At 40.2% G+C, this 72,089-nt stretch overlaps 3 protein-coding genes across 7 annotated transcripts in view; all 3 read right to left on the bottom strand.

Annotated features, from left to right (window-relative positions):
• Positions 1 to 4,702, bottom strand: part of birc6 (baculoviral IAP repeat containing 6) — a 145,201-nt gene extending 140,499 nt beyond the window's left edge. For all 5 annotated transcript variants that reach the window (XM_063491198.2, XM_063491197.1, XM_063491196.1 and 2 more), the window contains exon 1: positions 4,280 to 4,702. In XM_063491198.2, the coding sequence (XP_063347268.1) occupies positions 4,280 to 4,490 (211 nt within the window). In that variant the 5' untranslated portion in view covers positions 4,491 to 4,702. The remainder of the gene's footprint in view (positions 1 to 4,279) is intronic.
• A 14,145-nt stretch (positions 4,703 to 18,847) lies between these two features.
• LOC134640181 (B-cadherin-like) lies at positions 18,848 to 58,080 on the bottom strand. Its single transcript, XM_063491811.1, has 18 exons — positions 58,030 to 58,080; positions 57,167 to 57,281; positions 52,401 to 52,489; positions 52,030 to 52,251; positions 50,617 to 50,757; positions 49,418 to 49,573; positions 48,136 to 48,277; positions 47,634 to 47,806; positions 46,950 to 47,078; positions 41,100 to 41,285; positions 40,684 to 40,934; positions 25,862 to 26,004; positions 24,886 to 24,977; positions 21,523 to 21,655; positions 20,907 to 21,128; positions 20,672 to 20,802; positions 20,155 to 20,298; positions 18,848 to 19,063 (listed from the first exon to the last, which is right to left on the bottom strand). The coding sequence occupies exons 1-18, from the start codon at positions 58,078 to 58,080 to the stop codon at positions 18,848 to 18,850; spliced, it is 2,736 nt and encodes a 911-aa protein (XP_063347881.1).
• Positions 58,081 to 71,261: 13,181 nt separating this feature from the next.
• Positions 71,262 to 72,089, bottom strand: part of LOC134640451 (B-cadherin-like) — a 17,354-nt gene continuing 16,526 nt past the window's right edge. Inside the window, exon 14 of the mRNA XM_063492247.1 lies at positions 71,262 to 71,969. Within this exon, the coding sequence (XP_063348317.1) occupies positions 71,907 to 71,969 (63 nt within the window). The 3' untranslated portion in view covers positions 71,262 to 71,906. The remainder of the gene's footprint in view (positions 71,970 to 72,089) is intronic.

The following is a 72,089-nucleotide window of genomic DNA, read 5'->3' as shown; positions in this document are numbered from 1 at the left end:
GTCAGTCCACCAATCGTCCATGGGCGATATATTTGTACATGCGCAGACTTTTTGATAGGCAGGGCAATGTAATCATGCACGGACTGATTTGCGCGTTTACAACACAGAAGTCCAAACATGGACAAACGAGGTTCAAAAAAAAAAAAAAATATATATATATATATATATATATATATATATATTAGTGTCAGCATTAACGCGGCTTAAAAATTTTAATCATGATGACCGCATTTAACTCTTTCAACCCACCTGATTTTGACTCAGTCTGCGCTCCAGATGTGATGACGGCGTGTTAACGCTGAAAGCGCTAAAAAAATATAAAGTTGCCAATTTGGGATTTCTTGGCTTTAAACTAGATGAAAGAGGTAAACCTAAGGATGTAACCAAAGCGGTGTGTCACTTGTGCAGACATATAGTGCGAGCAAAATACTCAAACACGGCTAAATTCCACGAGCAAGTACGGCTATCACCAGCTTTTGCAGCATCCATAAACAAGCATTTGGGCGCACTCTGAGGAGGGTGCATTTCATTCACAGATGACAGGTGCTGCTAAAACAGTGCTATTATTTTTTTTCTGTTGCCTGTTTCTATTAGCTCCATCATTATTAGCAAACTTACTCATTGGCAAATAAATAAATAAACCACCCTTGTAGAAGGTGATTGGTCGATATAATCGTCCAATAGCCCAACCCTAATTCTTAGCAAACATGAACTTTCCAGGGGGGGAAAAAATTCCATCATGTGTGCAAGTGCCTTAAAAACATTAATTTCAAAAAAGCATTTAAGTTTAGGAGTTAAGATTTTCCATATCCTTAAGTCTGTAGAAATAAATTTCATTTTCAGACAGTGAGCACAAAGGTCTGTGAAGATGTCCACGTGCCTGCCAATTTTTTGTAACTATGAGACTTTATATATTATATATTACATTGTAGAGTATAATGAAGGCTTGAGAGACTGGGTATACTAAAGGAGTCACCTTTACGGTGATATAGGGCTGTTCTATATAGGGTTCTATATAGAACCACCCTATGGTTCTATATAGGGCTGACCTTTCATAATAAAGCTGAAGATCCTGTTGAGATTTTTCAAAATAAACCAAATCACGCGAAATAGTATGCAGAGTGTTTTTGGATGAGAAGCTAAAAAGAGCCATCAGGTGCTAAGAAAAAAAACAACAACCTTAGGACAGGCTTTCCCCTGCAGCATGGGGGTAATAAATACAAAGAAAATTGCAGCCGATTCAACTTCTGTAACACTCGATTCTAGGTACACGACGCCCAGCTGAAAAAAAAACTTTGCACAAGTCGAGTTGCCCGAGATTCACAGAATTTACAGAAAATGTAAAATTTTTGTGATAAATATCGTTGTCGGGACAACAAATGTCTTATATCGGGATATGAGATTTTGGTGATATCGCATAGCCCTGCGGTGATATGATGTTTACGAGAGGCAAAACAATCAGTATGTGAACATTAACACAGTGTAATAAATACATGGCAGCACAGACTGCACGAAAACAAAAGGAAAAGCAGTGCTTTGGTTGTTCTAACCTAAAAAAACAAAAACAAAAAAACAGAACAAATAAAGTTCAGACAGTGAAAAATGCATACAAATAAGCTCTGATATCAAACCACTTGATTTCTCTCATGTTTTACATTACTCAATTTCAATTACTCTTTATACACAGATCAACTTTTTTTTTTGAGTGTAATACTCACTGACTGTTGTGTTTGCTCTTCTTTAAGGTAAGATAAGGTAGAAAGGTAGGAAGTAAAAAAAAACTAGAAAAAACAGATAGGCTTCTTCTTAAAGTTCTGACTTTAATCTTTAAAAATCTGTGGTATGAACTGAAGACCAAGGTCCATGTCAGATGACATTAAATCTGGAGGGGTTTACGAGACTTGTCTGGGAAGACTGAGTTTGGGTTGTTAAAAAATGTGTGAGACATATTGAAAATCACAACAAACAACTGCAGGATGATAAGCAGCAAAAGGGTTATGCAACTGACTATTACCAACGGGGGCTAAAAATTTTAACTGTGGTAATTTTTTCGTTTAAGTCTGACATTTACACGAGAAACTATGTGTAGTAATAATGTTTATATGTTTACATCAAATCTGATCTATAATTTTATCTACTGTAATAATTTTGACCTTCAGTAATCATTAAAAACAACACAATCAAGATAAGACATCAACATAAAACTATTAATGTGTTATAAACTGACAATGATGTTGAGATTTATCCCCTTTGTTATAAATCCAAAATGCTTTAGATCCTTTATTTCTGATGTTCTTCGGGGTTCTATAATATGCCTCAGTTATTTGCAAATTGCTGCTAATTGCTGTTATTTAATTCTGGCTCCGTGTTTAACCCTGATTAAGACTTAGACTTGATAGGCATTGGTCTCTTTGTAATCACTCAACATGAAGTCAAAGTGCCTCCAGTGATTTTTACCTACTTGCATCCAATAAGAACCATTGGATAATCATCAACAAAAAATAAAAAACATTACTGATGCTTTTCCAGTTCCCTCATTAGCTGAGCAATACAGCTTTCAGTGACCCAGCATACTTGAACAGCTCCACATGGTCTTTATGGTGAAGTAAGATGGAACAACAGTAAAACAATATGGATTTTTGTATCATGAGTTCAGTCTACTTCCCATTTCTTAGCCACAAAACAACACACTTTATAATGCAAGCACCAAGTCATTTAGCTCTATAGAGGTTTTGCAGACACATGATATTAACTTGTTGACCATTTTGGAAGTGTAAAACTCCTGAAACAATGAAAAACCTGTTAAAAATTATGTAAATGGGATAAACTATAGCAACTATGAGTAAACAAGTCAGCATAGCTGTTAGCTCCTTTTTGCTGCTATTCATGGCTGTTAACCTGGGGGGGGGGGGGGGGGAGTAACGATAATTTCTATGTTAAGTACGCATATTGGCCATACATATGACATGATTGTTACCGCACATCACGTCCAGTATGGTGGACCTCTATAAGATGAGGAAATCAGAGGTGAACATTATGAGCAAATACCATTTCCAAAGCCAATACTCCTCTCTGATATGAGATTCCCCAGCCAAATCAACTGACCTCTATTCAGATTGCCACCAGAATTCAGTGGGTTCTTCCTTTGCCCATATCAATCCACCTTGGACTGCAAATCATAAAAAGCAGGGGGTTTTTTTGTTTGTTTGTTTACACAATATTGCAGAGTCAAAGAGACCAAGAGCACCAAAAACGTAGCTGTTCTAAGGTTCTACCTATTACCTCTTTAGACAAAGTAATAACAGATGCCATTATAAGAAACTAATCCTAATAAACAGACATTTCGAAATATGCTAATTTTATTCAATAATAAAAGTCAGGATGAAAGACAAGCAGCCATTAGCAAACGGGTGCCATTAATATGTAAACAATAACACGGCTTCCTATGGGGCACCCAAACCAACAATGGTAATGAATTTCTCTTTCACCAGTTCTGTAAAAACTTCATCTATGCACTAATGTTTAAACTCCACGGTACAATAGGTATATGAGGAGCACGACTCAACGTGCTCCTCATATACAATGCTTTAACATGTTCCGTCAAAAGTAACTTTCTGACAAACTCTCTAAAGCTTTATTAAGTTAACTGATGTGAACAAACACGTCCACACTGTTACACTGGCACAGTGAGTTTACTTTGAACATCACACCAGTACTTCCAAATGACTGACAGTGCACCCGGTGGGTTGTGAAGTAAAGCACCCGGGGAGCCGCTAGCTAGCCTACTGACTATCACAACAATTCAGCGAAGAACATAGTACCACATCCAAGCGGGTGATAGTAATTCTGATACTTCAGATAGCCACCGTGTAAACTGTAGTTTTAACGACACATCATCCATGACGACCAATATGACAGAAACTGACCGGGAAGGTTAACCGGCTAACTGGCACTTTCCAGCTATTAGCAGACATGGGAGATATGTCAAGTTGCAGCTATAGTAAACATTAGCAAACGCAGGTGTTCAAGAAGAACTTTAACTTGTTTGATCATAAACACACCAATGTCCAAAGACGATGACCCTGGTTTAGGCAGAACAGGCTACATAAATCCTAGTTGCCAAATACCCTGACTAGGCCATGCTAGTGAGAGCTAACGTTAGCGGGCTGAGGTTACAACTCAGCCAGTGTCGTGTTTAGTGTCTGTTGACAGTCAGTGTTTGGCTTGTCAAAACTGAAACTGCTGGTGACATGGCTTGACAGAGGACTCCGATATTTACCGTGCAATGCTGAAGCCTGAAGAATGGCCCCCGAAGTGCCGTCAATTACTTTGATACTGCCGCTGCTGGTGACGGCCAAGATAGCGTTGAGGGCCGGGTGGTAGGACAGGCTTAGCAGGCCCTCCTCGTCGCAACGCAGGCAACCGTCTCTCAGCACAATCCAGTCTGAGGAGGTGGACGAGCCCGAGCCCGGCGAGGCCGCGGCCGCCATCTTTCCTTATTTCTCCCTTCCCTTCCCTTTTAGGTTTGTAAAGATCCGATGGTAGACGTAATACTGCTAAATCTATAAGTCTAAGTCCAAACTGTCACTCCTCTGCCACTGCTGACTCCTTCTGCGGCTTCTTCTCCTCCGGCCGTCACCGCAGCAGTGGCTATTCACCATCAGCGCCGACAAACTCCAGGCTGGGCTTTCTGTCAGTTACACTCTAGGTAAACGGAGCTAGCGTATCTCGGCACCACATCCCGCGATAACGCCGACACCAAACGAGAACACCGGCTGGACAAATTATTAAGAACAACAAAACAGTGGCCCCGCAACAAAAAGTACATTACATTGGTTATATTTTGGTTCTATGCGTTAACTGAATTTGTACAGTGACCATCGGCTTCAAACACTAAACACAGACGAATTTGATATTTCAAGTGAAAACTGTAAATTAGGGCATCACAGAAAAGCACTGCCCAGAAAAGAGTTTCCTGCAATATATTTTTTTTTTTTTCAGTTAGAATTGGAATGCAACCTAAGCAGACCTTTTTTTAACTGCACAGTAATGTGAGAAAACAATTAATATGGACAGTGCTGGGGTCAACCTGAGAGGAAACTGATTTTATTTTTAAATTCTATGCAACTCTAATAAGTCGTTTGCCAGTATTAAAATTAATTTATAAGGAAATTCCATCACTTGTGCAAGTGCTAGGGCAGATTTTATATTCATTTTCAATTAAAAAATGCACAGGACTTTGTAGAGCATAGTCTTTTAATCAATATAAAGATAACAACTTATAATAACTATATAAATAACTTTATTATCATGGGAAACTGGCAGCGCTGTTATAAGGAGTGGGATCCTCTCATACTAACAGAATTAAAACAGGTAAAATGAATAAAAGCAAGATAATTTTTTTAAAAAGACATAGAACTTAATTCACCTTTTCTTCTAAAACATCTGCTACAACCGCTACAACACAATGACCAAACTGATAGTACTCTCACCATCTGTTTTTTGGGCCTCAGAGAGAATTCACAGTGGGTTCCTGCTTAAAAAATACATCACGGAATTTGCAGTTTAGTCTTCATATTAAGGTGTTAAGTAAAATAAACATATTAAGTAAATCCCTGGACTGTTTTTCTCCAATACTTCGCCAACTGACTGATTACATCAGCTTTCTCTCACCAGTCAGAACCGAGCCTAAAGGCCCTGGGCACTAAGTACTTATATAGAGAACATGGATCATTTTCTTTGTGATTTTTCCTTACATAGTGTAAGTGCATGTGAGTTGATATATAAATAATTCATGTACACAACATTTAAAGTAGTTTTGTCAGACCCACCTCTTCTTTAACTTGGATTGACACGCCCATCTCACCAATCCACTATCCTCTGACTTTCCTTTTTGCAAAGGAACTTAATCTCCTAAAGATTTAAAGATAATTTTTTAATATAAGGGGCATATAGATAGAAAATGGGTTTCTATTCTCACTAACATTGGCAAAATAGCACAAGTTATCTCTATATGTTCAAAGTATTCAGGCCACCAAATTATAAAATATAAAATCAATCCCTGGACTCAACAGGATTTAAGAGGTTACATATACAATACTTTGCCAACTGATTGATTAAATCAGCTTTCTATAACCAGTCAACACTGAGTCCTGAGTACCAAGTACTTATACAGAGAAAATGGATTGGTTTCTACGTGATTGTTACTTTACATGCCGGGTTGTATGTAACCCGGCATGTTTCTAAGTGTGACACAGGACCCACACACACACACACGGGTTATGCTTAGTGTCTTTTATTTTGGAAATAATCTGCGGTTTTTTGGCACCCGCCTCGGACCCAGCCACTCCGTCTCTCTGCCAGCATCATCTGCTCCATCTCATTGTGGACACACAAAAAGACATCTCCCTCATTAACACAGTCCCGTACACCTGTTGCCTCCCCGCCTCCGTGCCGCCCAGAGAGCTCACTGTGGGCGTTTATCAATATGCGTACTTGTGCGTACTTGCGTTCTCGTGTACTCGTGATACGTCATCAGTCGGAGACCAAGTACTGTTCCAATTCGAAGTACGCATCAAGCCGAGAACGCGAAAAAGTCCCGGATGTGTTCTCGATCCGCCCGTTTTATCGAGCATGCATCGGTGTGGACCTGGGACAGCTATATATCCCAGAATGCATTTCGTCCAAAACTCAACAGCGGACTCCCGGCACATCGTTTTCAACACCCCCCCCCCCCCCCCCCCCCCCGCTCTTCTCACTACTCAGGTTAAAGAAACTCCAGCAGCTGTCTATAGTATTGAGTGTCCACTAGAATAGAAATAAAAGCGTTCTAACATCTCACCTGCTTGTTTTTATTAAGGTATGTACACGTATGTACATGTACACTATTTTTATTAATAGAGGTTTCACTACTGAGGTTAAAAATGATATATAAGTCACTTAGATCACTTCTAAATGTTAATGTTTGGTTTATTTCAGTGTTTTGTTTGTTCCTGAGTAAACCGGTTTGGCTGTGATTAAAGTTAAGCTTCATAACATATTATTCACAGTTAAATTAAGAGGGGACGGCAGTAAAAACTCCGGACCTGTGACATCATCACGTACGCAGGTGTACATATCGCGAGTCCGTGCTCGCGTTCTCGGCGGGTACGTGCTCACCGAGAACGCGAGTACGTACTCGTCTATAGTCTAAAGGTTGCAGTCCTGGACAAAACATCTATTAGACCTTGTCCCCCCTCCTTCAGAGGAAGATACAGAGCCGCCGCACGAAGCCAATGCTGACCCGACCAGACAAACTTCACCAGAAGCCGCTGCACCTCTTCCAGAAGACCGGGTGGTGGCACTAAAACAAGTAATCTGTGCCATAAAGACAAGGCAACTAGATTATTAGCTATTAGAACTCTTCCCCTGTAGGACAGGTGGGGGAGCAACTAGTTCCCTTTAGACAACTTAGCCTCCACCTTTTCCTGCATTCCCTCCTAGTTCTGCTTTACAAAGTCATCACTCCCCAAGTAAACACCAAGAGTTTTAATACCCCTTTGACCCCATCAAAGTTTCCCAGGAAGTTTGGGAACACTCGCCAAATTCCACTGCCCCACCAAACAGTCCTTTTTTGAACTGCAGGTCCTTGAAGGGTAATACAGTTTGAAGCTGGAGGATCTCTATATAAATATCCGATAGCAGCTAGGTCCGCTAACTTTCAGCAGCTGTTGAAAGGATAAAGTTGTGGTATGTCAGTGGTTAGAAATACCATTATTACTTTAGGATTAGTTTAATACAAAGTCAGGGCTGACCCGGGACCATTGCTGTGAGTCACAGTGCGCAGCATAAAAGTCCTTTCACATCGGAAGCAGGATGTGCTACTAATGCTAACTAAAAGCTAAGGATCCAGAATTTGTTGCGCTGGCTGCTGGGCTCTGTGGGTTTTTGCAGCAGCTCTACCTGTACTAGATGCACCTGCTCCTTGTCGTTTCTATATCTGACTTTATGTCCTCTACAAGAGTTTCTGGGGTTTTTTTTGCTAGTTCTTCAAATGTTCAATAAAAACCTGTATGCTAATTCATAACGAAGAAAGCTTTGTAATGAAGACTGTCATTTCCAAAACACTGCCCCCCCCCCGCGGTCCGAAGCGCTGTTGAAAAGGCTGTGGAAGTCCCTGTATTAAACACGTAGACCTGTGACACAAAAATCACCAAACTCAGACGACCACAGACTGTTTTCCTTCGTGGTGATGAAGGGAAACGCTGGGTTGGCATGTAAAAGGGCATTTATTCCCTTCAAAGACCTGCAGTTAAAAAAAAAAGCACCCCTCCGACAGGCAAACCCATCTGTTCTCTGATTGGATTGTTACATTTGTGATTGACATGACATTGACCAATCAGATGAAAAGAAGAAAAATAGGGTCAAAATGCGTACTTGTAACTTGCAGGGGTTTTTTGGCTAAGTCCACACACAAGTCTTTTTTACGCACACACAAATCTGTTTTACACATACAAATCTTTTTTACGCACACACAAATCTTTTTTACACATACAAATCTTTTTTACGCACACACAAATCTTTTTTACACATACAAATCTTTTTTACGCACACACAAATTCTTTTTACACATACAAATCTTTTTTACGCACACACAAATTCTTTTTACACATACAAATCTTTTTTACACACACACAAATCTTTTTTACACATACAAATCTTTTTTACACACACACAAATTCTTTTTACACATACAAATCTTTTTTACACACACACAAATCTTTTTTACACATACAAATCTTTTTTACACACACACAAATTCTTTTTACACATACAAATCCTGATTTACAAGCAAAAAACTGATTTACAAGTACAAAATATTTATGACCACATTTTGAGCCCATAAATGTTCCCTCTAATTTTTCATGTGTCTGAGCGAACACACAAACTCCCTGAGCGGTCTCTTGGACCACTGTGAGCAACAGCAGACGTGTGCACTGTGGTCACGCCAGCATCGAATCCACCCAAGTTACATGGTTTATTAAAATAATCAAATTACAGCATTTATATTTATGTTAGACTACTTTTAATTAAGTGCTTTAGCCCACTTACAATGAAAATGTAAAAAATCTTGTTCATGACCTGTGTAGTATGTTAACACTATTGGAAGTAAAAATAACTTGAACTATAATTTTGAAAACACAACTTTCTTTCTTTCTTTTTCTTTTTTAAAAAAAAAAAAAAAAAATAAGGCTCTGACTTGTATTATGAGTATGAGTCTGTGGTCTGGGAGAGAGTCCTGTAACTCTCTGTCTGCAAAATACAGTAAATAATGACCAATGTTGGGCAATTAATTATATAATTACTTCTTCAAAAAAGTAACTGAGTTATGCAAACAACAAAGTAACCTAAAAATGCAACCAAGGCGGTTTTTAAAATGAACATTTCAAACTATTTACAGAACAATCAGGTGTTCTACATCAAATTTGATGCCACACAAATTATTTGTGCCACTCCAACAAATAATTTCTGTCCACTATGAGATAAAGGAGAACAACAGCCTGATACCTGCAGGCCTGACAACAGGAGATCTATCACACCTGTAACATTCAGTAGTCCCCTCATTGTTCTGACACACACAACCAGTAGCGGTTTTTGATACGGTCGACACGGGCGGCATCGTGGTGGGGGGCGGCATCACGGGCATCGGCAAAGAAAAAAAAAAAGCTCGTTGCTCGTACCCATGGTGCCCCGACGTCATTCCAGCGCATAGTGGGAATGTCATAGACACCGTTTTCTATCGCCCATTTGCGGGGAGTAAGGGCGCCCTCCGTTTGCGAGGTGCGCCTGCTGCTTGCGGCACAGAGAGGAGAGGGCGGGGCGGCGGGGGATTCTCTGGCTGGCTGGAGCAGCATCTAATAACCAACTCGCAAAATAAAACAAAATAAAAACAAAACAACAAACACGAAAACACCAGACATTATGATGCAACATTGCATCATAATGTTTTTTTGAAATTCTGTAAGCGAAAAGTGAGCGCGAGAGCCCTCGGTACGCCTGGTGCTGCTTAAGTCAAAGTAAGAGGGACAGGGGGAGGAGGTGTTCGCCCAGGGCGCCAAACTGGTTAGGACCACCATTTTGTAGAATTCAGTATCACCCTGTTGTGCAAACAGGTTTTGCAGCTGTTTGAGCTAAGATTTTCAAGTTATTTACAAAATGAAAACCTATACTTTGTGTCGGGCGAGAACTGCATTCAAATGCACGGGATAGTAAGAAACACACTGTCTTGGCGAAATAAAGCGTTTTTGTACTACTTCATAAGGATAGCTGTAACTTTTGATAGAAGACTTAGACACACATGTTTATGGATTTGCCTTATACAATTCAGCATCTCCGTGCTGGGGATATAGGTTTTGCGGCTGTTTGAGCTAAGATTTTCAAGTTATTCACAAAATGAAAACCTATGCTTTGTGTCGGGGAGAGCTCCATTCAAATGCATGGGATAACAAGAAACGCAGTAACTTGGTGAAATAAAGCGTTTTTTTTATCAACTTCATAGAGATAACATAAACTTTTGATAGAAGACTCAGACACACATATTTATGGCTAGCGAGCTAACTTCCTGCTAACTTCTAACTCTGTTAAATTGAAAGAAATTATGCTTTCATGAATGCCTGGATGTTAAACTTAATTAGTGTGAATGCTTGTAAAAGCATTCACAGTATTGTTCTTCTAATCTTTATTAGTGTGAATGCTTGTAAAAGCATTCACAGTATTGTTGTTGTAATCTTTATTATTATTAGTGTGAATGCTTGTAAAAGCATTCACAGTATTGTTGTTGTAATCTTTATTATTATTATTATTATTATTATATCATATTCCGTACGTTTTTGTGCATCTATCTCCTTCAAAACCGTTCAACTTAGAAAAACCATTCAAACACCATTAGATTCCTCTTCTTTTGGACATGACTGCTTGTATTTTTCTCATTTATAACATTTATATTTTTAAAATTATTCAACTTTTTTCAACAAAAATTTCCCATGTATTTCAATGGGGAGACCCTTCAAATCCTCATTCAACTTATTCATTTTCAAACTGTATCTACTTCCACATACGTTGACATAGAGCCACCATTCAAACTTTAAAACGAAGACAAGACATTCAACTATTCAACTTGTATTTATCTTTTCAATATCTATTATACTTTTTCTTCAGTTCCAGTTTAAGTTTCATGATGTTTTTTCACCCGTTTCAGAGTTTATAATGGGTGTGTATGGGACGGAATGTTGCCGCTAGAGTGAGACAGCTCAACTGGCAGAGTGAGAGAAGCAAAATAATTAATCTTAAAATCTTTTTTAAAACTGCTGCTGTGTCCGCGGCGTTTGCTCTACAGGTATGATTTTACCCTCAAAACGTAGCCATCGCTGTCCTCTTTCATCCAATGTGTTTACTATTGTACTAGGTGTTATGGTTCTTTCATAAATGTCACCAATGCGCAGCCTCCTCCTTCCAACTCCTCCATAGACTCCAATGTTAAAATGGCTCAGAAAGTTCGTTTGAAAATCAGAAGAGCATGGTGTCTTTACACTGTCACCACATCCATATAATAAACTCCACAGGCATGAAAACCGAGAATTCAGTAGACTAGACATTGCTGGTGCTCACGGTGAAAGAATTTTGTCAATACGACGTGTACTTTTCATTTGGGAACGATTTGTTTCGGCCTGACTTTTCTGTTCATTTTAAGCAGCAAAAGTGAGGTGCATGTCTGTGAGCGTGTGTATGGAGCCATTGGGTGCAGTCACTATAGCAACCAGGCTCACACCTGCCTGCTTAACCAGCTCTCTCTCTCTCACTGTGCCAAGATTCATCTTAAACACTTTCAACTGCTGCTGTGTCCACAGTGTTTGCTCTACAGGCATCATTTTACCCTCAAAACGAAGACCTCGATGTTCTCTTTCCAGCACCGTGTCTTTCAAAGCTGATAATCACAAACTTTTAAAACTGTATGGATTCAAGTGGAGGGATCACATTTTAGTCATTCAGTTATTGAAAGAATATGAAGTTTTGATATTCATTCAGATGTTTTTTGACTCTAAATTTTCTTTTCTTATTTCTTAGGTTTTTCTAATTTTTATTTAAAAACTTTTCAGCTATTTTCCAAATTCTTCTCTGTAGTTGTCAGCTTTTAGCAGTTCTGCACTTTTGTTTTCAGGTTATAATTTCTCTATTTTTCATCTCATTCAACATTTTTAACTTAAATTCAGCAATTAATTCATTTCAGTGCATACATTCAGATTCAAGCATTCACACTGCAGTTTCTTCAGAAAATGCACTTTCTAGTTATTAGTGTGAATGCTTGTAAAAGCATTCACAGTATTGTTGTTGTAATCTTTCTTATTATCTATTATTCCATATTCCGTACGTTTTTTGGCATCTAACTCCTTCAAAACCATTCAACTTAGAAAAACCATTCAAACACCGTAAGATTCCTCTTCTTTTGGACATGACTGCTTCTACTTTTCTCATTTATAACATTTATATTTTTAATTTTATTCAACTTTTTTCAACAAAAATTTCCCATGTATTTCAATGGGGAGACCCTTCAAATCCTCATTCAACTTACTCATTTTCAAACTGTATCTACTTCCACATACATTGACATAGAGCCACCATTCAAACTTTAAAACGAAGACAAGACATTCAACTATTCAACTTGTATTTATCTTTTCAATATCTGTTATACTTTTTCTTCAGTTCCAGTTTAAGTTTCATGATGTTTTTTCACCCGTTTCAGAGTTTATAATGGGTGTGTATGGGACGGAATGTTGGGGCTAGAGTGAGACAGCTCAACTGGCAGAGTGAGCGAAGCAAAATAATTAATCTTAAAATATTTTTTAAAACTGCTGCTGTGTCCGCGGCGTTTGCTCTACAGGTATGATTTTACCCTCAAAACGTAGCCATCGCTGTCCTCTTTCATCCAATGTGTTTACTATTGTACTAGGTGTTATGGTTCGTTCATAAATGTCACCAATGCGCAGCCTCCTCCTTCCAACTCTTCCATAGACTCCAATGTTAAAATGGCTCAGAAAGTTCGTTTGAAAATCAGAAGAGCATGGTGTCTTTTCACTGTCACCACGTCCATATAATAAACTCCACAGGCATGAAAACTGAGAATTGAGTAGACTAGACATTGCTGGCGCTCACGGTGAAAGAATTTTGTCAATACGACGTGTACTTTTCATTTGGGAACGATTTGTTTCGGCCTGACTTTTCTGTTCATTTTAAGCAGCAAAAGTGAGGTGCATGTCTGTGAGCGTGTGTATGGAGCCACTGGGTGCAGTCACTATAGCAACCAGGCTCACACCTGCCTGCCTAACGAGCTCTGTCTCTCACTGTGCCAAGATTCATCTTAAACACTTCTCTTTAAACTGCTGCTGTGTCCACAGTGTTTCCTCTACAGATATCATTTTACCCTCAAAACGTCGCCATCGTTCTTCTCTTTCCAACACCGTGTCTTTCAAAGCTCAGAGATGTAAACCTTTTAAACTGTGTGGATCCAAGTGGAGGGATCACATTTTAGTCATTCAGTTATTGAAAGAATATGAACTTTTAATATTCATTAAGAGGTTTTTTGACTCTAAATTTCCTTTTCTTATTTCTTATGTTTTTCTAATTTTAATTTAAAAACTTTTCAGCTATTTTCTAACTTCTTCTGTGTCTTTCAAAGCTCAGATTTTTAAACTTTTTAAACGGTGTGGTTGAAAAAGTCATCAGTGATTCAAAGAATATGAACTTTTAATATTCATTCAGAGGTTTTTTGACTCTAAATTTTCTTTTCTCATATCTTAGGTTTTTCTAAGTTTTATTGAAAAACTTTTCAGCTCTTTTCCAACTTCTTCTGTGTGATTGTCAGCTTTTAGCAGTTCAGCACTTTTGTTTTCAGGTGAAAATTTCTGTATTTTCCAGCTCATTCAACATTTTTAGCTTAATATTCAGTAATTAATTCATTTCAGTGCATACATTCAGATTCAAGCATTCACACTGCAGTTTCTTCAGAAAATGCACTTTCTAGTTATTATTATATCATATTCCGTACGTTTTTGTGCATCTATCTCCTTCAAAACCGTTCAACTTAGAAAAACCATTCAAACACCATTAGATTCCTCTTCTTTTGGACATGACTGCTTGTATTTTTCTCATTTATAACATTTATAGTTTTAATTTTATTCAACTTTTTTCAACAAAAATTCCCCATGTATTTCAATGGGGAGACCCTTCAAATCCTCATTCAACTTACTCATTTTCAAACTGTATCTACTTCCACATACGTTGACATAGAGCCACCATTCAAACTTTAAAACGAAGACAAGACATTCAACTATTCAACTTGTATTTATCTTTTCAATATCTATTATACTTTTTCTTCAGTTCCAGTTTAAGTTTCATGATGTTTTTTCACCCGTTTCAGAGTTTATAATGGGTGTGTATGGGACGGAATGTTGCCGCTAGAGTGAGACAGCTCAACTGGTAGAGTGAGAGAAGCAAAAAAATTAATCTTAAAATCTTTTTTAAAACTGCTGCTGTGTCCGCAGCGTTTGCTCTACAGCCATCATTTTACCCTCAAAACGTAGCCATCGCTGTCCTCTTTCATCCAATGTGTTTACTATTGTACTAGGTCTCATGGTTCTTTCATAAATGTCACCAATGCACAGCCTACTCCCTCCAACTCTTCCATAGACTCCAATGTTAAAATGGCTCAGAAGGTTCGTTTGAAAATCAGAAGAGCATGGTGTCTTTCCACTGTCACCACGTCCATATAATAAACTCCACAGGCATGAAAACTGAGAATTCGGTAGACTAGACATTGCTGCCGCTCACGGTGAAAGAATTTTGTCAATACGACGTGTACTTTTCATTTGGGAGCGATTTGTTTCGGCCAGACTTTTCTGTTCATTTTAAGCAGCAAAAGTGAGGTGCATGTCTGTGTCCGTGTGTGTGGAGCCATTGGGTGCAGTCACTATAGCAACCAGGCTCACACCTGCCTGCCTAACGAGCTCTGTCTCTCACTGTGCCAAGATTCATCTTAAACACTTCTCTTTCAACTGCTGCTGTGTCCACAGTGTTTGCTCTACAGCCATCATTTTACCCTCAAAATGTCACCATCGTTGTTCTCTTTCCAACACCGTGTCTTTCAAAGCTCAGACATTTAAAGTTTTTTAAACTGTGTGGAGCCAAGTGGAGGGATCATATTTTAGTAATTCAGTGATTCAAAGAATATGAACTTTTAATATTCATTCAGATGTTTTCTGACTTTGAATTTTCTTTCTCATTTCTTAGGTTTTTCTAATTTACTTTTAAAACATTTTCAGCTTTTTTCCAACTTCTTCTGTGTAACCTTTAGCTTTTAGCAGTTCAGCTTTTTTGTTTTCAGTTTAAAATACTTGTATTTTTCATCTCATTCAACATTTTTAACTTAACATTCAGCAATTAATTCATTTCAGTGCATACATTCAGATTCAAGCATTCACACTGCAGTTTCTTCAGAAAATGCACTTTCTAGTTATTATTATATATTCCGTACGTTTTTTGGCATCTATCTCCTTCAAAACCGTTCAACTTAGAAAAACCATTCAAACACCGTTAGATTCCTCTTCTTTTGGACATGACTGCTTCTACTTTTCTCATTTATAACATTTATATTTTTAAAATTATTCAACTTTTTTCAACAAAAATTTCCCATGTATTTCAATGGGGAGACCCTTCAAATCCTCATTCAACTTACTCATTTTCAAACTGTATCTACTTCCACATACGTTGACATAGAGCCACCATTCAAACTTTAAAACAAAGACAAGACATTCAACTATTCAACTTGTATTTATCTTTTCAATATGTATTATACTTTTTCTTCAGTTCCAGTTTAAGTTTCATGATGTTTTTTCACCCGTTTCAGAGTTTATAATGGGTGTGTATGGGACGGAATGTTGCCGCTAGAGTGAGACAGCTCAACTGGTAGAGTGAGAGCAGGGGGGGAATTAATCTTAAAATATTTTCTTAAAACTGCTGCTGTGTCCGCAGCGTTTCGTCTACAGGTATGATTTTACCCTCAAAACGTAGCCATCGCTGTCCTCTTTCATCCAATGTGTTTACTATTGTACTAGGTGTTATGGTTCTTTCATAAATGTCACCAAAGCACAGCCTACTCCCTCCAACTCTTCCATAGACTGTAATGTTAAAATGGCTCAGAAGGTTCGTTTGAAAATCAGAAGAGCATGGTGTCTTTACACTGTCACCACGTCCATATAATAAACTCCACAGCCATGAAAACCGAGAATTAGGTAGACTAGACATTGCTGCCGCTCACGGTGAAAGAATTTTGTCAATACGACATGTACTTTTCATTTGGGAGCGATTTGTTTCGGCTTGACTTTTCTGTTCATTTTAAGCAGCAAAAGTGAGGTGCATGTCTGTGTCCGTGTGTATGGAGCCATTGGGTGCAGTCACTATAGCAACCAGGCTCACACCTGCCTGCCTAACGAGCTCTGTCTCTCACTGTGCCAAGATTCATCTTAAACACTTCTCTTTCAACTGCTGCTGTGTCCACAGTGTTTGCTCTACAGCCATCATTTTACCCTCAAAACGTCGCCATCGTTGTTCTCTTTCCAGCACCGTGTCTTTCAAAGCTCAGACATTTAAACTTTTTAAACTCTGTGGATCCAAGTGGAGGGATCACATTTTAGTCATTCAGTTAATCAAAGAATATGAACTTTTTATATTTATTCAGATGTTTTCTGACACTAAATTTTCTTTTCTCATTACTTAGGTTTTTCTAATTTACATTTAAAAGACTTTCAGCTATTTTCCAACTTCTTCTTTGTGCACTTCAGCTTTTAGCAGTTCAGCACTTTTGTTTTCAGGTGAAAATTTCTGTATTTGTCATCTCATTCAACATTTTTAACTTAAAATTCAGCAATTAATTCATTTCAGTGCATACATTCAGATTCAAGCATTCACACTGCAGTTTCTTCAGAAAATGCACTTTCTAGTTATTCTTAATTGTTACACTTGGTAAGCCAGACACAGTCATTTTATTAAAGATGAAAGAATTTAGACAACCTTTAACTCTCCGTGATGCCGCAGTGTTCATTTGACTTTGGGACCTGAAGTAGAGGTTGGACCCGGATTACTCTGGATTACTAGGCTCCTGACTACGGTAGCCATAATGCTCCAACAATCCATCAAGCGGTGCGGCTTTGTAGCTTACCAAAGTCGTATTAAAACATTTTTTGACAGATTTTTGAGCGCCATGTGCCACATAAAATTGGTTCGAGGAAGGTAAGCACAACCAGAATTCCTAAATAATGCGCACTGTTGATTTTTGAGAAAATGAAAGCCTTTCGTGGGTCAGTCTGCTTCCTCTGCAATTAACTGAAGTGAAGAGACACTGAGATTACTCACATGAAATTAGAGACCACACAAATCCAGTCGTATTAAAGTTAAAGTCAAATTTATTTGTATAGCACATTTAAAACAACAACTGTTGAACAACATTTAAGATAATCAAAGAAGATTTTTATCTCTATGAATACACGACAAAAAAAATAAGAAAAAGAAGCATGAAATGAGAAGATTTGAGTAAGAAATAAGACAAAAGTAGTACAAAATCTTTCTGATTTAAAAACCAAGGAATAAAAGTGGGTTTTCAGATGCGTTTTTAAAGTGTCTAATGTTGAGGAGGCCCTGATGTGAAGGGGCACTTTGTTACACAATTTAGGAGCAGTCACAGCAAAGGCCCCCATATGGAAAAGATATATATAAATCTTATAAAGTTTGTATCTGTCTTGTGTGAAACTTGTATGAAAAGCATACAAGAGTGAAAACAGATATAAGATCCCTTGAAAAATTATATAATGAAACTTGTATGTTTTGGATACTTACTAAAACAATATATGAAAGTAATGAGAAAGTGGCCACTTTCATGAGTAAATCATGTAAGCCTTATATGATTTACTCATGAAAGTGGCCACTTTCATGAGTAAATCATGTAAGCCTTATATGATTTACTCATGAAAGTGGCCACTTTCATGAATAAATCATATAAGTTTTTACTATTTCTTTTCCATATGGGCCCGGTCGCCTCTGTGCTTTAATCTGGACCTCAGGACAGCCAGGAGCATTTGATCTGCAGGCCTCAGTGATCTTGTAGGAGTGTACCAGTTTAAAAGATCAGAAAGGTATGAGGGTGCTAACACGTGCAATGCCTTAAAAACGAATAATAAAATCTTAAACTCAATTCAAAAACTAACTGGCAGCCAGTGTAAGGATGCTAGTATGTGAGATATGCCGTCTAGTCGTGCCAGTTAGTAACCATGCTGCAGCTTTTTGGACCAGCTGCAGGCAGCTAACTGATGACAGACTGACACCTGAGTAAAGACTATTACAAAAGTTGAGGTGAGATGAAATGAAAGCATGGATAGCTCTCTCAAAGTCTCTAAAACAGAGGAATTGCTTCACTTTTGCAAGTAGCCAGAGATGAAAGAAACGGGTCTTGATTACAGCATTAATCTGTTTATCAAAGGTTAGATTACTGTCTGTGATGGACGAGAGGAGTCACAGGAATTATCAGAAAAATAGGGTTTCCATTTATTTAACCCAAAAATTATATTTACAAAAGTAATAAATGTTGAGCTCATAAAAGAGGTCAAAGTGGCCGATAGCTGATAATGGCATTTCAGTGAGAAGGCAAACCACAATGCATATATATATATCTATAAAAAATAAGACAAAACACTAATGTGTAGTTGAAAGTCCCTTTCTGGCTTGCTTTCACAAATGAAACATGAGGCCATGCCATGTGGTATGATTACAGCATATCATCATCTTCTCCTCCTCCGTACATGTTGGCCAGTTTCTTGAAGCGAGGGCCCCACTCACTGAGGCAGTCATAGTTCTGGTCTCCACTACCTGAAGAGTTCAAAGAGGAGAGACTTCCTGCATCAGAACCACCTCCCTCGTGGTCAAATACCATCTGGGAGTCATAAGGGGGTGCTGTTGGGTCATTGTCTGCAGCCTTCAGGTTCTGAGGGAGGAGCAAAGATAACTTTTCTAGAAATTTTACACAGCTTGTTTTGGTTACCTTACATAGCATGGATTAAGATAACAGAATAATGAATGTGGAAGTTATTAAAGCCCCGACATAACGTACAATTGACATACACATCTATCCACATCCATGCCTCTATCGTCTGCTAGCAGAGAAGCCCAGACTTCCCTCACCAGCCACCATCTCCAGCTTATTCTCTCTGGTGCCCAGGGCGTCCTCCTGGTAGGAGATGCCTTGAACACCTCGCCAGGGGGAAACCTAGTTTTATTCACCCAATCACAAAAACATTCATACAAACCTTATCTGTACTAAAGTGCCTTGTCTAGCATTCACACACTCACAGTGGATACATCAGGGTCCAGTGTCTTTCCCAAGGATCCTTTGACAATGCAGACTGGAGCCAGGAAGCCAGCCATGATTATGACTTTTAGACAACCCCTTCTACCTCCTGAGCCATCGTTCCCCCAAGAAAACCTTCATTTGAAAAGAACTGCCCACAAGGCACAAAATGCTTTCTCCAAGTGTGACAAAGCACATGTAAGCTGTTTAGGCATTCTGGAATACTCTAGAGCATAAAGAGCTGGTACAGCATTTCATGATCAGAACAAAAACAGTAGTACTCAAGAAACTTGGTATTATCAGGTAAAAATCCTACAAGAAAGAAAGAAACCCCAATAATCAGATGACCTCCTGTGAACAAGCCTCTGGTGACAGTGGGAAGGTGAAACAGGACCCGTCACTGCTTGCCATGTTGCCAAGGGAAATTCCAGACTAGAGTAGAGGCTAGCTGTTTTCCAGGAGACTGGTTCCAAGTTGTGAACCAGATTAAACTTTCAAATTCATGCGCTTGCTCAGGCTCCTTTCTTACCATGCAACCAACTCCATCATGTCCTCAGAGCCAGTCTTAACAGCCAGGGATCAGACTGCCAGGGCTTGCACACATAACAGCCATCCAACGCACAATTCACCTAACCCCTATGGTACCTCCTGCAGGTGGTGAGCCCACTTAAGTGAAATCTTGTAACCATGCTTGAATAAGTTTCAAGGTACTTTAGAATCTCACTCACATCTTCAATGAAGTTGTTCATGTCTTCTGGGTTGGTGGGCCGAGGCCGGTACTGAGGAGCAGACATTAAGTTTGGCACCACGTTACTTCTTAACACCTCAGGCCGGTTGTCCAGACCACGGTGGAGAACACTCAAGTCATAGTCCTGATAGAAAGTGATTTAATGATGCATTATTATATGGAATATTTTATGCTGTACATCTGCAATCCACACTCTTCATCCACTCACTGCTTTAGGCCTGTTGTGTACTCATACTTTTCTATCACTAAAAGGTCTGGGTCAAATCACTGAAATAATACAGCAAATTTAATCAGCCTTTTAAAACTCTCTGTTTTTCTTTTTGGCGTTTCGCCCAACCTGTCCTTTTTCATCCAGGCTTGGGAACGGCAATGGCAGAGTTCTCCAGTACTCCAATAAACACAGTGACATATTTTCCAAGGTTTTCTGCTCCTGCGTGTGCAGCTTTGATTACTCTGTACTTGTGTAAATGTGTAATCGTGTAAATGTGTCCATTTACCTGATCATCCTCTCCACCTCCTTCTTCATCATAGTAATAGATGTTGTCCCTGACACTATCATCTAGCAGTAGTGGCTTCTTTTTGTCCTTTTTCCTCTGTTTTGCAAACAGCAGCATTAGCAGCACCAGCGCTGAACACAGAGCGCAAAGTTTAGCACACAGTAACCAACCAAAACCTAACTGGCTGGGAAAGGAAAGAAATGCTCTGACCTGAGACTACAAATGTGTAACTCACCAAGCAGCAGGATGGCTCCAAGTATTCCGAGGATAAGGGGCAGGTTGCTGCCACCTATAGCACGGTCTGTGCATGTCGCCTTTGCTCCCTTGCCCTTGCAGTGGCAAACTTCAGCTTTGATGATGCTGTCCTGCTCCAGGCCATGCTTGTCTGCCACTCTTAGTATAACACTGTAATCTCCACTGGGCAGCTCAGTGCCTAAATTTAAGATGACCCCTGTTCCTGAAATAAACAAGACAGCAGAAATGTACCTTTATAGTTCTGTGTTGATGGATTTGTTTTGTTACATATTTTTGAAAATGAGACATCTCAATAAAGCCAATCATCCTTCTTTTAAGTATGTTGTGTTAGGGTTTCTTTTCTGGCAGTACTCACTCTCCTCACACAAGCACCAATCACTCTAATCTCAGTGATGAAAACTGAATCATGTATGAGATAAACTTTAGCCTTTGGAAGGAAGCAGCCCTGATGTTCACAACAGGAAATATTTTTGTTATCGCAAAAGAACACAGCTGATAAAATATCAGTGAAATTTATGTACCAAAATATTTAAAATTCTGGCCATTTGATTGGACAGCATCATTTTATGCTTGTCACATGTCAACAGTGTACATACTTGAGCCGTTCATCTTAGCTGTCCAGTTGGTCTTTGACATGCCCTGTAAAGACACCGAGTACGGAGGTCCAAATTCTGGTCCATCTTTATCTGTTACTGACAGCAGCTGAGGAGCTGGATCCTTGTTGCACACCTGAGGAAACACAAGGTCACAGTGAAGCTTTTCTTCATGCTGATTAGGGTTGCAAAATTCCCGGAATTTTCAAAGATGGAAACTTTCCATGGGAATATACGGGAATTAACGGGAATTTATGGGAATAAACTGGGAATTTTCAAAATTGAAGGTTGGCTCTTCTTAGGGAACTTAAATAAAGTTGAGCAAAGTATATTTTAGCATAATATTGACAAAAAGAAACAAATGCAATTCAAATACACTTGAATATCCATGCCATTCCTTAATCACATGTACAGAGCACATGCTTGCTGCATGGCTATTGAGACCACCTACTGGCACTGTGCATGCCTCCATCACATGTACACATGGACCACACTTTTGAGCCTGAAGGACAGAGTATTGAAGGCACACATTTGAGCCTGTGGACTTAACAAGTGAGGTAAGTTTTGATGATATTATGGGAAAATATATTCATTAAATGTTTAAATTGTGAATATCACATAAAATGTATTAATCTGGTAGATAGCAATCTGATAAGATGCTAAATAAAATGCTAGCATCTGTTAGATGCTAAATAAGCCATAGCTAGTATAACATAAAGAAGATGCTAGCTTCCTCATTTGGCTGTTTTGTTTTGAAGATCATTCCAGTTGTTTAGCTAGCCTTACTATTTATATCTGTTTATTATCATATTGCAATTGTATTATTACGATCTCTTGCATTGCATTAGCATTTTTACAAACTCTTGTTTTATTTTGCAGAAAAATGCCACGTGCGCTATCTGATGTGTGGAGACATTTTACACCAGCTAATGTACAAGGGAAATCTGTATATATGTGTAAGTATTGTGATAAGACGTACGTGAAGAATGCCACAAAAATGCAGCAGCACATTGCAAAGTGCAAAAAAATTCCTCAAGGCCCAACACATGCAGCAGCCAGGAGTTCCACTCAAGGGGAAAATGAATCTGTTTCAGCTGTATCAGAGTCAGATACCCACTCATCAGCTCCTGGTCCCTCTGGCATCAGAGGATTCTTTGATTTTATGGATGACGCTAGCCAGAAAAACGCAGATGAGTGTTTCACTCGTGCAATCTATGCAACTGGCTCACCCCTGATGCTGACATCCAATGTGTACTGGAAGAGATTTTTGAATGTTCTCCGACCAGCATACATTCCCCCAACCAGACATGCATTGTCTACTCATCTACTGGTTGAAGAGTTCAGTCGAGTTCAAGCAAAGGTGAAACAGACCATTGACCAAGCTGACTGTATTTCAGTCATCTCTGATGGATGGTCCAATATCAGGGGACAAGGAATTATTAACTACATAATCACCACTCCTCAGTCTGTGTTCTACAAGAGTGTAGACACAAAGGAAAACAGACACACAGGCCAATACATTGCAGATGAGCTAAAAGTGATCATCAATGACCTTGGACCAGATAAGGTTTTTGCACTGGTCACTGACAACGCAGCCAACATGAAGGTTGCCTGGGCACATGTGGAGGAGACCTACCCTCATATAACTACTATTGGCTGTGCTGCCCATACACTAAATCTTCTCCTAAAAGACATAATGGCACTAAAAACAATGGACACTCTGAATAAGAGAGCGAAGCAAGTTATGAAATATGTTAAAGCCAAACAAGTAACTTCCGCTACATTTCTGTCAAAGCAAAAGGAAAAAAACAAGAGTACTACACTGAAGCTTCCAAGCATAACGTGATGGGGTGGTGATGTTATCATGTTTGACAGCCTTCTGGAGGGAAAGGAGTCTCTGCAAGAGATGGCCATATCCCAGTCTGTAGGCATCGACAGTGACATCAAGAAGGTCATCTTGAATGATGTGTTCTGGGAAAGAGTATCTAGCAGTCAGACAATCCTCAAACCTATTGCAGCAGCAATAGCGAAGATAGAGGGGGATGGTGCCATCTTGTCAGATGTCCAGTGCCTTTTTGCAGAACTCAAAGAAGAAATCCAGACAATTCTGCCCACTTCCCTACTACTGAAAGCAGAGGAAACGGCTGTGGTCAAGTCATTGGAACAGCGGAGGGAGTTCTGCATGAAGCCAGTGCATGCAGCAGCATACATGCTGGACCCCAAATATGACAAGGGCATACTTTCTGGGGAAGAGATCAACGGTGCCTATGCGGTCATTACAGCCATGTCTGACCACCTGGGTCTCGATAAAGGCAAAGTTCTAGGCAGTTTGGCAAAGTATCGAACAAAGCAAGGCCTTTGGAAAGGGGATGGAATATGGCAGTCATGCCAGCACATATCTGCAGCCACCTGGTGGAAGGGACTATGTGAATCTGAGGCCCTTGCACCTGTAGCCTCCATCCTCCTCCAAATCCCACCATCATCAGCCGCCTCCGAGCGCAACTGGTCACTGTTTGGGAACACCCACACAAAGGTTCGCAACAGGCTCACAAATGTGAGAGTGGAAAAGCTGGTCGGCATTCGGGCAAACCTACGGCTCTTTGAGCCTGACACAGAGCCATCCTCAACAAGGCTGGAAAGTTACACTGAAGAGGAAGACTCAGAGTTGGATGCTGAGGAAGTGGACATGTTGTTGGATGATGATGAGGTCCAGGAAGAGTCTATTGACTGAGCAAAAATGAGAAAAGAGGATTGCTTGAAGGAAGATTTGCATGTTTAATGGGACGTTTTGGAGGATAAGTAGCATTTTTCATTTAACCTTTTGAATGGGACTTTGTGGAGATTTTTGGACAGGGGGCATTTTTGAATGAGCGGGGTTAGGGGATGGTAATATTGAACTCAACATTTCTGTTTTTATTCATCCATGAAACAAGTTATTGAAACGTGTTCTATTCTACTGTACTTACAAATAAATCTGTTGAAATATCTGTTGAAAACATTTTGCATGGAGGTTTTCTTATGATTTCTGTTTATATTTATGCTTGGAAATAATATATTCCCAGTTAGTTCTCCTAAATTCCCATTAATTTCCATAATTCCCATTATTTCCATGGAAAGTTTCCAATATGGAATATTTCCAAAATTCCCAAGCTTAACTTACCATGGAAATTTACCGGAAACTTTTCGGAAATTTACCGGAAATTTTCCGCCCCTTTGCAACCCTAATGCTGATGACTGTATACTTGGGACTTTGGTTCTACTTTTTAATTTATCCCATCCTGTAGTTGGAAATCTTACAAACACCCATCCTGCACCACAATTAGACAAGTTCAACACAAAACGACTCTTGAGCTATATAAGACACACCGTGATTTCACGCTCTTCAATAAATGGAGCATTGTCATTGACATCTTCCAGCAGAATGATCAGAGTACCAGTTCCTGTAGCTGGGACTGCATCTGGTCACAGAACAAACACATCAGGAGACCAAAATGTATTTAAATAAAATCTGTATTATTGCTCAAAAACTTTGCTCTGGGCTTCTGATTCTTATAACTAACATTTGGCTGTTAAACACAAACAAATAAAGGCTTGAGCCTCTGTTTTTTTTTTTTTTAGATACACATCGTTTTAATACTTATGAATATCAAAATAGTATAATCAACAGAAAGTACTGATTTTTAATAATTTCTCACGAAAACTGTTTTAATGTCTTTATTATGAAAGCGAATTAGATGATAATACCGCAGATGTGTTAAAATATATTTCTTTCAATTCAGCTCAAAATAAAATGAGGTCAGTCAGCTGAAACCTGTCTGAGGCACCTTTTTGTGCTTGTACTGCACATCTCTCTTTTTGTGAGAACCAACAGTATTCACCCATCATACTCAATTTTCCCTGATATTGGTTGCATGAATGCTTCACAAGCTGATCATTTAGTTGGCCTCAGTTTCCTTTTGAACTCAATGTCAAGTATGAGTTCACAGATTTCAGGAGAAACCTAATTTTAGCTTCACTTTTCTAAAGACAGAACATATTTCTTGAAACAAAACGTATTTCCTAAATGCTGAAATGCGCTGCTGTTTCTGTCCAGTCATCTTCGTTGTTCAGTACTTGGAACATCATACTATAAACCAGGATGTGTTAGACAAAAACAGTTTTCAGATTCTTAGTCAGCAAGTGAAAGTTCCTGAAGTAAAGGTGAAGGAATCCCAGAAGCAAAACTCTTGTTGACCAGTGTAATTATTCATACACTTGTAATTTAATAAAATCATATCAGTGGTCATTGTGTATGGGAGTCAAATGATGATAATAGTTTGCAGCAGTCTTAACTCCCACCTACCATCATCATATGCACCAATGTTTGCGATGTATCTATTGTTTGTGACAAAAGGAGCTTCTCTGTCCATGAGTCTTCTCACTTTAATAAGGCCTGTGTCCTTGTCCACATTCAGCCAGCCTGCAGGGTCATTAATCATTTTGTACCTGCACAAGACAGTCACAGAAAGATGGTAATACTGTGCAGGTGGGGTGATTGCAATTAGCATGTTTCACAATATGGCACAATGTGTTATTTGATTTTTGACATAGACTTACTTTTTCCTTAGGCTAAATACACAGTGACAGGTTAGGCGCAGAATGCAATTCAATTCAGTATTATTTATATTGTGATAAATCACAACAACAGTCACTTCAATTTGCCAAACCTCATGAAACACATTAACTGTCACAGGGTTCCTGTATCCTACCAGTGCTACCCCTGAGCTCATTAGTAGACACACCTATCAATCAGGTTTTTACGGCTGAAGGGTGACAAAAATGCTTTTCTTCAGAAAAAGAAATAAAAAACAGAGAAAAAAACCCCAAATAATAATAATAATAATAATAATAATAATAATAATAATGGCTTTTAAGACCTTACTGATAACGATAATCCAAAGTAGTATTAGGACCACAGAAATGAAAAAAAAAAGTCATTGATTATTTTGAGAAAAATGTTAAATTTCAAGCCCAAAAAAAAATCATGAGGGAGGTGTGGTCTGTAGCTCTGCTGCAGAGGGGGTTTGGTTCAGCAGGCCCAAGGGACAGTACAAGAGAGGCTGGCAGGGCAGCTGAAAGCAATTCAGTTATTTCAGGGGCATCAGGACCAGAAGGAAGATAAACGTCACGGGGCTTCAACAGCAGACCTTGAGTTTATTTAAGATGCTGAAGGCAGGAATCCGATTTAACAAAAAAATTATTGGAGGCCGGAAAAAAACAAAGGCAAAAGCGCACTGAGATAAACTAACTAAAAATCTAAACTGGGAGCAAACTATGATTAACTGTGACTTTAGAGCATAAACATGAATCTGAAACGGTGCATGTGGAAAAGAAAAACATGAACAAACACCTGAGCAGAAAGCATGGAAACAACCAACCACTAGCCATTATTACTAAAGGTTATCTTTGACAGCTGGCAATAGTCACAAACACAAAACCACAAGCTACTTGCAGCAATGCAATAACAGCTATTAAAACAATATATTTCCCTGATGAAAATAATTACAGAGTAATAGAAGAAGTGTGAGAATGTGTGTGTGAATGGGTGATTGACTGAATGTGTAAAGCACTTTGGGGGGCGCCTTAGGGACTAGTAAACCGCTAAACAAATACAGGCCATTTAAGAAGAATTCAGAAAAAAACCAAGAAAGCTAGAATGCTTGGTGTTGGGCCAGGGGCTATTATAATGGGATCGGGCCCCATGTCCTTGAATTGATTGGTTTGTCTTGGATAGACATGGTGGTAGTGGAATCTTCCACTGGTCACGTGACAGGCCACTTTCCATGGTGAGATACTGAGAGAGGTTTTGAAAGAGAACTTCTTCTGAGCCTGGTGAAGGAGAGAGACAAGTTGGAGCTGAAGGTGCCAGATTCCACCATTCCTGCCTTGTGGTGAAGAAAGATGGGTTTATGGTTCTGTGTTGACTGAGGTGTCGGAATTTGCTGCTTATCCCATCCCCCTGATTTTTCAGTATCTCCTGTTCAGCCATTTCTTGTGTATGGCTTTACACAAGAAACGGATTCTTGTGTAAAGTCATAATCAAAACATTGTAAATGCAAATGTTCACTATCATCTGTGTGTTACTTGTGCTAAGGACTGCTCCGTCATCCACAATGATTTTGTCGATACTCGTGCTGTGGCAAATGTGTTCAAGACTGATTATGAACAGCTAAGTGATGTTCCCAGGAACTCTAGTGTGAATGTTATTCATGTGGCCGAACATACTCTGTTTAAGACTGAAACCCAGTCAGTGTCATGTGGTAAGGGTGAAAGAACTGTGTGAGAGGGACGATGTAAGGAAATCGTATACCATGTTAATGATTTAGTGAAATCAAAGACTGTTTCAAGTGTTGCTCCCTTAGCTGCACCCCATGAAGCCAATGTTCCTGAGGCTAAGACTAATGTTCAGTGTACTTTGGATTTCTGTGACATGAAGAATAACACTTTGTGTGGTACTGACCTAGAAACTGAAAATGTATCCCTAAGTAATGTTTTCACTAGCATCTGGACGTAGCGTTTTGTGGGAGAAACGTTTCGTCACTCATCCAAGTGACTTCTTCAGTCTCCTTCAGTGGGCTGGTTTCAGTCATTATGCAAATGTAATGTTTATAAGATTGGGGAAACCTGCAGTCAGCTGAGACTGAAGAAGTCACTTGGATGAGTGACGAAACGTTTCTCCCACAAAACGCTACGTCCAGATGAACAGAATCAACTTTTTGGAGATTTACTTTCCTGGATGATTGAGAATGCATCAAGACGTTTTCACTAGCAGCAATGTGAATGTTGTTCATGTGACCAAATTATCTCACAATTAGGCCTGAGAAAATGAACTCTGGCTTTAAAGATTCTAAGACTGTTTACTCAGACTCTGAGAACTCAAAGACTCCTTGCTCAGGATCTGTGATCATTAAGCCTGTTCACTTTATTGGCACTTGTTTAAAAGCTGTGGGCACTAAGGACTGTTTTTCACCTGCCCTCTCAGAGTGTGGAGTTATGTCCCAACAGACTGTTTCCCCTCAGGCTTCAGCTCGGCTACCAGCTCAGCCTCCTGTTCAGCTCTCTGTTTCGCCAGGGGTCTCCATACCGGTCCTGCATCAACTTCTGCTGGACGTACAGGTCAAGCCCAGCAACCAGTGGCCCCAATACCACTGTCTGCCTCAGCTGGAGGTTCAGGAGACAAGCAGCCAGCATGTCTCGTCGGCTTGGTGACCATGGACTCTTGTGCTGTTGTTCAGGTTGCCCACTGACCTGGTGGCTTTTGGTTTTTGGCCGTGACACCCTGGGTTGATGAGCTCTTGGACCAGTTAGGCACTGCTCGTATTTTAACGACACTAGATTCAACTAATGGCTACTGGAAGATTCCCTTGTCTAGTGAGTCTGCGCCTTCCCCACAAAGGCCTTCTCCAGATGCAGGTTTCTGCACCATCTTTTCAACATCCTCATATTTACCACCACAAAGTGTTTTTATGTGCTAAAAGGAAGGAATCATTTCCTTCCATGTTAGCAAAACCAGTTCTGAAGTATGGTTTCACTCAGAGAGTATAGCAACCGTGGCACCCAGTTTCTTGAAAAAACTTAACTTTGAGCTGTAATTTTAAACTATTTAGGGGTTTCTGCTACTATGGCAGTTTGTGGGAGTGGTATGGTGGTTAGCACTGTTGCCTCACAGCAAGAAGGTCCCGAGTCCTGGGTATGTGTCGACATTGCATGTTCTCTCCAACTATTGCAGCTTTCTCCCACTGTCTAAAGACCTGCATGCCCGTAGTGTGGGGGAGAGTGAATAATTGTTTGTGTTGGCTCTGCGAGACACGGTGTACACTGCCTCTTGCTCTACCACAGCTGACATAGGTTCCAAATTCTACTTTTTAGGTAAAATGCTTTTCATCATTAGAGATCATTTTATGATTCTACTGTGTGTTGTCATAATTCAGTTTCCTTATATTACTGATCACTGTCATTAATGAGAACTTAATTGCAGCGACACTGCAAAATCTGGTAGATGGACTGATTCTTACACAGCACTTTTCTGCTCCACCTTAGCACATAACATGCCACATTTACCTATTCATGCAAACATTTTTTGTATAACAAGTGTGTTCTATCTAACATTCATATTCACTTGGGGTTAGTAGAGATTTCAGTACACCTATGTGGTAGCCAGAGAATTTTCTTTTTCAGATATATTTGGGCACCACATTTATTTTGCATCACAGAAAAATATATAAACCAAATGTTATTTCCATCCATCAATCTTCATCCGCTTTACCCGGGGCCGGGTCGTGGGGGCAGCAGCCTAAGCAGAGGAGCCCAGACCTCCCTCTCCCCAGCCACCTCCTCCAGCTTATCCGGGGGAACACCAAGGTGTTCCCAGGCCAGCCAAGAGATACAGTGGCTTCCAAAAGTATTAGGCCCCCTTGAACTTTCCCACATTTTGTCACATTACAGCCACAAACATGAATCAATTTTATTGGAATTCCACGTGAAAGACCAATACAACGTGGTGTACACTTGAGAAGTGGAACGAAAATCATACATGATACCAAACATTTTTTACAAATAAATAACTGAAAAGTGGGGTGTGCGTAATTATTCAGCCCCCTGAGTCAATACTTTGTAGAACCACCTTTTGCTGCAATTACAGCTGCCAGTCTTTTAGGGTATGTCTCTACCAGCTTTGCACATCTACAGACTGAAATCCTTGCCCATTCTTCTTCGCAAAACAGCTCCAGCTCAGTCAGATTAGATGGACAGCGTTTGTGAACAGCAGGTTTCAGATCTTGCCACAGATTCTCGATTGGATTTAGATCTGGACTTTAACTGGGCCATTCTAACACATGGATATGTTTTGTTTTAAACCATTCCATTGTTGCCCTGGCAACAATGGAATGTTGGAATGTTGTTTAGGGTCGTTGTCCTGCTGGAAGGTGAACCTCCGCCCCAGTCTCAAGTCTTTTGCAGACTCCAAGAGGTTTTCTTCCAAGATTGCCCTGTATTTGGCTCCATCCACCTTCCATCAACTCTGACCAGCTTCCCTGTCCCTGCAGAAGAGAAGCACCCCCAGAGCATGATGCTGCCACCACCATATTTGACAGTGGGGATGGTGTGTTCAGAGTGATGTGCAGTGTTAGTTTTCCGCCACACATAGCGTTTTGCATTTTGGCCAAAAAGTTCCATTTTGGTCTCATCTGACCAGAGCACCTTCTTCCACATGTTTGCTGTGTCCCCCACATGGCTTGTGGCAAACTGCAAACGGGACTTCTTATGGTTTTCTGTTAACAATGGCTTTCTTCTTGCCACTCTTCCATAAAGGCCAACTTTGTGCAGTGCACGACTAATAGTTGTCCTATGGACAGATTCCCCCACCTGAGCTGTAGATCTCTGCAGCTCGTCCAGAGTCACCATGGGCCTCTTGGCTGCATTTCTGATCGGCGCTCTCCTTGTTCGGCCTGTGAGTTTAGGTGGACGGCCTTGCCTTGGTAGGTTTACAGTTGTGCCATACTCCTTCCATTTCGGAATGATCGCTTGAACAGTGCTCCGTGGGATGTTCAAGGCTTGGGAAATCTTTTTGTAGCCTAAGCCTGCTTCAAATTTCTCAATAACTTTATCCCTGACCTGTCTGGTGTGTTCTTTGGACTTCATGGTGTTGTTGCTCCCAATATTCTCTTAGACAACCTCTGAGGCCATCACAGAGCAGCTGTATTTGTACTGACATTAGATTACACACAGGTGCACTCTATTTAGTCATTAGCACTCATCAGGCAATGTCTATGGGCAACTGACTGCACTCAGACCAAAGGGGGCTGAATAATTACGCACACCCCACTTTTCAGTTATTTATTTGTAAAAAATGTTTGGAATCATGTATGATTTTCGTTCCACTTCTCACGTGTACACCACTTTGTATTGGTCTTTCACGTGGAATTCCAATAAAATTGATTCATGTTTTTGGCTGTAATGTGACAAAATGTGGGAAAGTTCAAGGGGGCCGAATACTTTTGCAAGCCACTGTATAATCTCTCCAGCGTGTCCTGGGTCTGCCCCGGGGCCTCCTCCTGGTGGGACATGCCCGGAACACCTCACCCAGGAGGCGCCCAGGAGGCATCCTTGTCATATGCCCGAACCACCTCAGCTGGCTCCTTTCGATGTGGAGGAGCAGCGGCTCTACTCTGAGCCCCTCCCGCAAATGTTATTTAAAATCTATAATTAGTCTGTGTGACGATTATGAAGTCCCAATCAGCTATCAACAACACTCTGTACTGTTAAGATTGTACACTTATTGTTACCATCAAGTGTTTTCATAAATGAGAGAACCAATTTATTCTGTTTATCTCTCTCTGGTGCACAATGCAAGTATTGGGCTGGACCCCGTTGTGCTTGAAAACATTCTTCAAAGTTTTTGGTCTACGTAGACATAGAGCTGGGCGATATAAGATTTTTTCATATCACGATATGTTTTTTTCATTTCAGGCGATAACGATATATATCACGATATAAGCCAAATAACTATATTTGTAAGATTTAAATGTGCTGTTGCTCACAAGTAAAATGTGAAATAATCAGCAGCTTGTTTTGATTTAAATATTTATTTCCCATAATAAGTTCAACAGGGTAGATGTACTTAAGGAACATGAGACTTTTTCAGATAAATAAAGGCAAATATTGCAAACTACACAAAAGGCAGCCGCTAAAGCGTTTAAGTTTCAAAATAGATAATAAGAATAATACTACGCCTAGTAAAAACTGGAGATTTAATACATCACTGCTTAAAGATGAAGACTTTATTAAATATTTAAAAAAAGAGTGGACTTCATATTTAGACTTTAATGACACTCCCGGAACATCAGCTTCTGTTCTATGGGAAGCAGGGAAAGCTGTGATGAGAGGTAAAATAATTTCTTTCTCATCACATAAAAAGAAAAAAGAAAACAAAAATATTCAGGAATTAGAAAAAACCATCAAATCACTAGAAGAAGCCTATGCGTCCGACCAAGATCAGGAAACATTGAACAAAATACGCAAAACAAAACTAGAATTAAATGAGATAATTGATAAAAAAACAAAATTCTTAGTACAAAGACTACACTTACAAAATTATGAACATGGTAATAAATCCGGTCAATTTCTAGCAAACCAGCTAAAAATAAATAAAGAAAAAACAACTATATGTGCTGTTCAAGACTCATCTGGGAACACAGTATATGACCCGAAACAAATAAACAACATCTTCAGGGATTTCTATAAAACGTTGTATTCACCACAAATAAACCCATCTAAAAAGGAAATTGATCAGTTTTTAGACAACATAACTCTCCCAAAATTATTAGACTCTCAAGCAATGGCATTGGATTCGCCACTGACACCAGGTGAACTCCAGGAAGCCCTGATAAGTATGCCCAATAATAAGGCTCCAGGTCCAGACGGCTTTCCTGCAGAATTCTACAAAGAATTCTGGACGATTTTAGCCCCAATTTTTTACAGAACGCTGTTGGAAATCAAAGAAAATGGCAGACTCCCATCAAATATGAATTCTGCAAACATTAATCTCCTGCTAAAACCAGGCAAAGACCCTGTATATCCCTCAAGCTATCGTCCAATATCCCTTATAAATGTAGACCTTAAAATAATCTGCAAAGCTCTCTCGAAGAGACTAGAGAAAATAACCCCCCTCTTAATTCATCCTGACCAAACTGGTTTCATAAAAGGTAGGCACTCATCAACAAATACACGTAGATTACTTAATTTGATAGACTACTCATACAGTAAAAACCTTGAAACTACAATATTTTCTTTAGATGCAGAAAAAGCGTTTGACAGAGTTAACTGGAAATTTCTATTTACAACTTTACACAAATTTGGTTTTGGATCTTCTTTCATCAACTGGTTAAAAATATTATATAATTCCCCAACAGCTTGTGTCAGAACAAATGACCAGACATCCTCCAGCTTCTGTCTCCTGAGGGGCACCAGGCAGGGATGCCCACTCTCCCCTTCACTGTTTGCAATTTTTATTGAACCACTAGCAGCAGCAATTAGACAGAATTCAGTAATTAAGGGCATAAAATGCAAGAACGTGGAACATAAAATCAGCCTTTATGCGGATGATGTGCTACTCTTTCTCCAAAATTCACAAACCAATATCTCTGGGGTGATTGAATTGATAAACTCTTTTGCAAGAATATCAGATTACTCAATTAACTGGTCAAAATCTACAGTCCTTCCGATTAATTGCTCCTTCCATAATTCCTCTTCTACTCCACTGCAATCGGGAAATATAAAATATTTAGGTATTAATGTTTCTCCCAAGCTTGCAGATCTAACTAAATTAAACTATATCCCACTTTTAAAGAAAGTAGAAGGCGATCTGGCTAGGTGGAAATGTCTACCCATATCACTCATGGGAAGGGTTGCCGCTATAAAAATGATGGTCTTACCAAAAATAAATTATTTATTCTCAATGATCCCAACTAAACCGCCACAAGATTGGTTCAGATCTCTAGATTCATATATGTCCAAATTCCTTTGGAAAAATAAGCCCCCACGTATAAGCTTAAAAACACTACAAAAGACCAAGGATAAAGGAGGATTAGAACTACCTAACTTTCAGCACTACTTCTTAGCCAACAGGCTCCAATTTATCTCAGGATGGCTAAAACATACCCTCTTAGATGAACCTTGGCTAGATGTAGAACAAGCACTTTGCAATAATCTAGAGATTTCAGATCTACCATTTATCAGCTCAAACATTCAACGACATGAATGCTTCAAAAGCGTCAACATTAGCTCCTCTCTGACAGCATGGTGGGAGTTTCTGAAGTTGACAGAGTCTTCATTAATCCCATGCAAACGTACACCTATCTGGAACAACCCTGACATATTACAAAACAATAATATGATAAACTTTTCAGATTGGAGTGGTAAAGGAATCAAATATTTAGAACATATACTAGAAGGAACAGAATTTATTTCATTTGACAGACTAGTTACACAATATGGGATCAACAAGAAAAGATTTTTAGAATATCAACAAATTAAATCCATAGTAAAAAAGAAATTTAAACCGGGTCAAGTTGAACTACAAACACCACCAAGTGTGGTTCAATTTCTTACTCTTAAAACCCCCAAATTACTATCCAAAATATACAGAATGCTTTCTAAAATAGATGAATCAATATCACTTCCTATTGCAAAATGGGAAGCGGATTTATCAGTTAACTTAGACCAAAATTTCTGGTCTCAGATTTGCTTAAAAACCTTTCATCTAATTAGAAATCCCAGTCTTCAATTAATTCAATACAAAATACTACATAGAGTGCACTATACAGGTCATCGGATGTTCAAGATGGGCTTTACGTCTACCAACAACTGCTCACACTGCCAAACCAATTCACCGGACAATTATATCCACGCTCTTTGGTTCTGTCCACCAGTTCAGAAGTTTTGGCGTGAGATATGTGAAGACTTATCGAAGTGTCTGAAATGTAACATTCCAACTTCTCCTTTAGTGTGTTTGTTGGGCAGCTTAGATAATGTCACTTCAGAAAAGAATATAGCCCACATGGTTTTCACTGCCCTATGCATAGCCAAGAAAACAGTCCTCATGAACTGGAAAAATAAAAATAATCTTAATTCTAACCAGTATAGAAATTATCTATTAGATTACATTAGTCTTGATACAGCCTCTGCCACCACATCAGATCAATTGCTCTGGGCTCCTTTGATCAGCTCCATCACCTAGCGGGGGTGGGGGGTCATAGTTTGGGCCCACCTTCACTGTTGTGATTGGTGTGGGGGTAGGGACAGGCTTAGGGCGTCGGGGGGTTCCCCAGGAGCATCTTCCTTGGGGGGCTCAACCCGGGGTAGCGGTCATGGCCAATTAAGGGCTCTGTTGGCTCTTAGGTGACGGTTTCCTCGTGGCTGTGTGCAGCGGGGCTAGGGGAGGGTCTGTGCTGACGGACGTGGGTTACTGACCTGGTAGCCTGGCTGCCCCTGGGTGGGTCCGGGACGGGCGTGAGGTTCTGGGAGCGCTCCGTCTCTGGGCTGGGGCCCTGGCCGGGCCTCGGGGGCTCGGGTCCTGGTTGGTGTGTTGCTGGGGTTGTGGGCGGGTGGGTATATGGGGGCCCAGTCCTGGCGCAGGGCGCCACCGGTGCGTCGAGCCACCTGGGGGACTCTTCAACTGGTGGGGGAGGTTATCACATCTTGCAGGAGCTTTCCTCTCCTCAGGAATTCTCTCTGCAGGAGGGGGAGATATAGGAGAGGTGGAGGAAGATCTCAGCCTGGGCGTCTATTGTCTTGTGTAGTCTGAAAGATGAGTGGATGATGGGGTGGGTGCAGTTTTCTCTGTAGTGGGGTCAGGTGGGCTGTCCCGGGCTCTGTGGGGCCGGGCGGCGCTGCTGCACTGGGCCCTGGTCCGGATGGGCCTGGGCCCCCTTTCCCTGGCGGGTTGCAGAGCATGGGGGTGCCTACTGGGGTCAGCGGGGGAGCTGGCCCCAGGGAGGGGTCACTTGCCCCTCCCTTTCTTCCCTCCCCATCTCCAGCTGCCTCCCTCTTCCCGCTCCACCACAATCACCCACACATGCAGGGCCTTGGGGTAGGGGTGTGTCACCAGGGTGCAGAGGAGGCATCCCCCCCCCTCTGTCCCCTTCTGGCTGCCTCTGCCTCAATTTTATCTCACAACTTAGACATTCACATTACTCACACTCTCATAACACATACATATAGGATCTTGGGGGTGGGCTCACAACACGGACTCCAAATTACCATCAGGGTGTACACCTCACCCCTGGCGTCGTTGCCCACCTCTCAATTTTAAATACACGTAGACATTGAGGGCTATCAGGAGGGGCTATGCGCTTACCTGCTGCTCTCTGGCAGGTAGCTCCATGCCCTCCTGGGTTTTAATTGCACCTTAGAACACATATACATCAACACTACATATGAGCGGGTAGAGGGAGGTTTGGAGTCTTCTCACACCCCCGGTCTCTGCGGCCTGCTGGAGCGGGGGGGCTAGGAGGAGGAGTTGGCCGTCCGACTGGGGTCTGGTGTGTGGGGCCTCCCTGCTGCTGCGGAGTCGGGGCAGTCTGCTTCTCCCCACTGCAGGGAAAAGGGTAACACCACCTGGGTCTGGGTGCAGTTTCCCCCTCCAGGGGCAAGGGTACCTAGACCCGGTTCTTAGAGTACGCTTGGGGAGTGTGATTGTGTGTACAGCGTCTCTTTATGTCTGTCTCCACGTTGGTTGAGTGTGGAGTAATTGCCTATGAGAGCATGAGGGTGGGAATGGATGTTTGTATTTGAGTGTGCCTGTATGTCTGTGTCTATATGTCAGGTTGGGTATCAGACGCCACCTCTCTGGGGACATCTCAGGCCCTCCAAGGTTTGGAGGCCTATCTCCCCCCACCACTTCCCCTGCCGGTGGCAGACGCCCTCAGACATCGATGCGTTGGTGGTTCTTTGTGTCCGGGGGTGGGCGTCCGGGTACACACCGGCTCACTCCTTGGTGGCTGCTTATCGGGGCCTGGAACCTGGGGCTCGCTCGGGCCACTTCGGGGGTGGGGTGCCCTCGGCCTCTCGGCCTGGGGCTCGGTCACTCAGGCACAGCTGGCTGCCGGCGGAGCTCACGGGCACGTCACTGCAACCCCCCCTGGCTTCTGCTCCGCGGCTGCTGAGTGACCCCTCATCTGGGACTCTCCTCAGCTCTTTCTGGGACAGTGGCGCGGCTGCCCCTCTGTTGGTCTTCCTTGGTCTCTTGTGTTCTGGGGGCCTCTGGATGTCTGGAGTATTGATCTCCTCCATACCTGCTTCATGCCCTGGAGGATGGGACTGTGGCCCCCCACACCCCCTAGCAGATCATTACATTAAGGAACCTTTTAAATACAAGCGCGCTCATGCTCACAGGTGTACACACACAAACTACACCCTTTTTGGCTCCTACCTCAAAGCACACTGTGCGCTGTCGATCTTACGTGCTGCACAATAATGTTTAATATTAAGTATTTAGCGTTATATTCCCATATATCATTGTGATGTTGTTTATTCTATTACTCTCGTTTTCTTCTGCTTGTTTTCTTTTTTCTTTCCCAACAGGTGATCCAGGTGATCGATATATGTATTTTTTGTCTGCTTATTTTGTTGGTTTTTGTTTTTTGCCCTTTATCCCCGTCCCTCTTCTTCGCTGTTTTTTTTTTCTTCCCCCTCTTTCTTTCTCCCTTTTCTTTTCCCCTGTCCCGTATCTAGCAAGTAAAAAAATAAAAATAAATAAATAAAATAAAATAAACAATAAAAGGTAAATCAAATGGACCATTACGGCAAGGCTGGGATGGTCCATTTGGTAAAGTAAATCCGTTGGGCATCTTTCTTCGCCTTTAGACAATAATTCTGATGGCAAAAGAACCAAACGGGACAGGTTTACAAAAAAAAAAAAAAAAAAAAAAAGTTTCAAAATAGAACAAACAAAACAAACTACTAAATTGTCAATTCCACTTAGAAACAAAATATTAATTCTAAAAATAAATCTTAGTTTGTTTTACAGAAGAACAGACAAAATTGACTAACTTTTGTCAATATCAAATAAACTGAGAACTAAAAGGAAATTCTCAATCTCTCCTTGTTGTAAAGCTTAGCTTTTCAAACAGTTACTTTAGTCTGACAAAAGCCGAATGACGAATTAACGCTTTCAGTCAGAGATTGAGCATGCACCGGTTTATTGTATTTCCAGACTTGCTTTCGGCACAATTTACAGTGCGCGCTACTCTGTTTTTTGTCAGACTTGAAATAGCCGAAATACCTTCACACTACGGAACTTCTATGGCCCTTCCGTTCGACAATCTCTCCGGCTTTGGAACCAGCATCTGTTTTCCCTTCGGTAACCTTCGGTCACGCTCTCAGTTGATTTTTCTCTAGTCGGCACACTCATTTCCGTCATTACCTGGGCAGCCCGGCTGCAAAAACAAATACACATGTGCGGCTTGGAACTTGTGCTGTACGTAACAAGTCACGTTACGTGACGCTGCGGCTGTGATTGGTTCGGCTCTGCGCTACTTAATTTGGATTGGCTGTTCTTTTTTTTTTAAGAGGACAAGAGAGATGCAGCCTATCGCAATAGTTTAATTTTTCTTTCGAGAAAAAGTTATTTCACAATACATATCGTTATCGTTCTATCGCCCAGCTCTACGTAGACATGACATCATCATTCAGATTTGTCAGCTCTGGAGCCATCATGCAAATCTCCCATTCCATTACATTCCAACAGCGTGCCATTGGATTGAAATCTCATGACTGTGGAAGCAACTTGAGTACAGTGAACTCACTGCCTTGTTCAAGAAACCAGTTTGAGATTATCTAAGCTTTGAGATATGGTCTGTGATCCTGCTGGAAGCATCAATAAGAAGGCAGGTACACTGAAGGGAGGGACATGTAGCAGGCTGTGTAATTTATGTTATTGACAAATTCTGTTCCTACCATTCAACAGAAATCAAAACTCTTCGGACCAGAAAATATTCTTCCAATCTTTGTTTGTCCAGGTGTGGTGTAAACTGTAGCCTCAGTTATCTATTCTTAGCTAACAAATCACCCAGTCACCCAGTTTGATCTTTAACTGCTGTAACCCATCTGCTTTAAGGTTAAATGTGCTGTGCATTTAGAGATGCTGCTCTGCATATGATGGTTATCCATATCTACTAGGGGTGCAACAATACATGTATCGATATTCAACCGTTCGATACAGTGCTTTCGGTTCGGTACGCATATGTATTGAACAATACAAAATTTTTTATTTATTTTATCAACTTTTCTTCTGACGATGCTGTCTGTGTTGAGCGCTCAGTGGATCTGCGTTCGACTACTCCGCCTAGGCTGCACTGTCGAGTGCAGATCCACCGAGCGCAGCGCAAGCTAGCAAGACAGAAGCTAAGCTCGTTGAAACATGGCAACTGCCTCAACTCTACCCGAAATTGAACCTCCCCCACCCTCATTCAGATCTGGCCTTTGGACCTATTTTGGTTTTCATGTGAAGCATGACCCTGATGGTAAGCGCGTCATGGACAAAAGTAAAACAGTATGTCGGATGTGCCACGCAATGCTCAATTGGTGGGAACTAGTGCGTTAGCGCAGTTAGCTTGTTAACGTGTTGGCGCCGTCCAGCCCCACGCACGGGGCGATGCACGGTAACTTGTTAATGGAGATTTCCTGCATTATGGTGTTAATGTCATTTTAACCTCTTAAGCCCCAAGCCTACCTGATCTCCTGCCTTTTGCCCCCGTATCAGGGGGCGTTGGGGCTTAAGAGGTTAATGAGATTAACGCTGACAGCACTAGTGGGAACACAACGAATATGACTGCGCATTTACGCCGACATCATCCTAGTGCAAAGACAAGTGGAAGCAGACAAAAACAACAAGCACGCATGCTACAAACTTTACCCGAGTCATTTAGACAGCCGTTAGCACATGATTCTCCTTATGGGGACCTGATATGTTTAATATGCTGCTGAGAATATACCCCAGAAGAAGCGTATAGTGTAGCTTTTATTTTGGAAAGAGCCATTTCTCTGTAATGAACTCTCTTTTTCCAAAGATGAGTGTTTTCTCGATCAGATAGATTTATTTTTTTTATTATTTTGTTGTTTCAGCAACATTAAATTTAAAAACTGTACCTTTGAGTTAAAATATATATTTATAATTTTAATAAATGACAAATTAAAAAGGCATGAACCTTTTTTCTTGTATCGAAAAAATATTGAACCGTGACACCAAAGTATCATACGGGAACAGAACCGTGAATTTTGTGTATCGTTGCACCCCTAATATCTACATATGAATCTCTAGTGGTAGTTTGAGTCAAGGCTAGCTTCCTATGAGCTCAAAGCAGTCTGGCCGTTCTCCTCTGATATCAAGAAAACATTAAGAAAACAATTAAAACTTTCAAGCCCGTCTGTCAGCTTGTTGGGTGCTAAAAAGCAAATTCTGACTAATACTAGGGGTGTTTTATAGTGTGTTTTTTTTTTTTCAATATTTCGAAAGTAATGTAATGTTTGCTTATGAGGTTGGTGACACATTTTTTGTTTACCTTTTTACTTCAAATGTTGTTTGAAGTAAAAAGATGTTTGGGGGAGTTTGGTTCCTAGTTGACTTACGCAACTTTCTGCTTGCGTGCAGTGTCTGGGTCTGAAGCGGTGTACTGCACCACAACTTCATCCACAGCAAGGTCCTCTGGTTTTACCACAAGCTTCTCCTTTGGATCAAAGACTGGAGCTTCATTTACATCCTTTACATCCACCACCACTGTGGCAGTAGAAGTGACCACAGAAACACCGGGAGCAAAAGGAATCTCATTCTCCACTGAAACCAACAGAGTGTGCTTGCTGGCCGTCTCAAAGTCCAGCTCCTGGTTGGAAGGAAGGAAGGGAGAAAAAACACATCATAAGGGTGTTGGCACAGATTTTTATTAAGTCCCAACAAATCACATCAATGCTTCCATCAACTAAAGAAAATATTCACTGATGATAAATATCTCCCAATATTATGAATGAATTCCTGATTTTCTTCCTACCTTTGCAGTAGAAAGGATTCCTTCGTGTTTGTTAGTTCCTGTTTTTACTGTGAAAAGTCCATCAGGATCACCACTAACGATCTTGAAGATGGCGTTCCAGGCTGGAGTTTGTGGTTCATCTTCGTCTGTTACTATCATCTTTACCACCTCAACATCCTTTTTGTTTTCATCAACTGTCGCACTATACTGTGAGAAAATTAAGGATGGGTCAGAAATCATGGGATTCAAAACAGATCTTAGTGTTCTGCTCTGTTCTGTTTTTGCTGTGATGGGTCATCAGAGTCTAACCGCCAAATACCTTAAATTGTACATCAATAATTCATGTTCAATTCCTTCTAATTTTATTGCAGACATATACTTCTTGCAAGAAACTGACTTGCACACTATGAAATCCGAAATCTTAAAGTACAAAGTTCACAAGATATAATATCAAACATATAATAGTAAACAGCAAGGAGGTGAAAAAAACATTAATTTGTAATACATCTCTCAGTGATTCAGTAAGATTATCAGTTTATCCCTAAGTAATAAAATATTCATGCTAGTCAATATTTGTGGCCCCAGCAATGACAATCCACCTTTCTTCCATAATCTCTTTTCATTATTAACCAAATCAACAAACATAATTATCAACTAAAACTTCGGCACAGTCATCAAACTCACCCACCTGGCCCAAAAATGTGAATTTTTAATATTTAAATACCAACTTAATTAAACTAGACATACAATTCAACTCCAGCAACTGAATATAGACCTTCTAATTACAAAAATAAATGGGTAAATACCTGTCAAATCGATTACAACACAAAAAGGAAAGTAGCCAGCAATAGTCTTCTGACCAAAACTCAACACAACAAATAGAAATCACAATCTAAAGACCCAGCAAACATGTTAGATGAACCCATTAACTTTATAAAGCACTCAGTAAAATATCAAAAAACAAATTACTTAAGAGTGATGACAAATTCTCTATTTGTTAACAAGACTGATGTGTTTCACAAGTTTTTAGCAATTTCTGGGCTCAGTCTGCTTCGTCTTTTGTCAGCCTTGATCACAGCTCTCAAACTTGGGATGTGGTTGGTTGACTTTTAGACTTTCTGGAATGTCATGTCATCAGGTTTATTCTAAACATTGTCAAGCAAAGCTAGAAGCTTGCATAGTACTAGATGCAGCATTTAATTTATTTTAAATAAAATAAAGATTTCTGTTGAAATTATTTAAAAAAAGAGAATAGGTTAGAGCTGAAAAATCTTGCTTGTTTCATTTTTCTCCTTGAAAGCAGTGGCTATTTTTGACAGATTTTAATAAATTCACAGCACAGTCTTCTCTTTCTCTCTTCTGATATGAACGAATGGAGCTAAATATTCAGTCTGTGGTTTTCTCTCTCCTGTATTAGAGTAATCATTCTAATAAGACAATATTTATTATTTATACTTTAGATTCCATTGTTTAAGTGAATGGATGGTCTATACTGCCTTTCAGGATCCTCAAAACAATTATAATGAGAGATGGGGTGTTGTTTTCTTCTGTACATGTGTGGCACCCTGAGTATTTTAAGTGTCAAAAACAAGTCTAAGAATTGTTGTTGAAGTTCTTTTAATATTGCCATCACCTTTTTTGCTTTTGTTGTGACAATAGTTTTCTTCATAGTATAGAGTGAAAAGCTCATTTGCTCCCACCTGATGTGGTGTTAAGGCGATATTTAGTTTCACCAGTAGGTGGCAATGGTGGCCACTGCCACCTACTGGCTCAGACAAATTAGTAACTGGCAAAGTAATCCCTTACAAAAGTGTCACGTTCCTGGGTCTGTTGACCCAGCGTTCTGAGTTTTAGTTTATTTTGATGTTTATGGTATGTTTAAGTTCTTTAGGTTATCTAAGTTCATTTGCTTATTAGTTTCCCCTTGTGTTTTCAACCCCTGTTAACTCCCCCTTGCCCTTCATGTGTTTCATGTCTCTTCTTATGCTGTCAAGTTCATGTAGTCATGTCTGCGTTTCATTATGTTTCCTATTTTATTTTGTAAGAGGTCCTGTGTTCTGTGTTTTGTTTTACTCTTTCCCTGTGGCGTTATGTTCATGTTGTGTCTACTGTGTCTTTCTGTCCCATGTTTCAGGTCCCTATGTTCTTTCTCCTCAGTTGCTGTTAAGTTTACATGTCTAGAGTTCAGTCAGCGTGTTTCCTGTTTTACTTTGAAGGTCCGTGTCTTATGTCAGTGTTTCTAGTTTTGCTTCCCTTGTCTGGTCCAGCCTGATTACTCCCAGCTGTGCTCTCCTTCTGTGTCTCATTCCCTCGTTATCCCTCAGTGTATTTAAGCCCTATGTTTCTCTTTGTCAGTGTTGTAGTGTCCCTCGTGGCTGTGTTTCCCCCGTGTGTTAGTTTAGCCATGTCCCAGTTTAGTTTAGTTTAGTTTTTCCATGCTATTCTGCAATAAAGCAGCTTTTTAAGTTTAATTTTGTTGTCGTGAGTTTTCCGTTTGGGTCCTTTTTCTGCCTGCACACAGCTGAAACATGACAAAAAGTAACACAGGCCGGTTATTGTATGGAAGCCATCAGTAACACAAAACTGCTGTTTTGCTGTGTTTCAGGTGAGAGCAGCATACGAGCACTATACACATTTATGTAAAGTTGATACTTATTTAAAGTAACATATTTGGGATGTAAACTGGGATTAAAGATAAGATAACTCTTTATTGTCATTGCACAGTCATACCAAGTACAATAGCACAACGAAATTGGAAACTGTCCCACGTCTGCACTGCGCACAACACAGCACAACACAGTAACTTATCTTAATAAATAAAAAGAAAGAACGTATGTTTATTGTACATTGTTTTTATTATTGTTATTGTTATTGCCCCCCAAAAAGTCCAGGGAGGCAGTCAATCAGGTCAGCTGTTAGCGTTGGTTAGGTCTATTGCCCTGTTGCAAAAGCTGTCCCTGAGTCTGTTTGTCGGGGACCTCAGCAGCCTGAATCTCTAGCCAGACGGCAGCAGCTTAAACACTCTGGGTGTGTACAGTCCCATAGGATGCTGCGTGCCCTCTTGAGATAGCAAGTACTTTTTTGGGCCATAATAATGACCCTCTGAAGTGCTTTACCATTACTTGGTATCACTACAGCCTTCTTCCTCTCCTTATCAAAAACTATTATGTCCAGTTAGTTAGCCATCACCAGTTGTAGCTGTCTGTAGCTGGGAGTCACACAGGATCATAGCTTGGTCATTCTCAATCATCTTGGAGAGGGTGTATCCCAAATTGACTTTGTATACTATACCAGTCTGCTAGCATCTTGTATTCTGCTGCTATGTGTTGGATTCTCTCAAGGGGGTTCTTTGCACAGCCTGCACCAGGGATCTTGAGTGGTGTGGTAGCCCCCACTCTCTATCAATCTTCTGCTTAGGACTTGTTCATGTCTTGCTATGATGATGAAGCGTTTCTGTGCTATCTTTCAGTCCAACTACTTAAACAATCCAGGTGGTTCACAAGTTCGTCAGTCTGGTCTTACAGTGTTGAGTAACTGCTCTATCTACTGGGAGCTAGTGTCTTGCCCCTCTGACACCCGACAGGCCTTTCCATGTTGTGCTAAGACAAGTTATTGGCTGGTACTTGAATGGGAATGTGAAGCTAGAGACACCAGTAATCATAGTCAAGTGCCTTCCAGGGACTAGAAGAGGCGACACTGAGGGACATTTAAAACTGCTGACTAAAGGTAAATGTAAATTCTGTAAAATTATAATTCACATCGACAGAAACCAGAGGACCTTGCCGTGGATGAAGTCGTGGTAAAAAAAATCAGGTAATTCATCAGGTCCCAACCAGCCCAAATATCAAAGGGAAATTAAAATGCATGCCGTGGAAGAGTTCGGGTCTTAGGAGGTTAACGAAAATAAGAAGAATCCTAGGTTTCTCTTCAGCACTGCAGCCAGACTCACATGTATATGTCAAATGTCAGAGCTTTGTTAAGCCAACCATTCTGTTGATGTTATATAATAATGACATCATGAATTTCTTCACAAATAAAATTTTAGCCATTAAAGAAAAAAATACTCCAACAAATCACAAACATAAAATTATGTGCAGCTACTTTTAATACCACTGATATTTATTTAGACAATTTTTTCCAAGAGATCTTTCTGAGTTAACTTTGGTAATCACTTCTAGTAAAGGATGAACATTTCTTTCAGACCCAATTCCTACAAGACTACTCAAGTCCTACCATTAATTAATACTAAAATCTTAAATATGATCAAACTATCACTAATAACCGGCTATTCACACCAGACCAAAAGTCTTTTTCCATGGCCTCTCCAAACTTCTCCCACATCCGAGTTTTTGCTTCAGCCACTGCCCGAGCCGCATTCCGCTTGGCCTGTCAATACCTATGAGCTGCCTCCGGAGTCCCACAGGCTAACCAAGACCAATAGGACTCCTTCTTTAGCCTGGTGCCTGAACCAAATGGTGGTGTCCACCATTTGGTTCAGGGGTTACCATCACGACAGACACCAACAACCTTGTGGTTTGCAGCTCAGTGTAGCAGCTTCGGCAATGGAGGTGCTGAACATGGTCCATTCGGACTCAGTGTCTGAATGGGCCAGCTCTCTAAAAGATAAAGAGAGAGCTGAGCGTAAAAGCGAAGCTCTCAATTTACCGGTCAACCTGCATCCCTACCCTCAACTATGGTCACGAGCTGTGGGTAGTGACCGAAAGAATGAGATTGCGGATACAAGGGGTGGAAATTAGCTTCCTCTGAAGGGTGGCTGGAATCTCCCTTAGAGATAGGGGGAGAAGTTCAGTCATCTGGGAGGGTCTCAGAGTAGAGCCGCTGCTCCTCCACATCGAAAGGAGCCAGATGAGGTGGTTCGTGCATCTGACAAGGATGCCTCCTGGGTGAGGTGTTCCGGGCGTGTCCCACTCGGAGGAGGGACAGGACACGCTTGAGAGATTATACCTCTCAGCTGGTCTGGGAACGCCTTGGTGTTCCCTGGACAAGCTGGAGGAGGTGGCCGGGGAGAGGGAGGTCTGGGCTTCTCTGCTTAGGCTGCTGCCCCCGCAACCCGGCCTCGGATAAGCAGAAGATGATGGATGGATGGATGGACAGCAGACTTTCAAGCTGGCTCTAGTTAAACCATTGCTTAAAAAATGGCCATGACCGACCACGTGCTCAGTGAATAACTCAAGCAGCAGAAACCCAAGAAAGAGGAGTAAGAGTAGGAACCATTATGGAAGGACAGGCCCCTGCAGGGTGGATGCAGTAGTTACAATTGTTTCAAAGAAAGTAATAAGCAATGCACTCAACTGCCATGGTCTGTATGCCCACTCACCATGCCATCTACCAAGATGATGAAGATGAGGCAAGGATGGTTGCTTCAGTAAGACAATGATCCCAAACACAAAGCCAAGGAAAGTCTCAGTTGGTAACAGAGAAAGATAATAAAGCTGCTAGAATGGCCCAGCCCTGAGACCTGAATCCACCTGAGCTTCGGCTCTTTCTATACATTTTCAGAATTCATAGAAGTGCCCCACAGAAGCTTCAGGATTTGAAAACTGCATGTGTGCATGCATGCGACTAGTTTCTCCATAAAGGAGGCATCTTGAATCCAAAATACTTTTGGATGGAGTATTAAATATCAGTAAGCATGTTCAATACTTTTTCCTTGTGTCATTTCTTATTTCACATGCGTCACTGCACATGCTGTGGACTTATTTTGTTAAATGGTGTGCATTAGCTGTGTCAGTATGTGTAAGCGTAACATTAGTAAGGCAGTTAGATACAGACTGAATGTGTTCTGCTTTAACAGAGTGAAAAGGCAGCAGTTAAACAGGAAGTTTGCAGTTACGAGTACTTCGTACTTACAGATTTCTGAGTGAAGACTGGAGCGTTGTCATTGCTGTCCGTCACCGTGAGGATGACTTTTGTTTGTCCGGATAACCCTTCTCCCGCCATATCTGCTGCTTGTACTGTCAGAGTGTACTGTGGATATTTCTGTTAAGAGACGGGGACTGTTAAGGTAGATCAGCTCATCAACAGGAAGGAACACTGACATCAGTTTACAGACCTCTGTAACACACAGCTTTCAAACTGACTAAAACCCTTCACCTATGAAGGCCTGGCATTCTGCTGAAAAGCTGAAGATAAACTCATAGAATATTTTGCTTATGACAAATACATGCAAACCTGATGCCATTATCTGATATTAGCCTTGGTCAGACTTTTTAAATATAGTGTATTATTCACCAAGCAGTGGTGAAACTGTGACAAGCATGACACAAACTAGAAATGGAGACCATTAGACTCTAAAGTAAAAGTTAAGCTTCAAGAACAGTGTTTGTTTTCAGCAGTAAATTCAGGTTTTACTTCAAAGGTAAATATTATCATTATCCAAGAAATCACCAGCGGTGTTTTTGGTGCAGTGCCCTCTTTGTGATTGATTTCTAGCAGTGACAAGCAGACTACTGATCCTGATTCATAAAAATGCTTTTTTCAGCACTTAGGCGTAAAAGGACACTTGTATGTTAAATGTGGTTTAACAAGTCTTACCTCTCTGTCTAGTCCTTCACCAGTGACTCTGATGCTTCCAGTAACTGGGTTGATTTCAAACATGTTGTCAGTGGGCAGCGGTGGGTCCTGGTTCAGAATACGATAGCGGAGCTCTGAGTTGAGATTATCTGGCTCATCGTCATCTTTGGCCTCAACCCTAACCACCTCAGTCCCTGGAGTATAGGAATTCAGAAAAAGGAAATAAAGAGCAGAAGTTTTAGAAGGTCTTCACATTGCTTCATTTAAGAATTTATTAAATCAAAATAGAGTTAGCGTAAAAAGTCTAATTTCATTCCAACCCAAATTGTAATTTTCTGAAGGTTCTGAAGGTTTCTGAATATCTTAAAATCCACTGCATTTAAACCTGTGCACTACATTGATTTCTATTGATGAGAATTGTAGATAGTAGCAAAAATAAAGAAAACTGCAAATAAGTGCCAACAAGGTTGCTTGTTCAATATCTCAAAAAACAAAATAATGTCAAAAATATGTTTAAACATACCGATGGCCGTGGCCTCAGCAACATTTGCTTTGTACTCCACCGTAAAATAAGGTTTGTTGTCGTTCTGGTCAATCACACGTACTATAATCTCCATAGGAGCCTCAGCTTGTCCTACTCCTTCTACCACAGCATGTGCTTCAAACTACACAGGCAGAAGATTTCAACATGTTTGATTCAGAAAGTTTCAGATTCACCTTTAAATTAATTCATTTATCTCTACACCTTTAATCTACACACAATACAAACAAAGCAAAGATTTGAGTGTCTTGATGTGACTTTTGTTGTGATTCGGTGCTATATAAATAAAACTGAAATGAATTCCTGTAAAATTTTAGATATAAGAGTGAAAAGACTTATTGACTGGTCACTTGATCATTTATATGTTATTGTTACTTGATTGCTTTGTTTCTGTCTCTCAAAAGGATGATTGTACATTTGTTTTTGAAACAACCAAAGAGATCTGCAATTTTCAGCTGAAAATGTGTGACATAACATTACATAAGTAATATGTAAAGAGTCTCAATACATCTATAAAACGAATATTTCAGAACGATACCTGTCATCACTTCAATGGTATTTTATTTATATAGTGTCAAATCACAGCAGCAGTTTCCCCTAGATGCTTTAAATGTATATATAAAACCCAAAACCCAAAAAATCAGATGACCCCCCCATGAGTAAGAGCTTTGGCAACAGTGGGAAAACTCCCTTTTAACAGGAAGAAACCTCAAGCAGAACCAGGGTCAGGGAGGGGCGGCCATCTGCCGCTACTGGTTGGGGTGAAGGAAGGGAGAAAAAACAAAAGACACGCTGACATGAAAGCTAGAGATTAATAATAACTAATAATTGAATGCAGAGCAGTGTATAAACATAGTGAGTGAAAAAAGTTCTAGTTCTCAGCCTAATCTTAAAAGTAGAGAGGGTGTCTATCTCTCAAATCCAAACTGGAAGCTGGTTCCACAGAAGAGTACTTTAAATATTCTAAGAACCACAAGTAAGCCTGCAGTCTGAGAGCACTTAATTGGGGTGATACGGTACTTTAAGGTCATTAAGATAAGATGGGGCCTGATTCTTTTATGTGATGTACAAAGATCATCAAAAACAAACAATTTTAACAGAACTTATAACGTAAAATGTTTATAAAAATGTTTTCCAAAGGGACTCCACATGAAAGGATAATCAGAATAAAAGCTTTCATCATCAAGTGTGATGAAAGTGTGTATCTTTTGATGATCATCAAAAGATACACACAAGAACATTTGGACAAAGTGGGGATGCTTACTATATATTCAGCTGTTTCCTCTCTGTCGAGTGGTTGTGTTACATACAGATTTCCAGTCTGTCTGTCCATTTTGAAACGACCAACAGGAGGCAGATCAGCTCCTGGACCAGTGATGCTGTAAAAGAGCTTCCTTGCTTTATCTTCATTAGAGCGGATCTGGAAAAAACACACAGGACTGAGTTAGATCACTCTCACTGTCTATGGTAAAGGTTATGCAACAATAAAGAAGCTGTGCAAGTTCATCTTCAAAAATATCAAGAGATTCTTGGTTATCCTGATACACAGATCAGAATGATTCAGTCATCTTGTGATCTCAAATCAATAAGATTGCTAGATTCTCTAAGCGGATCTGGAAAAAACACACCACATTGACTTAAATCACTCTCAGTGATGAGGATATCAGTTCTGGGATAGCTGTTGCTCAGGATGTCAAGCAGGTAATTTACTGATCATAAGGTTGGTGGTTCAATCCCTATCTACTTCACTCTGCTTTTCAAATATCCTTGAGCAAGATACTAACCATGATTTGCTTTACAACGTTTGTGAATGTTAGAAAGCACTTTCATAGAAAAAGCATGGGGAAAAGTCCTTGTATGAATAGGACAAGTTGTATAAAGCACTCTGAGTGCTCAGAAAGAAAATGAAGAAGTAAAATAAGTTCTGTTCATGAACCACTTCATTTACCATTTATACAACAGCAAAGAGGCTATGCACATTAATCTCAGATATTCAACAGAATCCTGGTTATCCTGATATCAAAGATAAGAGAGCAGAGAAAGACAGCACAGTAGTGAATGTCGTAAGATAAATTAACCAATATACAGTATATAGCGTGAAACACAACTCTGTAGTTTGCTTAGAATAATTATGTTATTCCAACAATTTCCAACACACAGTATGGAAAAGATAGTAATAAAACAAGTGTCAATGTATTAACTGCCAACATCTTGCTCTCATTACTGCACATAAACTTTAGATCTTTCCCTAAAGCAATAACTTTTCATTCTCTTTCATAGATATTTTATTTATCTAAAATTAACAAAGTTAGCTCATAACTAAGAGGCATCCAAAAAAACTGGAAATTCTGGAGATTCAATAGTGACAACTAAAACTGGGAAAAACACATGCTGACTGCAGAGGAACAACAGAGAAATCCTGTCCACAAATAATGTCAACAAAAGTCATTCAGTTCCCCTTACCTGAGCTACTTTTAGGGGATAAGTTCCTCTCTGATTCTCAGGAACATTGAGAGGAGGAATAACCCAGTCTCTCTTCCTCCTCCTCAGTCCTCCAACAGACTTGGGGAATTGAAGAACATGCGCTTGTGGATCAGTGGCATTCTGGGAAAACGTGCAGACATATTGTTAGCAAAAGCATGAACAGAAGAAGACTCAGAAATTGCAATGAGGACCACAGATCTTATAATATATCTCAGAATCTGTGACTGTGTATAGTCTACACCATTTTTAACCTAAGACAGCTGATTAAAAGATTAAAAATTGAACAAAATATTAGAAAAATTGGAAGCTGTTCCTCAGAAGAGGGACTTGAAAGCTGAAGGCTCTGCCTCCTATTATACTTTTAATACTCTAGGAACCACAAGTAAGCCCAAGTCTGAGAGCGAAGTGCTCTAATGGGGTGATACGGTACTTTAAGGTCATTAAGATAAGATGGGGACTGATTATTCAAGACCTTGTATTTGAGGAGCAGAATTTTAAATTTGAAGTTTTCTATGCGGTGTTAGTGTGTTCAGTCCACATTTACAAAGACATATCCCAGCCCCACAAAACTCAGTAGAAACAGCTGATGAGAGTTTTACACCCATGTACATCCATCAAGTCAACACTTGCAGTTTAAGGTTAAGCTGCAAGGTTAAAATTAAGCTTGAAAAAATATTCCCTTCTCAGGTACCAAGGACCAGTTTGGCTACTTTTTAAATAATTTTCAATGTCCGAAAAATCACTTTGAAAGACTTTCATGAAGCTGGGAGAACACTTCAAAAAAAATTACATTAGGTAAAAGTCTGGCCTCTCATGCAAAATAAAGAGATGATTTCCAGAAACAACCTTCACATCTGAATGGAATGAATTGCGAAAAAAAAATTGGCCCTAGTATTAAAAGTTACACTTTAGCTGTTAGCAGTGGCTCATGGATAAAGTAGCCATTCATTTCACTTTTCTTACCACATTAATCTAATCTTCCATCACTTCTTCCTCACTCTTCCACAGCTGGTGCTAGCAGCATCATCCTGTGACTGTGAGGCCCAGTTACTAGTTGCTGGTACTACTTATTTTCTTTTTATTGTTTTCTCTCAGCTTTTCAGCTCCACCTGTTTGCCAATTCTTCCACACTAAACTTGCACAGCGAAGGCTGTGTCAGGTGGAATGATTGAATGGGATGCTGTCAGTGTGCAGTGGTCCTTTAAAATGGCCACTGGTCCAAAAGTGTATTGGCTTACCAGGAAAATGTCAAGTATGCCAGATTATCAGTCCTGCCCTGTCTGTAAATGTGTAGTTTTGAAAAAATATATAAATAGATTTGAACTTTTCCTTCATGCCCCATTAAACAGTGTCTATAAAAAACTAAACAGTCCCGTATGAAACAGTGTCTACCTCTGTGTGGTCAGCAGACTTCACTTCAGTACTGTGATGCTGATGACTGTATTCTATGTGGTCTCCATTGTGGTGCTTTCCACATTGATGACCATGATGGTGTCCATGGTGATGCTCATAATGAACTACCCTGACTGGAACTGTTATTTTCTGACCTTGAGAGTCCCATGAGTGGATGAAGAAATTCTGGTGTCCATTATAAAGAACAACTTCTCTGTTTACCTGGAAAGTAAAAAAAAACAAAACTTTTATTAGTGCATCCACTACACTTCATTTCATTAGAAATGAGTTTCTACATTTCATTAGAACAATTCCACAAACTTTCCTGTGATTTTTACAGTAATTCCAACTTTGCCGTCAAGTTAACTCACCATTAATACACCATCTGCCTTTACACCAAAGCGATTGTCATCAGTGCCGAAAAGAAATATTGTGCGGTTAGTGCAGTCAGTGAAGCCCACTGAGAAAGGATAGAAAAAAGTGAATCATTATAAATGTGGAACATGTAATGAAATAACTGGCAACTCTATATCACCTTTCTGCATGTACTAAACGGTCAATACTGTTCACTGTATTATGAAAAAGTCTCTAGAAAATTCTTAATGCCTGCTTATGTCCTGCTGGTAGTGTTGCTGTATTTTTTAGTATTTTCCAACAGACAGTGTTGGGAAGGTTACTTTTAAAATGTATTCCATTACAGAATACTGAATACATGCCCCAAAATGTATTCTGTAACGTATTCCGTTACGTTACTCAATGAGAGTAACGTATTCTGAATACTTTGGATTACTTAATATATTATCATGCTGTTTACAACTACGTGAATGTACTATTGCTGTGATTTATTACTGTTACTGAAGGTCCGCGGCTCCGAACCGTAGTAAAGGGACCTCTGGCTAATACGGTGGGTTCCGTGTCGGGCTGGTAGCCGAAAACTAGCTTTACTTTGTTGTCTGGGTCAACTTTGCTTGCCAGAGACAGAGAGAGGCGTTGAAAGGCTGCTCCAACGGAACTTATTTTTTCCGGAGGAAACACGAACACAGTGTACAGTTGAGTCTTAATAGCTTACTTACAACTGGGCTCGTCAGGCACTCTTCTTGGCTGCAGTGGTTATTATTATATTTACATGCTTCCAGCTCCCGTTTTTGCTCCGTGACAGCTCGGACTTTTCCTTTCTCTCCCTCCCTCGCTCACAGACACATAACGTGTATGGTAGTCCATTCTCGCTGCAGCACGGACTACACTGCCCATGAGGCTACATTCTTTAGGGCCATGCCTGTAGCATTCTGCCTTTTAGCTAAGCACAACAACAACAACAAAAAAGGCGCTCTCTCACCCAGGAAACACGCAGAGAGAGAGCGCGTCACCCAGTAACCATGGCAACCGTAACGCTGCCGCCTGGAACAACAGAACAGCTGTCAAACAAACCCAAACAGTCCTGACTCGCGATAATATGAAACAGGAAAGTACCGCCGTGTACTCCATTTATTTCAACAAAGTAACTGTATTCTGAATACCACCTTTTTAAACGGTAACTGTAACGGAATACAGTTACTCATATTTTGTATTCTAAATACGTAACGGCGGTACATGTATTCCGTTACTCCCCAACACTGCCAACAGAATACCCACCACAGAGAATTAGGTATATAAGACAAACCACAGATCTCAAATAACAGCTAAACCATTTAAATTTACTATCATGAAGTAATAAATTAGAAGTGATCAATGATATCACAGTTAGACTGAAAATAAGAAAACTGAGGACAAGAGCAAATAATTCAGGAACAGTTGCAATTTTATTGCGTAATGTAGAAAAAATTAAATATGATTTGCCCCCTTGCTTCTCATCTCAACAGAACAGTTAAAACTGCCTTTCATATTTCATGATCATTTTAATTTCAGTCTATTTCTATAAATGGGCTTTGTACTACAGGCCTTTAAGGTGGTAGTAATAAATTATTACTTAAAAAGCCATCACTTGACGCAGCTATCCTAGTTTATTTTAGGCCGATCTCCAACCTTCCTTTTATGTCAAAAATTCTTGAAGTTGTAAAAGAGCAATGGTTTATTTGAAGAGATTCAGTCAGGTTTCAAAGCTCATCACAGAAGAGAAACAGCTTTAGTGAAGGTTACAAATGATCTTCATAAGGCCTCTGATAGTTGACTCAGCTCTGTGCTTGTCCTGTTAGACCTCAGTGCATTGTTCGATACTCTTGACTAAAATGTTTTACTACATTGATTATAACACTGCTGGTATTAGAGGTTCTGTTCTGCAGTGGTTTTACTCACATCTATCTAATAGACTCCAATTTGTTCATGTAATCAGGGAGCATTCTTCACACACTAAAGCTTGATTGAGACTTCTGCAGGAAATCTAGGTCCCAACTGACATTGTAACCAGAGCCCTCTATGCCATTTACATCATTGTGGTAAACGTCAACCTGAGTTAAACCTCTTGGAAGGTATACATCAGGTTAAGAAAAAGATTGTGGCATAGTTATCTGATAGATAGATAGATAGATCTGAAGCAGAAGTATAATTCATGTGTTAGGTTAAGGGTTCCATGCTAGGACTAGTTCTGTTTACATTATATATGCTTACCCATAGACAGTATAGAGAACAGTAGAGGACATTTTCCAGATCCAGATTACACACACCAAATAGTTAAACTGCAGGTAATTTCCTTCTTGTACTTTTGGATTATTATTTTTTAAGTTACTATACTGCCCTAAAAACCTTGTTTTGCCTGTTTCCTCAATTCTAGTACCTCCTCCTTCGTAGCCTGTTTGAACTCCATGTGGTGTTTTTGCCTCAGGTGGTGAAACACATTTGTGGTTTCCACCTGAGACAGGAAATTTCTTTTTTATTTTGCTAAGTACTGAATTTTGCTGGAGGCTGCTCTTTGTTTCTTAACCATTTTTACCCATGATTCCACTGGATAATGGGTAGAACTGGATTAGAAATACTTCTTATTAATGAGCAACAGTACATTTTCAAGAGACAAGAGAAAAATGAGAAAAATGTTTGTTGTTCATGTGCATGTGTTCTTGTGTGTGTCTACATGCACTAGTGAATGAGTGCGTACGTTGCACATGTGGCGGCAAAAATGAAGCAAATTGAGCATAAACATTCTCAGAACTGAGTCTTGTCCTGCACATTGAAGTTTCCTGGAGCTGGAAACAGATGCTCTTATAATGTAGATATTAATAATTAATGTTAAAAACTAATCTTAATAATTCGGTGTCCAGTTTAACGGCCCCAGAGTTTACACTGGCCCCTGTACATTTTTTGCAGGCAAAAAAGCTTTTATTTCTGTGTTTTGATATAGTAACATTTAATACAAACGATTTATCTTTTGTATTATCTTAAATCGGCAATATTATGTTACTAAAGCCTAAAAATATATTCTAATAAAACAATAAAGTCTAGTAAACCTGATGCCTCTCTTTATACCCACCCCTCCACGTCACAGGTAGCACTATGATAGAAAGCCACAGTTGCTGTCAAAGTGTGCAACTGAAACACTATGTGGGTCTTATCAGTTCATCTATAATCACATCCTACAGGTGTGATTAAAGTACAATAATATAATGTAGATGTAGATGTAGACTATAATGTAGATTTTTTTGCTGTGTAAAACAAACAGTGGTGAATTGGGGGAGCTGACAAGTAAACTCTTCTTTACAGCTTGTTAAGCAGGTGGTTTGATGAAGGAATCCTGCTATATTTTTCCCAGCAAAGATCAGTATGTCATTTACTGTAACAAGTACTGTGAGATAAACTCTTTTAGATACGAGAAAAACAGTTTCTTTCACTCCACCTGACATCACTGTCTCACTAACTGCTCTGCCTCTTTATTCTTTGTGTGTCTAAATGTAACGAAATGTTTACACATAAGGAATTTAATTGTGTGAATGACAATGAATGCCTGCATCTGTGAAATAAAAATTTTTGCTCGACATTATGTTGTATGTCGCGCAAGACTTTTGATATGAATATAATTTCACAGTGTTCCTCGCCTCAACCCCACCCGGTCATGGCAGATGCTTTCCTCTGAGCCTGGTTCTGTTTGATGTTACTTCCTTTTAAAAGGCAGTTTTTCATCCCCACTTGAATTGAAGTGCCAAAACTTATTCATAGTTTTCTGTCTCTCTGTTTTCACCTTAGTGACTTTTGTTGTGATTTGGCACTATATAAAGGCAACTAAAGGCAAATAAATCAAGGCAACAAGTGAATATTCATGTTAAAGCCTGCATAACTACAGTTTATTTGAAAAAAGGCTACAGTCCACTTGTGTTTTATATCATCTTTCAGTTTTATGAAACCAACAGAGTTCTTGGAACCAACAGAGTTCTCCTTCTCTTTCAGTGCTTCATAACATCTGAATAGCAAAGCCTGCTAAACAGGCTTGGGGACATTGCTCTGACCTGAGGTTAAAAGTATTTGCGAGCAGTGTGAGAGCTGAATCTGCATTCCACAAACCTTACAACTCAGATGCAGTTGGATGCCACAACTAGTTAAGCTGGAAAAGCACCAAAAACAGACGTGTTTTACTTCAAAGCAAGGTAGAGCTATTCATACATTGCAAACAATACAGCATCATAGTTGTTGTTTTTTTGTTTGTTTTTGGGGGGGTTAATATGGGTGTCTGGACAGAGCCTTGTCAGTGCCTTACATATGCTTTATTTAGTGATCACAAACACACAACAGTGGTAGAACAGATTAAAAATTATAGTATTTTTACCTTCATTGCTGCCATCTTGGATTGACAACAATTAAATGGAGGATGCTGCTAATTTCCAAGATGGAAATTGGAGATGAGATCCAGATGAAAATTCTAATTGGGAACTCGAAAATTCTGACTTCAAACTTAATCCGGAACAAATGGTATGATGTTGTTTGGGTTTCAACCGAGAACAACGTAAGCAGCTAACCTGTTACAGGCCATCTGGGCATGAGGAATCCTTTACAAAAGTTTTTTCATGTAGGGCTGTAACTCACGTCTAAATGCTCCCACAGGTTTGTTTAAACAAATCCTCACATATCTAGTATGATATTCTACTGGATGTTAAGAAACATCAACCATTTCATTCAGGTTATCAGTAAGACAGCTAGATTCCTGGGTTGTTCTTACCTCTGCCCAGTCTCATGCCTGGCCTCAGGTGTTCCCTGGTCACTCTGAAAATCAACAGCTCTGACTCAAATCCAGGCACACATGTCGACCTCTCAGCTATTTCTAGTGATGAGACCTAGAAGAGGAGAAAGAGTATTTTGGTTGGACCTGTAATAATAAAGGGACTAATTATAAGCAAGAGAAAATAAGAGTAACTGAATAACACAAGACAATATAACAATAACTAGAACTGGCATTTTAAACAACAGTTAAAATACTTTTGTTGCATCGAATAATATGACTACTTTAAGACATGTCTATATGCCATTTTTCAGAGGAAACTATAAAAAACAAAACTACAAAACAAAATGTCATCAATGGAATAATGGGAATCAATGTGGAGGGATATGGGGAAAAAAGCCTGCTATGCCTGTGAAACAGATTAATTCGTTTTTAAATCCTGCCCAAGATTTTCTGCCCATTTGAAGAGTCTCAGCAAGTGCTATGACTAATAAAAGTGTTCTTCTTACAATAAAAGGTTACTTGATGCATAAACACAACAAATGTGTCTGCCCCTCCGTGAGTCTGGATCTCCTGGAGGTTTCTTCTTGTTAAAAGGGAGCTTTTCCTTGCCACTGTCACCAAGTACTTGCTCCTAGGTGGTTCTTAGATTTCTGGGGTTTTCTCTCTGCTATTGTAGAGCCTTACCCTCACAATATAAAACACCTCAAGGTGACTGTTGTTTTGGCGCTTTCCACATGAAAATGAATCTAATTTTATTTAATTGCAGCAGGTAATATAACATTAACCATATTTATTTTAAGTAACTTTAAACAGAATGGAAAATGAATGAAATTAATTATAACAAAAGGAAGACGTCTCACCTGAAAAACGATGACTAAAGCGCCAAAAACCGCGAACCAAGCGGTCCCCATCTCTCCAGATCCCCTCTTTAATATTCCTGTTCTTCTTGTCGCACCGTAAGTGTAGCTTCAGTAACTGGGAGCTGGATGGAAGTAAGTTTAGGTACTTTCAGCAGATGATGTCAGGTTACAGGTGCGCAACACCCTGGTTCCGTCATGCGTGAAGAGACAAAACATGATAGTTTCTGTTTCTGTTCCTGAGTACTTCACAGATACACAGCAGATAGTAAGAGCTGACAGCAGTATTACCAACAGTGCTCTGAGTCTGAGCTCAGCCAGCCACATCCTGCAGATACTGACATTTCGACAATGTGTCGAGCGCAGATGTTTGTAAACACTGGTCCGAAACGCAGTTCAAAACACACAGGTCACGTGACCACAAAGTTTTGGTCTGCTTCTGTTCTTTATGCCAGCGGTCCCCAACCCCCGGGCCACGGACCGGTACCGGTCCGTGAGTCGTTTGGTACCGGGCCGCGAAAGTTGAGGTTCGGGTGTAAAATGTATGGTTTTCAGGCTGGAGCACCCGCCCCTTTCCTGATGGGTGCCCAAAGTGCCCTTTTGTTGAGGCAATTTCTTTTCTTTTTTTTTCTTTTTTTTAAATGTGCGTGTGGACTCCTGTCTGTGCCCCTCAACAATAATATTTAACTATTAATCACAGTTTTGCTAAATAAAAGGATCTGGCTTGCATCAGTCACATATGGTGGCCTACGGTGGCTGGGAAGTGCAAATCACATTTACAACATCAACAACAAAATAACATTTCCGAAAACACTTTTCAATAAAAATTAAATAAATAAATAAAATAAAAAAAATTGACAACAAAATAACATTTCAGAAAACACTTTTACATAAAAAAAAAACAAATTAAAAAAATGACAACAAAATAACATTTCAGAAAACACTTTTACATAAAAAAAAAACAAATTAAAAAAATGACAACAAAATAACATTTCAGAAAACACTTTTTATACGGTGACTGGGAAGTGCAAATCACATTTACAACATCAACAACAAAATAACATTTCCGAAAACACTTTTACATAAAAAAAAAACACAAATAAAAAAATTGACAACAAAATAACATTTCAGAAAACACTTTTACATAAAAAAAAACAAATAAAAAAATTGACAACAAAATAACATTTCCGAAAACACTTTTACATAAAAAAACAAATAAAAGAATTGACAACAAAATAACATTTCAGAAAACACTTTAACAAGTCCGCAACAAATTAACAAATCCGCAACAAATTAACAAGTGGCTGCTATGCCTGTGAAACAGATTAATTCGTTCTGCGGAATAAAATTCTAACACTGGTTTGCCCTTTTCTTCCATAAACTGTTCAATTTCTTCTCGTAAATCAAAGAAACGCCTCAGCACAGCACCTCGGCTCAACCATCTTACCATCAGTGTGGTATGGCAGGCCATAGATGTGGTCTTTCTCTCTGAGAAGACTGTCAAACTGACGGTGATTGAGGCTTCTGGATCGGATGAAATTAACAGTTTGGATGACCACCTTCATGACGTTATCCATTTTCAGTGACTTGCAGCACAAAGCCTCCTGGTGAAAATACAGTGAAAAGTCCAAAAATCACATCCTCCATTTGCAGATTGCACTTTATCTCTGAACTTTTTTACAACGCCTGCTTTCTTCCCGATCATTGAGGGCGCACCATCTGTAGCCAGGCTGACAGCGCGGGACCAGTCCACTCCGACCCTGTCCAGCGCGCCGACGAGCGCGCTGAAAATATCAGCTGCGGTCGTTGTATCTGTCATCGGTACCAACTCCACGAACTCCTCGGTGACGGTCAATGTGTCATCAACTCCGCGGATGAAAATTGCCAGTTGTGCAACATCTGTAATGTCCGTGCCTTCATCAATTGCAACTGGAAACACAATAAATGACTTTACTTTTTGCTTCAACTGGCCGTCCAAATCCGCTGAAAGATCAGAAATCCTGTCGGCAACTGTGTTTCTTGTCAGGCTGATATTTGCAAAGGCCTGGCGCTTTTCAGGGCACACAATCTCCGATGCCTTCATCATACATGTTTTTACAAATTCACCCTCACTAAATGGTTTTGAAGCTAGTGCAATTTCGTTAGCAATGAGGTAGCTAGCTTTCACTGCAGCGTCACTGATGTCTCGGCTGTGAGTAAACACAGACTGCTGTTTCTTCAGACCCGCCAACAGTTCATTCACCTTCTCTCTTCTTCCTGTCCTTCAAAGTTGTCATATTTGTCGGCATGAAGACTCATATAGTGACGACAGAGGTTATATTCTTTCAGCACTGCAACATGCTGGGAACACACCAAACATACAGCTTTCCCATTCACTTCCGTGAATAAATAGGAGGATGACCATTTTTCTTGGAACACTCTGCACTCTGCATCCACTTTTCTCTTTTTTGACAGAGACATATAGACTGTGTGCACGTTAGCATATGCTACTTCCGGTGCGAAAACTCCTGTGGGGAGCTTTGTTTCCGGTGTCCTATTCGCGCCTTGTTTATGGTCCAAAACAAGTTAAGCAAATTAATGAATCAAGCGGTGATTTACATTTCTATAGATGTCTTGGGCATTTACCCAATATCTCTGTAAATGATGTTCATCGACTTGTCGATATTTTTCCCCCCGCGCCTCAGAGCAAAAGAGAAAAGGGATTCAAATGTTATATTTCTCAGCTGTCCCTCGTTTATCGTGGATGTTATGTTCTAAAAATAACCAGCGATAGGTGAAATAAACTAGCCAATTTTATTTTTTGACGGTGCAAAACGTTTCGTCCACATACAGTACTGCACTTCAGAGTCACACTGCTATCGATCGATGCAGCGATTCTGTACTGTACAGGAGAGACGTCACGGAGGAGATCGTCTGCAGCGATCAGGACGCAGGACACAATGTGACGTAAAAAAAACATAAGCATGCAAACTTGCACTAAAAAATCCGCGAAACAGCGAGGTAAAAGGTGAACCGCGTTATAGCGAGGGACCACTGTAATTTTGAAGGTAAGTCACAACATACCCTTCGTAAATACTAATGTATAGAAACCCTTATCAGCAATCATTCATTTTTTGTGTGGCTTTTTTTTCCACGGTTTGTTAACATGCTGTGTAGGTGTGTACTTGACTAGCTGATATCGACATAACGGGGGAAACATCTGTTTTGACTATTGTTCACCTGTAGTTTGAATGCTGAACATTTGTTTAAATCATAAGACCAGTCACTATACAGAGATGTGCTTCTGAATGTGGACGATGTGTCTTCTAATTCTGTAATGCAGTTCTGCTTGTGTTGAGTGATGTAAACAACTGATCGATCTAAACTCTTTAAACGTCAAAATTGATCATTAGATTTTTTTATGACACAACAGTGGTGAGTGTTCCCACCTTCTCCTCTTTGTAACTTAACGCGATCTTTCCGTTTTCGAGTATATCTTCGCAGTAGCGATTGACCGCAAAGTAAAGCTACCGGAAATGTACAACCCCACATCCGGTCTCAAATCAGGAAGTTAGCATTTTCTCGTGCACAGGGGCAATGAGGGTGCCAAAGCACATCAGGTTTAAATTTCGCGGCCAAAACAAAGTAGCTCACAATTCCTAATGCGCCATTCAATGGACACAATTGGAACAGCAGTTTCTTTATTGAAAAATTGCAGCTCATTCTTATACTTTACAAAATCATCTCACGGGCCGGATTAAACCCGTTTGCGGGCCTGATCCGGCCCGCGGGCCGTACGTTTGACACCCCTGTTCTAAAGAATAAAAAGATATGTTATTCTGAACAAATATTTTCTACCTGCACAAAATAGGAAAGTGTATAAAAGTGCTGTACTTTCTCAATGTTCAGCCACTAAAACTGAAGTTGGGAGTTTGCACTTAAAGCCTGTATTCATAGAATAGAATAGAATAGAATAGAATAGAATAGAATAGAATTCAACTTTATTGTCATTGCACATGTCACAGGTACAAGGCAACGAAATGCAGTTTGCATCCATCCAGAAGTGCTTTAGCCATGATATAGATATATTCCAATATATATTAGCAATAATATAGATATGTGAGTATATTACAGAAATGGGTCTATTATGGTATGTTATAATGTACACGGTATGAAGTATGTTATGAATATGCTATAACTATAAGTATGTACAGGCTGTAGTGAGTACAAGCTATGTACAGGCTATGAACAGGATATAAATATGAAAAACTATACAGAATATGAAATTAAAAAACTATACAGAAATATGAGATATACAGCTATACAGAAATGTGAACTATGCAGGTTATAAACAGTTGTAGATTTAAAAATTATCGTATTGTACAGAATGATTATTTACACAGAATTATACAATAGTGCAGTTAAGATAAGTGAGATATGTGGATAATTTCTACAGGCTATATAAAGTCCTAGTGGTTGTGAGTGGTGGTTCAGTCCATGTTATTATTGTGTGTATGAGGGTACAGTTGTCCATAGTATGTGTGTAGGTGGTTGTGGGTGTGTGTATGTCCAGTCCATGTGTTTAACATGGGTCAGATGTCAGGAGGCAGAGTTCAGGAGTCTGACAGCTGTGGGGAAGAAGCTGTTCCGGTACCTGGTGGTCTTAGTCCGGAGGCTCCTGTAGCGCCTCCCAGAGGGCAGGAGGGTGAAGAGTCCATGTGATGGGTGACTGGGGTCTTTGAGGATTTTCCCAGCCCTTTTCAGACACCGCTTCCTGTAGATGTCCTTTATGGCAGGAAGTGGTGCTCCAGCGATGCGTTGGGCAGTTTTCACAACCCTCTGCAACGCCTTCCGGTCCGAGGCAGAGCAGGTCCCGTACCAGACTGTTATACAGTTGGTCAGGATGCTCTCGATGGTGCAGCGATAGAAGTTCACCAGGATGTCTGAGGACAGGTGGTTCTTCCTCAGAGTCCTCAAGAAGAAGAGGCGCTGGTGACCAGCTTGGAGCAGTTGGTCGTCCAGATGAGATCCTCGGAGATGTGAACTCCCAGGAACTTGAAGCTGCTCACACGCTCCACAGCCGTCCCCTTAATGTAGATGGGTGGATGTGGGTCAGCATTCCTCCTGTAGTCCACGATGAGCTCCTTGGTCTTCTCAGTGTTAAGCAGCAGGTTGTTTGTGTCGCACCACTCAGCCAGACGATCCACCTCCTCCCTGTAGGCGGCCTCATCGTTGTCACCGATGAGGCCAATCACCTTGGTGTCATCTGCAAACTTAATGATGGTGTTAGAACCACCGGCAGGTCTGCAGTCGTGGGTGAAGAGGGAGTAGAGGAAAGGGCTCATCACACAGCCTTGTGGTACACCGGTGTTCATTGTGATTGTAGATGAGCAGTGGTTATCCAGCCGGACATGTTGGGGGTGGTTGGTCAGGAAGTCCAGTAACCATTTGCACATGAGGGAACTGATGCCCAGGTCTGTCAGTTTCCTGATGAGTTGTGAGGGGAGGATTGTATTGAATGCTGAACTGAAGTCTATAAACAGCATTCTGGCGTAGGTGTTGTTGTTGTCCAGGTGTGAGAGGACAGAGTGCAGTGCGATGGAGACTGCATCCTCTGTGCTCCTGTTCTGGCGGTATGCGAATTGGTGGGGGTCAAGGGTGGGGGGGGAGACAGGATTTGAAGTGTGCTAGGACCAGCTGCTCTAAGCACTTTGTGATGATGGGGGTGAGTGCTACTGGGCGGTAGTCATTGAGGCTAGATGGGTTGGAGTTTTTGGGTATCGGGTAGTGATGTGTCGGTCGCGAACGAAACGGCTCTTAGAGCCGGTTCTTTGAAATGAACTACGCGAGCCGACTCCTTATTGGGAGCCGTGGGTTTTTTCTTTCTTTCTCTCACCCTCTCTCGCACTTTTTTCCGCTTCACTCCGCACGCGAGCCCTGTGCTTGCACTGGGAAGAGGAGGGAGAGGCGGTAGTTACACTCGCAGTAGCACAGCAAGAGAGCGGGAGGGAAAGAGAGAGAAAGAGAGCCAGGGACAACAACGTCACATTAGAAAGGTATAGTAATCATCCACAACTATTTTCAGTTGCGGATGATAAAGGATTCAGAAAGTTTATTCATGCAGGCCCATATGACAGAGAATGTGCATCTTCTTTTTGTTTTCATATTTTAATTTATATTTAATTGTGTTGTGGTTTGCAGTGTTTTGTGTTGTTCACTTTAAATTTGTTTAAAAGGAAAAAGCTGAAAATTTAAACAGTTAAAAGTTGAAATGTAAATAGTTGTTTTTTGTATTATATGATTTATTTATTACATTTTATGTGAATAAATAAAAGTATATTTACGGTGGCCCCTAGAGACAAAGCACGTACAAACTTCAAAACACATCCGAACTCTGAAGCACGTAAAAACCCTGAAGCACGTACAAACTCCAAAACATGTAAAAACTCCAAAACACGTACAAACTCCGAAGCACGTACAAACGCCGAAGCATGTACAAACCCGGAAGCACGTACAAACTCCAAAACACGTAAAAACTCAGACGCACGTAAAAACTCAGAAGCAAGTAAAAACTCCAAAACACGTACTAAAGACAACAGAAGTGCTCCAGGATGCTAGGCGCAGTGTTGAGCTTTTGTTACCTAGTGGCTACACAAGCCAGGAAGTACCAACGACTGGATTTGGTGTGGGGTAGTAAAAGGTAAATTAACATTTTTTTGAATTATTTGATTATATATGAGTGCTTGTGTATAAATACACAAACAATACAGATATGCTTTCAATTGTGTAATTTAAGTCATCTAGGTGGCTCTGTTTTGGAAGTTCAGTTAATGCTAGAAATGTGTTTTGGAGTATGTACGCGCTTTGGAATTTGTACTTGCTTTTTGGAGTTTGTATGTGCTTTGTCTCTAGGGGCCACCGTATATATTTATATATAAACATATATAAATAAATCCTTTTTTTTTTTACATTAGTAATTCCTTTTGTGCATAATTTTATATTGTTGTTAATAATAAATTAATTAAAGCAACAAAACAACCTAAAGAGCCGGTTCGGAGCCGAAAGAACAAGAACTCCATAACAGCAAATGAACTGTACAACAGAAAATGCAAATGCTATTTATGGTCTTCTCACAACAATGATAAGAAAAATCAACTGGGCTAATATGGCATGTTTGTTAATACAGAGATACACATGTTAATGTGATCTCTGGTCTCCCACTCAGAGACACAGGTCTCCGAGTGTCCAGCATTCAGACGGCTACCTGAGGACACTCTTCATGTGAGAGAAAATCTGCTCTCACAGATATGTCGAGCCAAGTACTGTCAATAAGGCTTCAGCAATGTTCTGAAGACAGTTAAACTTGTCAGGTAGTGATGTCCAGCAGGTGAAAATGCAAGCTCCATGAACACGCACAGCTATGGATTCCAGCTGCGTTTGTAGTTCTGCAAACTTTGACTCCCACAGAGTCGAGCTTTTCAGTTCAATCAGCTGCATTTCGATGTTGCATTAACTCAGCCAGTTAAAGAGAGACAAATCCAGCTGCTCATTAAAGCTTTCTGGTTTGATCAGAAAAGAAAACATCGGTCCATACACCTGAAAGTCCCGAAAACCCATTGTGAATTCTATCTCGAGTCTACGGATGTATCCGTGTATTTCCGTGGTGCTGAAGCTGCACTGAGCAGACAGCTCCTGAAGCATTTGAAGTGTTGGAATGTGGAAATTTCAACATCACTTAAAAAAATTGCCAACTAGCAACGTCCCTCTCACCGGTAGGTGAGTTATTTTTAGCCAATTACAAGTTGAATCTGATAGTTGGGGTTGTTAGCTAAGATACCGTCATTAAGAAGCGGCACAACTAATGTGTCTGTGCGAGCTAATTTGCGATGTGCACCGCTGGTCATTTATTTTTTAATGCACCCTCTCCGATTAATTCAATGCATGCTGTGCCCAGGGCTGGACTGGGACAAAAAAATGGGCCCGGGCATTTTGACTAGAGACACCCACCCCCCCCACCCCCGATATTATAGGAAAAACCATAAAGCCTTTGAATGAAAACAAACGCTGTTGTGACAGTGATGTACAGTGTCTTGCTGGTATATATATGATTTCTATACATTTTACGTCAGATAAAAACTTTGGTTGTAAGATTCAGATAATTATTTAATAAAAGCTAGACATTTTAAATGAGAATAAGAAATAAAAGTATTTCTTTGTGCCCCCCTTTCCCTTTTAATGCCCTACCTGGCCCCCTGGCAAAACTTTGCAAGACCCGCCCCTGCACAGTTACCAGCTGTCAGCTACTTAGAAAAGGATCCTGGTGTTATTTGTCTCTTAGAAACAGTTTATAACTTCCCTTCAACTAATCCATGTCACCTAAAGGTAAACCTGTTTTTCCATCACCTGGTTTCATCTTCATGTTTTCCACTCACCACATATCCAAACCGACATCATGACCAGCAGCTTTTACAGCCGTGGCTCCAGCAAACATCAGCTGATACTAGAAATGAATATTAAATAAATTCTAACAACAGCTTATCAAGCTTAAACGTGCTGCTGTTGCTTAGCGTGACATCTGCTGGTTTCCTCTTTCTGGCGCAAAGTGGGCAATATACAAACAAGAGACAAAAGCCGATCAGCTGATCACTGATCAGTTTCATGATTGAAGTAGCAACGGGGGGGGGGAGAGAATGAGAGAAGAAGAAACAGCGTAAAGACACAGAATAACTCCAGCTTTGTATCTTTTTCCATTGTAGCTGAAGTCCGGGACAAACTGTAAGTAAGTAAGTAAAATTTTATTTATATAGCACATTTCTAGATAAAAGATCACAAAGTGCTTCACAAGGTATAAAACAAAAACAGTCCAAAGTTAACAAAATACAATTCTAAAAAGATGTGTTTTTAGCTGTTTTTTAAAAGTAATCAATGAGTCTGCAGATCTTAAGTTCTGAGGAAGAGAGTTCCACAGTCTGGCGGCCACAGTGGCAAAAGCTCTGTCTCCCTTGGTTTTCAGCCTAGTATGCTGAATAACAAGTAGGCCCTGATCACAAGACCTCAGGGACCTACTAGGGACATAGGGCTGTAAAAGTTCAATGATGTAGGCTGGTGCTTGTCCTTGAAGAGCTTTAAATGTCAGAACCAGTATCTTAAAATGGACTCTGAATTCAACGGGGAGCCAGTGCAGCTGTATAAGCAACGGTGTCACATGAGAGTACTTAGATGTTTTTGTCAGAAGCCTTGCTGCAGCATTTTGGACAATCTGCAGACGCTCCAGGGAGTTTTTGTTTAGACATGTAAACAGTGAATTACAGTAGTCCAATCGTGATGAAATGAATGCATGAATAACAATCTCCAGTTCAGTATGAGATACTATAGGGCTCAGTTTAGAAATGTTTCTTAAATGATAGAAGCAGGACCGAACCAGAGATTTGACGTGGACATCCAGGGTAAGAGCACAATCAAAGGTTACCCCTAGGTTCCTGACAGAAGATTTCACAAATGTTGAAAGAGAACCAAGAGCATTCATTATGTCAGGTACATGTCTGTCTGGAGCACATACAAGGACTTCAGTCTTTTCTTCATTAAGTTGGAGGAAGTTGTCAGCCATCCAACCTTTGATGGTTTCTAAGCACACATTTAGAATCTGCAGCTTAGAAACATCTTCAGGTTTAAAAGACATATATAGCTGGATGTCATCTGCATAGCAGTGGTAGCGAATGTCCTCAAAGGGGCTCAAAACATGCTGGAGAGGAAGTAGATATATTAAAAACAATAAGGGCCCCAACACAGAACCTTGTGGCACACCATAGGACAGGGACGTGGAAGATGACCTGTACTTAGAGACCGCCACAGAAAAGTATCGTTCATAGAGATACGAGGAGAACCACTCTAAGAACTGTGTTCCTTTTCAGCTCAATACGAAATGTGTAATATTTTCTCTGAATACGGGACGATTCTGTTTTTTATGGGACGGTTGGCAACTCTACTAACCTTATGAATAAAATAAAGTTCACTATCAGTAACATCATAGCACCCACCCAGCTGTATAGAAACTCCGTCATGCTAGCTAGTACGCAGTACGAGTTATTGTAACTGACGGTAAAAAATCAGCACAACAAAAATAAACTACACCTAAACTTGTGTAACGTGAGGGTTCACTAGATGGTTCGGAATCTCTCTGAATAATTAGCAACAGCAAGATGAAGACGGATAACTTTTTTAGCAGCCTCTTTACTCTCAGCACACAGCAACAGCAACCAACACCAAGTATCGCCAGATATGTTTCCAAACCAACTTCCTTACAAGCCAAAGACTAGAAAATATGGTGAAGCATATCTTCCCTTTGGTTTCACTTGCACAACTGCCAAGGTAGGTCTCCCCTGCAGAATTGGTTTTCCCTGCGTTGGGAGCACGCGCTGGGCTCTCCAAATCAAACAGTATCCCACATTCTTGACTTTTAGTTCACAAACACTTCTTGTAATGACTAACTACTCCTGACATTTTGGAGATGTTAGCTCTTTATACAGTAAAGTTACAGCAGGATACAAATAACATCAGGCCGTTCCTGCCACAATTTGTTCCCCGCTTCAAATCACGGACAAACAGTATCCCACAGTTGTTTATGTTTTTGAACTCATTTTGCACAGAGAGGCATTTTTTGAAATGCAATGTAGCATGTAGCAATGTTGAATATTATTACACAGGAAAAAAACAACTACATGTAAAATAATTACACCGTGACGCCTCTGCCTTTCTAAATGGAGGGACAGTAACTGCGTGTGTATATGTAAGCATGTAAACACTGAAGATAGTCAGATTAACAGTATTTTGTCTCTATCTGCCATTCTGCAGTTCATCTCATGTAAACAATAACATGGCGCACAGCGTGACGTGAAAAAAGGCACATACCTTTGACGTTGCGTAACGAACTCTGTATTCCTCGTCCACACGTAAACACAGAGACGGAGTTTTAAAAAATCTCAGCTTTCGGTGATTCGAAACGTAGGTTACGTGTGGACGAAAGGCCCAAATGCATAGAAACAGCTGTGTTTTCAAAAATACCCGTGTAGGTGTGGGTAAAAGAGTTAGTAGTGTATTTCATTGCTACCTGTAATTTTTTGCAGTTTACTTTTATTTGTTTAATTGTTGACTAAATGTTTGAGGTGTGAAATAAACCGCAGTTTGAAAACAAAATATGGGTGTGTGTGGTTGGAGGATTTGTTTGTGCGGGGGGGGGGGGAACATTTTTCTTGTAAAACAAAGGGGGCCCTAGAAAAAAAAGTTTGGGAACCACTGTGTTAGGTTATGCCCTCTCTATTTTTGGTAATTCCACGCCGGTGTAAAACCAAACAAAACGCGCATTAACAGGCTCTAATGTCACTATATGTCACCCATATTTCAATCTATTGAAATATAATGACGTGAAGAAATATTTTAAAAAATTATTCAAAAAATGATTTAATCTGAAAGCAATAGGCAGAGTGTTAAAGGCATAGCCCTAAAGAATGTAGCCTCATGGGCAGTGTAGTCCGTGCTGCTATACCCATTATGTGTCTGTTAGTGCGAGGGAGGGAGGAAAAGGAGAGTTGTCACCGACCCGAAACGAGAGATGGAAGTAGGGCTGTGCGATATGACCAAAATCTCATATCCCGATATAAAACATCTATCGTCCGATAACGATAAAAATTACAAAAATTTAACATTTTCTGTAAATTCTGTGAATCTCGCTTAGCTGAAGTGTTTCCAGCTGGGCATCGGTTAATGTTTTAACCGATGCATGAAACTATACATTTTTAGACATAAGTTGTAACGGCCGCCGTTTTCTTTGTGAGTATTTATTACACGGCGTGCTGCGGGGAAAAGTCTGTTCTAACGTTTTAGTCTAGGGTTTATTTTTTAGCACCTGACGACTCTTTTTTGCTTCTTATCCGTAAATAATCTGCATACTTTTTCACGTGATTCAGTTTATTTTGAAAAGTCTCAGGAGCTTGAGCTTTATTGTGAAAGGTTTATGTGGAAAATAAACAAGCGGACATGCGATGGTTTTATCGTCATTGTTGCTAACGACAACGCATAAAAACAGGCGCTTGTCCGTCGGTAGTGTGGTTATATTAAATATAAGAGAAAGAGAGAACTTTAACAAATTAATATAGCCACTACAGTGACCATCAAAACGATGAAAAAATATTACCGTAAACAGTTTATTTTGCGACACCACGAAACAAACGATAGCGTAAAATGAAACGATAGACGTTTTTATATCGTCATCCGATACATATCGTTATATCAAACAGCCCTAGATGGAAGCATGTAAATATAATAATAAACACTGTAGCCAAAAAGAGTGCCTGACGAGACCAGCTGTAAGTAAGCTATTAAGACTCGACTGTACACTGTGGTCATGTTTTCCTCCGAAACAAGTTTCGTTGGAGCAGCCTTTCAACGCCTCTCTCTGTCTCTCGCTAGCAAAGTTGACCCAGACAACAAAGTAAAGCTAGTTTTCGAGCCTGATATGAACCTGATGTATTAGCCAGAGGTCCCTTTTCGGAGCCGCAGACCCATTTTATATACGTGCGGAATAGTTTTCTATACAAGATTGCTGCAAAAAGTGCAGCCTTACCTAATGTTCACCCTACTGTTACTAATTTTATATTAAGATTTAAAAATCTAGATGGTATTGGTATGGCGAGTAACCTTCAGCAATAGTACATTCATGTAGTTGTAAAAAGCTTGATAATATATTAAGTAATCCAAAGTATTCAGAATATGTTTCTCACTGAGTAACGTAACAGAATACGTTACAAAATACATTTTGGGGCATATATTCTGTAATCTGTAGTGGAATACATTTTAAAAGTTACCTTCCCAACAGTGGTGTTAGCCCTGCAACAGACTGGTGACCTGTCAAGGGTCCATGTGCCCTAAAACAGCTGGGATAGGCTCAAGCAGATGGATGAATTGAACTGTAAACAGCAAAGTCGTGTCTAAAATAATCTGAAGCTGAATCGACATCAGATCAGCAAAGAATGAAAGGAGCTTTTGTGTGGGTCAGTCTACTTTCTCTGCAATCACCTGCAGTGAAGAGACACTGAGATTAAAGGTTTTCCCTCACATAGACCTTTTTGTCACTGCTGTTTGTTGCACTGTGAGTTCTGCAAGTCTAATGCACTTAGTGATGAAATGAAATTAGAGACCACACAAATCCACTGTTGTATGAAGACAATTTTATAAAGAAGCTGAAACAACAAACAAAGCATTTAAAATAAAGTATCTAGAAGATTTCATTTTATCAAGGCATTGTAACAAAGACATCTATTGAACAGATCCCTAGGAAACAATTTCAAAAAAACATGTATTCGTAACTCGTTGAGCACACTGTCAAAGGGTGATGTGGCATAGGAAGCTACCTCGAATGTATACTGATCATTTTAGTAGTAGTACTAACAGTAGTACAAACGCTATAGAACAAAGCAAAACATCTTTGCTAATATAAAAAAAAACATATTTTCAATGTGACTGACGAACCTCAGGGTGTTTCAAGTGTGGGTGAGTAACCTAGAACAGATTCAAATGTGCGAACTGTGGCTCCAACACTCATTCACAAAACTAGCAGAAAACTAACAAAACATTGTTGTCTTTACCCTCCAGGTCAAAGGGATGTAAAAGAGATCTTAATGCATTCAAAACAGGGATTTGAAAACCAAGCTTCTGAGCATTACCTAGTAACTGCTCATGAGATTGCAGTTACAGCACAGTGCAGACGAAAACCAAAACAAAGCCACTAACATGTAGCTGAAAGTTGCTTTTTCAAATTAAACATGCAGCCATGCCATGTGGTGTGATTATAGCATATAATCATCTCCTCCTCCGTACATGTTGGCCAGTTTCTTGAAACGGGGACCTCACTCACTGAGGCACTCGTAGTCCTGTTCTCCACTGCAGGCAACCTCTGCTGCCTTTAGGTTCTGAGGGATCACATCATTTTTAGACATTTTACAAAATATGTTTCAGTTATCATACGTAGCCTGGAATAAGAAACAACAGCTCAACTCCCAAAAAGCTCAGAGGACAAATTGTGCAGAAGA

This window comes from Pelmatolapia mariae, linkage group LG13 (genome assembly GCF_036321145.2).
Source record: "Pelmatolapia mariae isolate MD_Pm_ZW linkage group LG13, Pm_UMD_F_2, whole genome shotgun sequence".
NCBI lineage: Eukaryota > Metazoa > Chordata > Actinopteri > Cichliformes > Cichlidae > Pelmatolapia > Pelmatolapia mariae.
This window is presented reverse-complemented; position numbering and strand designations above follow the sequence as displayed.

Coding starts and splice junctions, on each gene's coding strand:
- LOC134640181 (XM_063491811.1), bottom strand. CDS start 58,080: ATGGGGACCGCTTGGTTCGCGGTTTTTGGCGCTTTAGTCATCGTTTTT. Junction 47,807..48,135: donor TGCTGAGGCCACGGCCATCG/GTATGTTTAAAC, acceptor CCTATACTCCAG/GGACTGAGGTGGTTAGGGTT. Junction 47,079..47,633: donor GTGAAGGACTAGACAGAGAG/GTAAGACTTGTT, acceptor GTCTCTTAACAG/AAATATCCACAGTACACTCT.